General features: G+C 43.5%; 1 pseudogene; it reads left to right on the top strand.

Moving 5' to 3' along the window:
* The first annotated feature begins 48,136 nt into the window (after positions 1 to 48,136).
* LOC144792930 (NF-kappa-B inhibitor-interacting Ras-like protein 1 pseudogene) lies at positions 48,137 to 48,808 on the top strand (annotated as a pseudogene).
* Positions 48,809 to 72,089: the final 23,281 nt, after the last annotated feature.

Raw genomic sequence — 72,089 nt, 5'->3', positions numbered from 1 at the left:
TGGTCAGAAGATGTTAAGTTGAGTCTAATATCACCTCACTTGTGGTCATCTAGGCTTACTTTGATAACAGGCAACGGTGGTCAACAATTTAAATCTGTGCAAATACTTTGTATGTGTGAATTAAACTGCTGCTATTAGTTTTCTGAAAGAAGTCTTACTATGTTTTTGTTTAGTGAATATGTTTTCTTAAAACAGCACCTCAATAAAGTCTCTTCAGTCTTAATTTACAGATTGTGTCATGGACAAAAATACAGGCACAGGCTAGGCTCGATTTTTCACTTAATCTCTGTCTGACCATACAGTTTCAAACTTTACCATATAGTTTGTTACCAATACACATAAGTGAGATACAATACCTCATTGCTTGACCTGACATCTTTGGTGTGGAATTTCCCCCAAACGTTATCCTTCACTCCTCCTGTTTGTTGAATTTGTTTTTGTTGGTTTTACGAGTCTGTGTACTTCACCACTGCTAACCACTGCTAAAGTACATGTGCTCTCACCTTCAAACATGGTAAAAATACGCCTACACCTAACTGGCACATTTAATGTACTGGTAAGTCCCCAGTAAAGTTGTACAATATGTACACATCATCTATAAATTAAATTCTACTAGTGGGCCTGCAGTTCTCATTGTGACACCGACTAAAGCAGCCTTTAAAAAATAAGTCTCAAGCTTGCCATTGCAGCATGTAGTTTGGTTTAAACCTGCCATTTTGATCTGGCAAAATAAAACTTTTACCAGGTCCTTGTAAATCCTTAAATGTCACCAGTAAGGTAGGCATTAAAAGGCTCATTGGGCAGGGTGCAGTTTATTTAAAAGTAAGACATGTGTGTCAAGCTGAACATGTCCTGGCAGTAAAAAAAACTCCTAAACTCTTTTTTCACTACTGTAAGGCCTATCTCTCCCATTGACTAACACTGGCTTACCTTATTTCATCTAATAAGTGCTAACTTTGGATTGGGAGCAGATAGAGATATGGTGTTTACACTCGAATGAATTGTAATTTAAGATCCTCTTTGTTCGTGACGCTGGATTTTAAGTCACAATTCTGAAATCGCTACTTTTAGAAACATCTGTGCCTTCTGCCAGTGTCCTTGGTTACATGACTATGAATGGTTCTGCAGCTGAGGGGTGTGTATTGCTTCTAGACAGTGACACAAAATGGGGTTTTCGTGTGGACAGCATAGGTCATCTTGGCAGGATGACAGAGAGGAGCTGTACCCAGCCCCACTTACACTTTTAATAGGTTTACCTCCTGCTCGCACAAAGACCCTGACACCAGATATGCCCTGTATTATGTCACCCCAAGACAACTTGGAGCATTAACAGGGGAAGGGGTAGAACTATCCAAAGTCAGATGTAAAGGTAGGACAGGGAGTTCCCCAGCAGTAAGGCTGGCCCTAGGTATAAATATTGGACCTACAGTGCCACTCTTCAGAACACTCCTGGACCTGTGGAAGTTACAGACAAAGAATTGCTCTGCAGCTGATGACTGCCCTGCTGCTTAAAGAACTGCCTTGCTGTCTGAGAAGGAAGATTGGACCTGCTTTCCTTCATCCCAGGCTAACCAGAGTGACTCCTAAGGTCAGCTGGCTGACCTCCTGTGTGAGCTACAGGAAAATAACAAGCTTCAGAGGCCTTCCTTCAACTGCACAGCTAATCTGTTGCAACAGGCCCTGCCTGGGCCTGCAACCGAACCTGCCTGAGCCCTGTGGCCTCAGCTTGAGTAATCCCCAAGAGGTGCCTGTCCAGGTCCTGGACCCATGGCTGGGATCAGAGTGTCCTCCTCCTCATGAAAAGGTACAAATCCTGAAGTTTGGAATCCTCATGACCAAGAACAGTCCTGTTTGCGCCAAATCCCTACAGCACACAACAAACTCAAATGCGAAGCTCATATAAGACCGGCTCTTCAACAGCGACAGCATGTGATGACCGCCAACTTGAAGCTACAGGAATATCTGTCCTTGACATTCAATCCCAATGCTTGTTCATGACGCAACACCACTATTAATGCTACAGCGATGACTGTCCATGACACCCGACCTGCTCTTTACCCTACACTCAGCCTCCTCTCAACATCCTCCAATGCTGAGGCTTTGCTTCAGGATCAAGATCAGAAAGAGAAAGAAGTTGCAACCTGGTACAGATATTTGTTGGTAGCAAAGGAAGAGAAAATGAAGTCTCTATCAGAGGTCGGGACAGATACATTGGAAGAGGGGAACGTAAAATCACTGTGGATAGATTACATAAAACTACTCTATGATATCGTAACACCTGCAAATCGTAAATGTCATCACTTTTTTGTAAACCATAGGTTATATTGGACACCACAATGACTATCCAAGTTTGTCCTACAACCAGAGCCAAGATGTAAAAGATGTATTTACCCGAAGGCCAACGATGTTCATATCTTCTTTAAATGGCCAGAGCTAAAAGAATTTTGAAGGTCCATGGAAAACATCATAAGGGATATTTTATGAGAAAACATAACTTTAACAGAAACATTGGTGCTCCTGGGGGTGGATTCTATATCTAAACAGGAATTAAACAACGGGGTCTAGTATTTTACTTGATTCTCCTGGCCAGGAGTGAGAGCTGTCAACTTTGGTTGGACCCCCTACCTCCAAATTCAGTCACCTGGTTAAATATGGTTAAATGGACATGTAGTATAGACACCAAAAGGGACACACGAAGCACTACAGAAGTTAGGAGGTTTTTTTTAAATGGTCAGGCTGATGAGTATGTAGAGGGGCCATGGTTGCAGAAAAAATCTTGTCCATCAAGCCATGGATAGAGGCGGTTTTGGAGGCTCTGAACCCCACCCCCTATTGTCGGTCGTAAGGTACCGTGGAAGGTGCTGGCCGGGTTCTATTTGAACCCTAGACGGACTCGAGGGTGCTTGCAACCAGTTCAAAATGTAGTAACCATGGTGTAATGAGGACAAAAAAACAACAAAAAAAATCCTCCAACGCAAATGGAACTCTTTGCTCCAGAAAGTGAAGGTAACTTTTCAGCAGAACTAACCTGGACTCTATCTGAATATTGCATATGACCTGAACATGTGACATTCCCCCGGTCCAGTGCGACCAGATGAACGCAAGTGCCGATTTGTGATTTTAGGCGCTATATTTGCTAAAAACTTTCAAATTGAATATCTCCTATTCTACTAATTGGATTGATCTGGTATACTTTTATTTACTAAAATGGCTCTATCTTTCTAAATCGGTTTGGGATTATTCTTGTGGTTTCGCTTTATTACTGTTTGTGTGCTGCATAAATACTTTACATGTTGCCTCTAAGTTAATACTGATTGCTTTTTTTGTGACAAGCTACCAGACGGTTAGGCACAGGTTACTTTAGTGACTTCAGTGGTTCACCTTGAAAAGGATTGTGGCTATTGCTTGTGTGCGACTTCAACCCCCCCAACCTATAATACAGTTTCTTACACTCATGACATCAATTCAAACAAAATCACATCATTCTCTCAACCCTAGCTCTGCAGAATCACACTCTGTATCTCTGCTTGTCTCTTTGCTAACTCATGCTGCTCCATAACAGCACTCATATACTATAGCAAACCATCGACCAACACAAGTTGCCACACCTTCCCATGCCATATGACACATTAGCATATGCCTCAAATCACACTCCCATTACAATGCCGCCCGACCATACCACTCCGCGTGTTATCAAACCTTACTTCATCATAGCACTTGGCAGGTGCCTTACACTTCACAACATTATACAGTAACACGCATTCTTCAACACACCTCAGGGCTCAACACTTTAATGTCACCACAAGACACAGTACTGCACAATATCTCATCATAGACTCTATATCAATATTTTACTGCATTTACAACATTGACATTTAGACAAATTTCACTGGTTTCCAATGAATCAAAGGCTCCAGTTTAAAGCACTCACCGTTGCCTTTAGAACATATAATGGCAGATGCATCAAAGTTATGTTTTGTGAGTCCTTAATAGCGAATTTTAAGGAATCGCTATTAAAGACTCGCAAAACGGGATGCATCTAGGAATCGCAATGTTATTAGCGATTCCTACATATTCCTTATTAGCGATTCGGTAATAGCTAATCGCTAATAAGGAATGGCTTTCCCATTCATTCCTATGGGCCTAAGGCCTAAGGCCCATAAGGCCCATAGGAATGAATGGGAAAGCCATTCCTTATTAGCTATTAGCTATTACCGAATCGCTAATGTTCCGCTATTTCAAGGGTGCCAGGGTGTCCAAAGGACACCCTGTCGCACCCCTGAAATGGACCTGTGCACAAATGTTACACACACACATGCCCTAAGGGCATGTGTGTGCGCAACATGTAACTTTGAAAAATGCACAAAAGTGCATTTTTCAAAGTTTTAGCAAATTACCACGAAGTTCAACTTCATGGTAATTTGTTCTCCCTATTAGCGAAATCGCTATTTTTTTGGGGTTTCATGCATTGCATTTAAGGCATCTCATTTTGGGATTCCTTAAATGCAAGAGCAATTTAAGGAATCGCTATTTAGAGATTCCTTAAATTGCGATTTCTGCTTTTGGGATGATGCATCCCAATTGCAAAAATACCGGGAGCAAACGGCCAGATTCTGAGAATCTGCCCGTTTGCTCCCGGTATTTTCTTTGATGCATCTGCCGGATAATCACAAGGGCTCTCTCTTCCTTGGGCGCCATTTCAAGCCTTTTTTTTTCTTCAGTTGTTTTATATAGCACAAACTTAGCACAAACTTTACCCAAAGGTATGAGAGCACTTTACATGAGCATCAGTTGCATTACACAAGGACATGTAGGAACGGGGAGATTAACAGGCAGATGCATCAAAGAAAATACCGGGAGCAAACGGGCAGATTCTCAGAATCTGGCCGTTTGCTCCCGGTATTTTTGCATTTGGGATGCATCATCCCAAATGCAGAAATTGCAATTTAAGGAATCTCTAAATAGCAATTCCTTAAATTGCTCTTGCATTTAAGGAATCCCAAAATGAGATTCCTTAAATGCAATGCATGAAACCCAGAAAAATAGCGAATTCGCTAGTAGGGGGAGCAAATTACCATGAAGTTGAACTTCGTGGTAATTTGCTAAAACTTTGAAAAATTCACTTTTGTGCATTTTTCAGAGTTACATGTTCCGCACACATATGCCCTTAGGGCATGTGTGTGTGTAACATTTGTGCACAGGTCCATTTCAGGGGTGCAACAGGGTGTCCTTTGGACACCCTGGCACCATTGAAATAGCGGAACATTAGCGATTCGGTAATAGCTAATCGCTAATAAGGAATGTCTTTCCCATTCATTCCTATGGGCCTTTAGGCCCATAGGAATGAATGGGAATGCCATTCCTTATTAGCGATTAGCTATTACCGAATCGCAAATAAGGAATCTGTAGGAATCGCTAATAACATTGCGATTCCTACATGCATCCCGTTTTGCGAGTCTTTAATAGCGATTCCTTAAAATTCGCTATTAAGGACTCGCAAAACATAACTTTGATGCATCCGCCAGTATGTGTTTTGCCCAGAATCACAGGATGCTGAGCGTCATTATGGAGACTCGAACCCGGTTCCCCAGATTAGAGATCAACCGCCCTAGCCATTAGGCAACATCCTCTCCCCTTAAATCCAGGTGACATCCGTGAGATCCAATAATCTCAAACGTTTTCCACTCCCCGCATACACGGCCAGAAGAGCCGGTAGATCATTCGTCTTATTGGCAACCAGGTTTTAGAATGTACTTCCTCTTGTCCTCAGAAGCAGCCCATCTGAAACAATTTTCAGAAAAGGTAAAAAAATAACCTGCACTTTGATTCCTATATAAACATCACTTAAAACTATTTTTTTCTTATGGTTCTTGTAGGCGATCATTTCTGCTAGCGGTGGAGACCTCCTTTGAGGTAACTGAGGCCTTTAAAAATGTATTGTATTGTATATTCTACATTTTACGTAAAAGCACACACTGCACCTGCAGTCTTTGGAACTTAAGGGGGGCCACTTAATGTATGGATGTACACATTGGCCAATAGCAGAATGCCATCAATCACAGTCAGGTAAAGCAATGGCGGAAGTGGGCTGACTCTGTGCTCCATGCTGCATGCTGTGGTGGACGGACTCAAAATGTAAGTGACTTTACAGAGAGACAATGGTTAAAGAGAGCAGACTGGAAGCCACTGTAATTATGTATAGTATATATATTGTTATTAAAAACAAAACTTCTATGCAAATACTAGAACCAAAAGTAGAATAGAGTTGATATCTTTATTCTGAAAAATTAAAGTGAACTTAGTTTTCTGTTTACAAAACATAATTCCCTCATTGACATTTCTGATGTCTGTCTAAGATTTAAAAAAAATGTGTATGTGCAGTGCACACAATAACACAAAATGAGCTTAAAAAATTCCCTTGCAAAAGGGCGTATTTTCAGTATTTCTTACTTGCTGTGAAACAGACCAGCAGTAAAATCCTCAAACAAAGCTGAAGAAAAAATCTGCTCAACACACTGAGATCTAATATGAGTTCGGTAGCTCTCAAATCCCCCCTTTAAGAAGACAAACCAATACATAAATAAAGCATATGCATCAATAACAACATTACCGACTATCCTTCCTCGTGACAAGAAATTGCATGCAACTAATTGATAATTGGCGCTGTGTAAATTCAATACAATTGTATCCCTTCATATTTAGCTGTTAATTAGACACCTGTTGGATGATAGAAAGTTATTGTGACATTATGTGAAATAACCATTCTTAACTACGCAATAAAAATGGTACTTGGATCTGACCACAGATATTCATAGCCAAGGACAGCCCCATGTCCTTGACGTGTTTCAACCTTGGCAGATTCCCTGTTTCAGGTTCTGCCAACAATTCTAAAGAGCTCTAATATATAAAATTCAAGATGTTCTGAGGCCCCCATTTCAAAATTGCCTACCACAGTGACATTTATAATAAAATACTCGTGGGCATATTTACAAGAAACTGTTGAAGCGCGGTGACTCCAAAGTTGACAACGCCGTGCTCTGACAGTTTCAAAACGCAAGGATGCACCGTATTCACAAGAATGCGGCGCATCCCTGCGTTACCCCTAGCGTTGGTACTAAAAAGCTACCTAGCTTAAGTGCAGGCACCCTATCGCCATTTTGCTAGGGTGTCTGCCCTGCAGGGGCGATTGTTTATGTGCAGGACGGTACACCTTCCTGCACATAAACAATCTTTACAGGCGATCTGCTCTATCTATGAGTGCTGCAGAATGCAGCACACATGAAAAGGGCAAAATATGAGGAGAAATAAAACCTTTTTCCTCGTATCACCTGCTGAAGACCAGGTATTCCCTGGCAGTAACGAAGGAAGCAATTGATAACTGGATCCGGTAAGTGCTTATTTATTTTAAATATATCAGCTGAACCATCACAGGCAAAGCAGTCACGGCGTCGACAGCCACCAACTGACTCTACCCAATGCTCGGTGCAGAACACTCACACAGTGAGGTTCTGCACCGATGAACATTCCTAATTAAACACAGCAAGAGCCACTAGATGGGTCTGTCCTAAAACTACAAAAAATGAAACAGGAATGGAGCTAGAAAGAAGAGAAAAAGAGAAGAGAAGAAATAAGAATAATAAAACAACTATAAAGGAACAATACCTATGAAAAATACCTATGAAAACAAGAATAGCAAAACACCAGAATGTGCATGAAATACATAATGACAAAATGCAAAATATAACAACAATTCCTGTGAAGAAACAAACACAAAAATGGATCATCAGACTCTACAACGTGCAGGAGCTTTTCTTACCCTTGAACTGCGTTTCAAAACAGTCTGACTGTCATGTGAGGAACCATCCACGCTACTACCATAAGATGGCTCATCAATCACACCAGATTTCACAAAAAACACTTGTTCCACCACTGGCCATTCCCCAGCTTCACAGAATCACCCATGCCTTTTACCACTTCAATAGAAGGGCCAAACTTGGAACCATCCTTCCTCACATGAACAGGCTTCTTCACTCGAACACAATACCCAACAATCAACTCAACCACCTTGAAATTCTTCCTAGACTCATAGTACTTTTTTTTTTCCTGAGTAAGACTTGTTTTAGAAAACTCATACATCAGGCCACTGTCCACCCTTGACCCATTTATTCACCCAACTTGGAGAGAAACAAGTAGTAGCTATACATCCACCCAACAACTCAAAAGGTGACACGCCTGTAGAAGAATGAGGAGTGGTGCGATAGAACCAAAGCATGCTTCTGACTAAATTAGCAACACACTTGTTGGACAAACCCCACTGTATACACTCACCCAACACCATGTTCATGCATTCTACAAGACCATTGGTCTGAGGGTGATAGGGGAAGCTCTGAAAATGTTTAATCTCATTAGAAAGAAAAAAGCCCTCATCTGCACTAGCAACAAATTGAGTCCCATTATCGGTCACAAGAAACTCAGAAAAACCTTCTTTCAAAAAAACATCTTTCAAAAATTCAACAACAACCTTCGATGTCACCTCTTTTACAAATCTGACTTCCAGCCACTTAGAATAATAGCCCATCATGACTAGAGCCAACCTTTAGGAAGTATCAAGTGCATAAAAAGAACCAACAATTTCAAGCCCCAACTTCACCCACGGTGCGGAAGGCAACTGTATTGGAAAGAGAGGAGGAGTAAGCAACTTAGCAGTTTTATCACAACTAGAGCAAACCATGCAAGACTGACCAATTCATCCACCTCCCTGTCCATGGAGGTCACCAAAATTAAAGCCTCACCCTTTTTTGTCATAGTAGCTCCCAGATGACCTTCATGAGCAAGTACGATAAAACCAGATCTCAAACAAACAGGAGGAACCAATTTATCTGTCCTAAGCAACAAACCATCCTCAATAGACAATTTGTCCGCAACTTGCACATACATTTTCAATTAAAAACTCAGGTTCCTCTCCTTGGGCCAACCTGTCTCCACATACTTCATGACAGTCAACAAAGACACATCTTTACTAAGGGCACAACGCCATGCATTCTCTGTGATGGCACACGACTGAGGAATATCAATAGAAGCAACAATAAATTCTTCCTTGTCCTCTTCACCAATAATAAACTCATCTTCCACAGTGTCAGAAGAACGAGAAAGATAGTAGGCACACCCATTCTTATTTCCAGGAATGTACACAGGTGAAAAATCAAACTGGAGCAATTTAGACGACAATCTAGCTATGCGGAGAGTGAAACCTCTGACGTTTTTCCCACTCAAGATAAAAACAAATGGCTTGTGGTCAGTCTGGAGACAAAACCTTCTTCCCCAAATAAAATTACGAAATTTCACCACTGCCCATCAACAAGCCAACAATTCCTTCTCTATGACAGAGTACTTCTTTTCAGCTGGAGAAAGAACTCTGGAAGCAAATCCAATGGTTCTGACCTCATCATCTTTAGTTTGACTCACAATAGCCCCCACACCTACATTACTTGCATCCACAGTCACTGTGCAGGGAAGATCTGGGTCGCAATATTTCAACACTTTAGGTGAGATAAGCTGTTCCTTGACCCACTCAAACACACGCTGACAATCTGCAGTTCACTCAAACGGAAATCCTTTCATAAGCATTTGGGAAAGGGACCTCAATTTGGTTGCAAACTCCTGAATAAAACGGGAATAACATTTACAAAGCCCTAAAAAGGACTTGAGATTAGCCTTATCAGAGGGTACTTTTCATTTGACAATAGAATCCACCAAACAAGATTTGGGCTGAATACCTTGACCCGTGACAAAGTGTCCCAAATAGTCAACTTCTTCTGTGAGAAAAACACACTTGTCCTTGTGTAACACAACCCCCTTAGACTGAAATCTAGACAACACTTGTTGAAGTATAACATCATGGGTAGCCCTATCAGGTGCGAAAACTAAAACATCATCTTGGAAAACAGATATTCCATTGTTAGATTTGGGGGTCTCTAGTTGGCAGAGGTAGGTACCTTTGACAAATAGGGACCCTTGTGTCTAGTCAGGGCAAGGGGGTACACTCCTAAAATAACCCCTACTCAACCCCTTGGTAGCTTGGCATGAGCAGACAGGCTTATCTCAGAAGTAGTTTGTAAAGCATTTGTGAACACATACAGTAACCCAGTGACAACACTACATATCGACACCACACAGGTTGTAGTATAAAAATAAGTATTTTTATATTGACTTAACACATGACCACAAATGACAAAAATCCACAATACTGTACTTAAAAATGGTAGAAATAGCTCAGTTCTCTTAAGATGTAAAATTCGAGACTTGGAATTCAATATACCTTAGGATGCGTAACGCGATACAACGAAAGTGTTGCAGGGAAGGTGATGCGTCAGTTCCTTACACGCAAGAACGGTGATGCGTCGGGCCCCTACTGATGCGTAGGGGATGAATTGGTTCTTCTCTGAGAGGGGAATTGATACGTCGGTTTCTTACCGCGCTTCCTTGGCGATGCGACCAGCAGTGCCGTTATGCATTGAAGATCCGGTGCAAAGAAACCAAGATGGCGTCTTCTTCTTGATGCGACACGATGCATGCACGCTCGATGGCTGTGCAGTGACTCAACGATCCTTCTGAGCCGCGACTGGCCCTGCAACACACTACCCGGTGATGCAGCAGCATCTGGTGCGACGTCGATCCTCTTCTCCGGCGATGATGCGACAGCTGCAGACGGCGATACGCTTCTCCGTTGATGCGGCGGCGTCTGATGCGACGTCGATCCTCTTCTCCGGCGATGCGACGACAGCGGCTGCTGTGGCAACACGCTTCTTCTTCGTGAGTCGTGCTTCCAGCTCCTTGCGACACGCAGTTCCTCAAAAAGCCCAACACAACTGCAGGTACTTCCAAAGAACTCTTGGGGAGCTGGTTGGTGAAGTCTGTTGTCCCTGAGACTTCAGGAGGAGGCAAGCTCTTTCTCAAGCCCTTGGAGATCCTTCACAAGTTGATGAAAGTACACACAAAGTTACTCTCGCCTTTCTTTGGCAGTCAGGCAACTACTGCAGGCCAATCCCCCAAGCAGCACTTTAGCTTAGGGATAGTCACTCCTCAGTCTCTCTGGTTCCTCTCCTCAGCAAAGGTTTCTTCTTGTTTCCCAAAAGTGATCTAAGGTTCTGGGGTCTGGGTCCCCTCTTTTATACACAGTTTCTCTTTGTTCTCTGAAGGCAGAGAGGTCTTTGCCTAGTACAAACCAGTTCTGGTCAGGCCTGGAGCACTCTGTTTACATGACTCCTTCTTTCCTTTTGCAGGGCAGGGACATCAGATGCACTACAGGAGGTGGAGCCCGAATTGTAGAGGGAAGGCACAGTCTTATTCAGGCCCAGCTGCAACTCCTCCCACCCATCTACATGCAGATCTCTCTATTCAGCGCTTTGCTGACTCACCCTGTCTCCTGGAATCCGCCAGCCCCTGTCACTCAAACTCCAGACAAGGAATACACAACCTAGCAGATGCAGGCTCGAATGGTTAGACAAGAAAATACCTACTTTCTAAAAGTGGTATTTTCGAACACAGAATGTTAAAACCAACTTCCCTAAAAGATGTATTTCATCATTCTGAGATTGGGCATACTAAACTAGAATTTCTACCTCGTTCTATGAGTCAGTTAGGATTATAAAATGTAATAATCAAACTGCCCATTCTGGCCTATGGGGAACAGGTAGCCTTGCAATAGTGCAAAACGAAAATGGCTATAATTCACTATTAGGACATGCCACACACATCAGGGCTTGTACTACCCTTTACCTACAATGCACCCTGCCCTTGGGCCTACCACAGGGGTGTCTGATATGACGAAAAGGGAAGATTTAGGGACTGGCAAGTGGGTGCACTTGCCCAGTCAGCATGACAGTACCAGACTGCACACAGGCTCTGCAATGGCAGACCTGGGACACATTTTTACAGGCTGTTTCTGTGGGTGGCACAACCAGTGCTGCAAGCCCACCAGCAGCATTTGGTTTACAAGCCATGAGCACACTCAGTGCACTGCACTAGGGTCTGACAAGTAAACCAAACCAGCCAATCATGAAGTCACTAATCCATACATCAATTTACCATAGGGAGAGCATATGCACTTTAGCACTGATCAGCATTGGTAAAGTGCCCAGAGTCATAAAACCAACAAAAACAGGTCAGACAAAATACAGGAGGAAGGCAAAAAGTTTAGGCAAGTCCAATATCCATCAATTTCCTTAAGCATGTCATACATTGAGCACTGAAAAACAGACGCAGCTGACGCTAGGCCAAAAGCCATGCAGGCATATTGGTAGGTGCCAAATGGTGAATTAAAAGCAGACAGATGTCTGGACTTAGGAGCTAGCTCAACCTGGTGGTAGGAAGATGCTAAATCTAATTTTGAGAAAAAAATTGCATTCTTCAGACCTGCTAGGAGTTTATTAATGTTTGGAAGAGGATGGGAATGCACCCAAGTCTCCTTGTTAAGACAACGGAGATCAACAATCACCCTCAATTCCCCACACTGTTTACGGGCAACAACAAAGGGAGACAACCTCAAAGAAGAGTTAATTGGTTCAATAATCCCCTTTGCACACAAAGTCTTCAGTACATTCTTTAAATCTTGCCTAATACCAAAAGGGACATTCGTAAATTTTTGTTTATTAGGTCTCACGCCATCCTTCACGATGATCTCATGTTGGTAATCACTAATTTTCCCTAATTCATCAGAGAAAACGAGAGGCAATGTGTTAATGATTTCGTCAAGATCCAGTTTGTCCCTTACAACAACAACAACTTGTTCACTGTTCCAAGGTCTAAGTACCATTCCAAAAAGACCCTGGTGAAACCAGCCGAGAATGTTTAATCCCTTGTGTGCGACATATACTTTTCCTGAAATTTTTCTCCCTTTAAACCACATGATATCCCCGATGTAACCGGACAGATTGATTTCCCTTCCTTCATACAAATAGCTTTATGATCAGGAGGCAACAGAGATCTAGTGGGCCAAGTTTTGTCAAAAAGTTCTGAGTAATCATTGAAATGTGGGCACCAGAGTCTACTAAAAGTTTCAAGACTGTTTCTCCAACTTTTATTTCAACATAAGGATCAACACAGAGTTCCGGATTTCCCACCTTGACTAATTTGTCTTGCACAACCGAAATCATGTCTCTAAGATCCTTAGTGACAGATTCTTCACCTTCTCCATACACATTTTCATCCAGGACACATTTTACAGATGAGGTTTCTACTCTTGTAAGTTTGACAAACCTTTACGAAGTGTCCTGGTTTGTTGCAAATCCTGCAAGTGATGAACCTTGCGGTACATTTGTTACCTTTCAGATGAGCCCTGTATCCACATCTAAAACAAATATTTTGTTGGAAAAAGAAAGAAATCTGTTTTTCACCAGAACTGAATCGTGACTTTTCAACTTGTTTAGTATCTTTTGAATCTTTAACCTTGACTGCAGAAACTACTTCACTATTTTTCAGACTGTAGTTCTTTAGCTGATATTTGAGACGTTTCAATGCTTTTCACCGATTCAATAGTCTCTTCCAACGTCGGGTTGCCCATTGAGAGAAGTTTTTGTTTGATCCTTTCGCCCGTGCAGTGACAAATAAATTGATCGCGTACCACCTGGTCCGCAAAATTCTCAAATTTGCACTCAGAAACTAACCTTCTCAAAGCTGTTATGTAAGTGTCAACATTCTCACCATTGTTTTGGACTCTCAAAAAAAACTTGTGTCGCAAAACCACCAAACTAGGCTGGACATCAAACCTAGTTTGTAGTCTTTTAACAGTTTCTTGGTACTCATCGAGATTCTCTTCACCCACTAGAACAGGTAGAGGAAGATGTCAAAATTTCCCTTCCCTCAACCCCTAAGGAATGAAGTAGAAGATATTTCCTTTGCTCAAATCTGAATCTTATGGCACCAACCGCACCAAGATACGTCTCAAACCCATCAAACCACTGTTTCCAATTTGATGGGAGGTTCACCTGGAGTTTCCAAGAATGGTGGAGGTGGAGATACAGCTTGCATGTTGTTAAAAAAATATGCCAAATTCTTTACAATAACGAGAAAGAGTAGTAGAAGTTACGACAAGCTAACATGTAGTTAAATCTCATTTCATTATATATCACAAAAGGTGTTGAAAACTTCTATATTTAAGAACTGCCCTGCAATTGTCAATAAAAGTTCAGTACCTCACAATATATCATAAATAAAGAGTGATGAAGTCGACAAATTACTTAGTCTACCCCGCAAAGCAAAAACACAACTACATTGCTTATGCTGAAGAGAGGAAAAGGAATGCTTAAGCCCCATCCATGCTCATGACGAGCTCAGCTCGTCATGCAGCACAGTGCTCGTGTGCTCATGACGAGCTGAGCTCGTCATGACCACACCCATTTTCATTGCTGTCCAGCACAGCAGGGAGAAGAACTCAAGCAGCCAAGAGGTTAAGTAAAATTCTGTACTGTAGAGGAATAAAAGAAAAAAAACTCTTTGTGAATCACTTCCTTGCTATTTAATTGATCCTCAAGAAGGAGCCTTTGTGACGTGCACCCCAGCCGAACGAAGAAAAACCAGGAGTTAGGCTTTTATTCATCACAATAGAGACTGAATGCATCGCTGGGAGCCTCTGTAACCAAGAAAACTCAAAGTTAGAATAGAGACTGTACACGTCTCTGCGTGCCTTGGCAACAAAGTAATCCACGTCTGCGTTCCAGCAAGGATCCCCTATGCTCACCGTGATTGTGTGATCACACCGACGGCATCCATGCCGCCATCATCCATACATCTTCAACGTTGGTGAAACGCAAATCGTCCTATGCATTTCACTTCTTCTCCACAGATTGAAATTACTGCTTTGCCCCATGCGTCTGTAGTCTGATGTCGGGAACCACACCGCAGACGCCTCTCACCTCTGGCCAGGATACTCCGGTCGTGAATCTTCAAACCGGCATTCAATTATCACTATTTAGCAGGCACGTAGGTCCATGTTGATGGACAGCACTCGTTGCCAACAAAACTGTGTTGAACGGCGGAAGACACTTGAAAACTGGATCCGATAAGTGCTTATTTATTTTAAATATATCAGCTGAACCATCACGGGCAAAGCAGTCGCAGCGTCGACAACCACCAACTGACTCTACCCAATGCTTGGTGCAGAACACTCACGCAGTGAGGTTCTTCACCGATGAACATTCCTAATTAAACACAGCACGAGCCACTACACAATATTTTTGGCGCTGCCCCATACCTTGTAAATATGAAACAGCGTCAAAAAGCAATGCACTGCAACACCCATTGCACACCCTTTTCACTCTATGTGCTGCATGAAGAGGGGCATTATTTACAAGGTGGCATTAAGTCACGTTATGTGGTTTAGAAGAGCTGCCTTGTAAATGAGGCGAAGGAGTTAACGCCACCAGAACGTCGGAAAAAGTGACGTTCTGGTGGAGTTAACACCTTGTAATTATGCCCCTCGTGTGGTCTTGCGTTGGAGGGAGGAGACGAGGGTATAAATGACTCACCTTATCTCTTTCCCTGTCCACAATTTATTTGCTATCATAGGCAGCTCTGATACAGATGGCAATAAGATTGTTCTACTAAAACTACAGGTTGTCCAGAACAGGCCTATCTGCGGTTTCTCCACAAAATTAAATATGGGTCTAAAAAGCAAGATTTGTAGTTCAGTAATCATTATCTTGCTTTTGTTTAGTCACACAAAGTATGTCAAACCAATAGGGGACAATATTTCAAATTATTTGAAGATATGAGGGAGCAAAATTCTCCTTCAGGTTATGCAAACTTAAACGCATACAGATACGTAATTAAAATGTATTGCAACACAAAAGCAATTTCTTTTCTGAACGGAAAGCTATGGTATTGAAGGGGAATGTGTGGCCTTCCCCTTAGCTGAAAACAAGGGAGAACTCACGCCGTGTTGCCTTCAGATGGTATTGGAGACAAAAATTGAGTAGCTGCTTTTTCCATCACAGTTGCTGCTTGAGTAACATCCATTGGAGCAAACAGGTTCTGCACCAGTCAATATTTCACAAACAAGTTTGCCTCTGGGGAAAAAGGAAGAAACAGTAAAACGTTTGCAAACATATATGACACATCTTTTGCTACAAATCTCAAAAGGCCACACCTCTTTAAATATTTTTATTAAAAATGAAAAATATAAATTGATTTTGCACCAATCATGTTACTTTCAAAACGAAAATGCAGCAAATTGATTTTGCCTTAAATTTAATTTCATATCACACACAAAACTAGTCCGGTAAACTTTATATTGTGTATACTGGCTCAAAGCCTCTTGCTAGACAGATTTTTGAGCAATAAACAAAAAGGGTGTATTAGAATATTCAGTCCATTTTTTTCACTAGTTTGAGCTTCATCTATTCTTGGCTTAGATCGCCACAAATCTAGGTCCGCAATCAAATACCTTAAATGGAAAGAAAATATGAGCAAGGATATTTTAAATGAACAAGAAAACCAAAGGACAGATTCACAAACATTTGTGCAAACATAGGCGTTACTTACATGCATAAACAAGCACTAGCAAAGCAACAGGTCTTGCATTGGTTGCAAGCATTTTGTGTGGGGGGGGGGCAAAAATGTTCTCAGACTCCTGTCGAGATTGCCGAATAAAGGCCCTCTAGTTTTGATTCCACCTCATGCCTCGTTCATCCATCATGCTGCACATCCGTCATATTTATCTCACTCTTGCAGGATTTTTTTTTATCCATGCTTTCTCCCTTTGACACTGTTTCCGTTCATTCTCGTTCTCCCTTTTCGCCGTTCTCTCTTGCTCTGGATCAAAGTCTAATGATGAGAAATATATCCTGGTGTCCAAAAAGTGCAGGTGGTCCCACCTGCACTTACTAGCTGAAACTAAGCACTGACTGTGCCTGAAGAAGCGAGTTACTGTTATTTCTTCATCTAAAACGAGGGATCGCAAGAGAAACGTGTAATCTCTTTGTTTAGTAAACACATTATCAATTACAGAAAATTAACTATAATTGAACATATAAATATATTTTGGCTGTCGCAATCGCACAGAGGAGAACTTCCTTAATCCTAAAAAATGTACTCCCAACTTTCAAAATGGAAGGAGCAAATTACACCACATGTCATCTGTACTCCCGCAAATATTTCCGAAAAATAGTGGTGCATGTGATGAATTGCGTTCTTTGCCTTCTTCTGCGTGCTTCTTTTTGACTGGAGGGGGCGCTGTGGCTGCATCTCCAACCCTGAGATTCACTGGAGCTGGGGCATTCTCTGGCAGGTCGTGGGAGAAAACAATGCAGTCTTTGAACTGCATGCATGCCTTTGTTTGTTTTGCATTGCTGTTGCTATGGGTTAATTGCCAGATTTCCATCTTGAGGAAACAGGGTCATCGGATATATGGCTAGAGGGCATGGTTGCAGTGCATGTCAAGCCAGTAATCCATCCTTTCATGGGGGTGTTTTTAAAACGATTGGCTTTTGTACGGGTTGCGCCTGGAAAAGGTGATGGTGGCAGCCGTTGGAGGTAATTTGCACAATAACAGGTATAGTGTAGCCATTCTAGTTATGAGCGCGGTATACTTCTCGGTTGCTACTTTGAGAGATGCTAAGCTATGTTACATTGGCAGGATCTAGGATGGCATTTACAATACTCTTTCCCAAATCAATATGCTTAGGATCACATAGAGAATGGGTGTCCAAAGCAGGCCCAGGAGGGCTGGCTATATTCCAGTTTTACTTTTCATGATAACCACTGGCTATGTTATATAGTATTTGTTTACATTTTGGTTTACTGTATAGAATGTAATTGCATTTCTTGAAGGTCTAACATGGATTCAACCTTCCTGGACCTACATTGTACAACACTGTTGTAAATCAAGGCCCTGATTACGAGTTAGGCCCAGTTAAGTGTGGAGATACTGGTTAGCCAAAAAGAAGTGTTCTGGGCAGATTTTCCTCCCCAGATTACGCCCATGATGCTTTTGACCCAATGGAATAGAAAATGTAAACCAGGTTTTAACAGGTGGAATTAAAATACAGAATTCCAATTCCTGGGGATTGAAACTCATGTTGACCAATTACTCTGAGCAGGAGGTAAATAGGAACGGGGGTGTGAATGCGGGACATGAGGTTGGTAGGGTGGCTCAGGGAAAGGGAGGAAAACTACACGCACCCACCTTTTCTTATTAGGGGGTTGGGCAGGTGCTAAGCACAGGTGACAGGCTGAAATTTCAAAGTAATGTATCTTCAAACACATAAAACGTGATTGGAGGACGTTTGCAAAAACGTCTAACCACTTGCAATCACTTGGGACAGAAACACATCGCTCTTTTGCCCACCCAAACCTCAGATTAGAACCAAGCTAGGTGAAACTGATCTAGGGTTGCTTGTGTTCTAGTTCAGGCAGGAGCTGGTCTAGCAGTTTGGTCTGGACTGTTCCTGTGGAGCAAGGTCAAGACTGATTTTCATTTGGCTGGGTCCAAACTGAGGTGGCATGGTGGACAAAAGAATTATGGGTTGGATGCTGCCTTCAGCGATCGCCAGTGGTTAGTCAAATTGCAAGCATCCCTACCATCACTACTTGTGTGTTTGACATACCGCTCTATATTGCATGGGTATGCTCAGATGTGGTTCTCGTGCTTACTGTGCCACTGGAACCAATCTAAACATGACTGACAAGCCCCAATCAGGGAGAAACCAGTCTAGGATTGCTGGTGTTCTGGTTCAGGGTGGACATGGTCAGTCAGTTAGGGCTGAACTATTTCTATTTGGATAGGGTCCAGACTAATTTGCATACAACTGGGCCCAAACTGAGGTGGCGTGGCGGCAAAAGATGATTGGTTTGAATGCTAAATTGAGCGATTGCTAGTGATTAGACACATTTCAAGCCTCCCTTCCATCACTTTTTGTGTGTTCAAAGTAATTCCACTGACTGGATTTTCTGGACAGTACTAATGGTTCAAGTGTTCCCACACATTGAAAATCCATGTGCAAGAACCCTGGGCACTGGGCAAATTGTACATTCGCAGTGGGTCACCAAATGACCTTCCTGATGATTATTAATCAGGCAGGTTGCAGTTTGAGACTCCCTGTAACATGGTCAGCGACTAGCTGCCGCCTCCCCCCCAAACCGGCACCCAACACCCAGAAACGTGGACACGAGACTTCTTTACTTTTTGGAAGGCGGGCGCTAGTCGCCCGGCCGTATTTATTAAGATATGAAATTAAAAAAGGTTTTAATTGCATGATCAACAATTTATACAAAAATCAGCAGGACATTAGATACAAATTTTTGTCAACAAGTTTGAGAGCCTGACCTTAACAAAAACTCTAATACATGTTGTTTCCTAACCGAGTCTAACATCCTCATCTTGATTTTTGTACATTTCTGGCCATATGGCAAGGTCACTACCGGTGTCAGGTCCTACAAGCTGCGCCTCCCCTAGAGACGTGCGCATGCGCAGTGTTACCCCGGGAATTGCCCGGTCTACGCCCTGAACTCCATTTACCCACTAAAGGAGGGCCCTTACTCTGCGCCATCCGGTGACGTCATGAGTCCACGCGCGCGGGGTGGCTACCAGCCTAAGGAAAGCGTGAACTACTCCTACCCGCGCTCCTTTGCAGCATCAATTACCTTGCCCCTGGAGTTCTAGGAGTGGCCCGCAGGCCCCTCCCCCTGGGCGGGAACCTCCATAGGATGATGCCCGCCCCCTCAGACCTCAAATATGTGCTCACCGATAATGACCTTACCGCATGCCCCATACCTAATAAATACGACGACCTATGGGAAAAAATTCTAAAGGACAGCTACACTGGCTAATAAATAACAGCATCACCGTACAGCTACAAAGGGAAAAAAGGCCTAAAGACACTTGGCATCAAAGAAAAAGTACTTCACACACAGTTTGCTAAAAAGGGAAAAAATTCCTAAAGAAAAAGCATCATCAAAATATACCGACAGATCCATTTCTACTACCATGTAAGACATGTGGACAGTACCTTCGCAAACTTACCATTAAACCAGACATAATGAATGCCACAAGACTTTTGTTCCAAGGGATGGTGGGTGGGAAAACAAAGAAGCCCCGAGCGCGGGGCACACCGTGCTGTGAGGGAGCGTCCAGGGACAAGGGGGTCTCCTGGGCGCTCCCCACCTCTTTATTCTCCAGGGGCCAGGCGGGGGGGGCACGCCCCCCCGGCACACGCCTCCTGTAGCCCGCCCCCCCTGACCCGGACCTTCTACCTGGTATCCGGGTCAGGGAGGCCCCCGGCCAATCGGTGGTGGGTCGCGCCCCCCAGGGCCCGCCCCCACCACCGAGAGACACCAAAGGGGAAAGGGGGGGAGACGGTCGCCGCGCCGCCATGCGTGCGGGGGGCCGAGGGCCCCCCCTTTTCACATGGTCAGCGACTAGCTGCCGCCTCCCCCCCAAACCGGCACCCAACACCCAGAAACGTGGACACGAGACTTCTTTACTTTTTGGAAGGCGGGCGCTAGTCGCCCGGCCGTATTTATTAAGATATGAAATTAAAAAAGGTTTTAATTGCATGATCAACAATTTATACAAAAATCAGCAGGACATTAGATACAAATTTTTGTCAACAAGTTTGAGAGCCTGACCTTAACAAAAACTCTAATACATGTTGTTTCCTAACCGAGTCTAACATCCTCATCTTGATTTTTGTACATTTCTGGCCATATGGCAAGGTCACTACCGGTGTCAGGTCCTACAAGCTGCGCCTCCCCTAGAGACGTGCGCATGCGCAGTGTTACCCCGGGAATTGCCCGGTCTACGCCCTGAACTCCATTTACCCACTAAAGGAGGGCCCAGACCCCCAAACCAAATCTTCCCTGTCCCGCATCCAGCCCGTTGCTTGTGCTGGGACGTTGTAGCTCCTCCACTTCTAGTGATGAGTTCCTCCCCTGCGTCACAGGTTTGAGAAACTCCAAGAACCAGGAAAAGACCAAGAAAACCTGGGTGACAATCCCACTTCCACCTTAGGGAATGGGTAGCACTTACACCTGCCAGCACTACTAGGGCCCTTGGGTGTCCTCTTTCTCGACGTATGCTTCCCTTTTGACGTCCACCCGCTGCTGATGTTGCGGTGTGGAGCACCCCTCAGATATCCGCCATGGACCCAGCCGTGACTGACGTAAGCATCCCGTGGGCTGCCCACCTGTTGCAGCTGTTGTGATGTGGAGCACTCCAGGTATCCACCATGGACCCGGTCATACATAAATGGAAAAGATAAACACAAAGCATTAGTGTTTCTGGCGATAACTGCTGTACACGTGCCAGTCTTACATTACCATCACTTGCTAAGTTTTAGATAACATTAGCGCCAGATGACTACTCATTCGTGTGCAGTACAGCGACAGCTTGTGCAACTTGCGGACATTCACGTTAGGGCTACCTAAGGGTGCCTGGTAGTAAGCCCTTCATGAAAGCTTAGACCTGTGGTCCATAGTGAATGCAATAGCCCATCCATTGTTACTCCAGGACCATACCGTGTGAAATGCCGTGGAATCGTACTGTATATTTAGGTAATGTTCCTGACTTCTTACCCCAAGTCGATCCACAGATGCCTGCATTCCACGTACTCAGATGCTAGGCTTTATGCCACTTGCTGACATTTACATTAGGGCTACCTAAGGGTGCCTGGTAGTATGACCTTCATGAAAGCTTAGACCTGTAGTCCACCCTGAATGCAATAGCCCCTCCATTGTTACTTCAGAACAATACACATTGTGAAATGCCGTGCAATAATATTGTATATTCAGGTAATGTTTCTGGCTTCTTAACGAAAGCTGCCCCACCCGTCTGCATTCAATGCCCTCCGATGCTAGGCTTTAGCTGAGATGAACACCGGGTGCACTCCCCACCTTACTCGCCGTTGCGAGTGGTCAGCAGCATCAGCTTGTGACACCCGTAGCGCATTTAACTCCATGCTACCGTGTGGTGCCTATTAGTATAACCCTGGCTAAGAATAAGCCTGTAGGCTCCAGTAAATTCCATAGCTACCCCCCCCCCATGGGTACCTACTGTCAATACCAAACACACTACCAGCACAGTGAGGGAACTAATCCTATCATTGCTAAAAACAAAAAAGAAAACACTCAGGGCCCCTACGAAGTTACCTACCGTCCAAACTTCACCTGACGTTATTCAAACCACCCCTGGCCTGTGTTCCCTGCCATTACAAACCTCGGTGAGGTACAGCTCTGTCCTAGCCCCAGGGAGCATCCCTCCCCTTGCTTAAACACTTGTTCCAGTTCCTTATTAGGCAGAGGGTCAGGTTCCAGGGTCTGTGCATTGCGCATAGAGCCTAATTTGGAATGGCACTCGAAGTCCTATGTGCCTAGACGGCACCCCCAATCTGCCCGTGTTTCAATAGAATCACCATGGGAGGACGGTCTCTCTCAGTCGTGGTCCCCCAACCCCAAACTTACCACCATCCTGTTATGGGGACACAGGCAGGCATGCAATGGAGGAATGGACATGCCTAAAGCTCGCCAGATGAGGCTACGGACGGCCCAGTGCCATGCTCATGTGAATTTAAATTAATTGAGGCCGTGGCTGTTTGTCTGACCCGCTTGCAAAGGTGAGTCTATATTGCTCATCATTGTCAGTTCATGCATTTGTTTCAGGCATTGACAATGCTGTGGCTAGCCAAGTTTAACACTACTGCCTATTGCAGAAATGAGACACTATCATGTAAAATTTCAATTATCTTCACCTAAACGAACATACAGCACTGAGGCCCACTCATCTCTAGGATGTTAGGGTTAATATCACAAACCCATGCTAGCGACTAACCATAACACCCCTAATAAAAGATGTGCTTCCCCAAATTGCTATCCGGGAAGCCGAGCACCAAATGAGCAACGGACAGGAGAGGCCTATCAGCGTGGTGATACCATATTCTTAACTGCCTTGAAGCCCCTATTTAGATGTGACCTTCCCTAACAAACAACCCATGGACCACAGTGCCATGATGACACACCTTGCACGTGGTATTACCACCCGTGGTATCGCATCATAGTACCATCCTCGCTCCCATGGACTGGGCTTTAGGTGGGATGCCATGGTCACTCCCTTGGAGTCAGAACTTTGGCTTTGCCAAAGCTTGTACCTCTCGCATTCTGATTGCCTTTGATACGTGCCCAAATGCCACCATTGCCTACGTAAGATTTTTCTTGTGCCATGGGCAATTCTCACGGTCTGCACTACAGTACTGTGCGCTAGAATGGGCATAAAGGACAGAAATCCGACAGTATAAGGCCCCCAGTAGACCAGTGTGTGTTTATTCAACACTCTGTAGTGGGATCAATGACTTGTGCCGTCTTATATTACTTGTTTACCTGACTGTACATTGATACGTTTTATGTATGTTATTATTATCCTTTCATGTTAGTGACTACTACATTGCTCCCATTACCTCTGTTCTTTCCTACTGCCCCTTCCCTGTCATTGTGAAGCGCTCTGATATCTGTAAGGATCTTGTTTGCGCTATATAAAACTTTGAATAAATAAATAAATAACACTTTTGCATTAATTGGCCTCTATTTATTTGGGTAGTAATGGTGCGTGAAACTGAAGTATTGCTAGCTGAAACCGTATTGCCTGAAGGGACATGTGCCTATTTGGGGAAACACGCGACAGACTACCACCCTACGGGGGTTGAAATGCAACCCTCCTAGCAACCAAAGATCTAGCTTTAACACGCAATTGCGTGCAATCGTCTCCTGGCATGTGTGCTTCTGCTAGGGTCACTGCTGTAAAGGCAGAACTGTTGGCTTTGCCAAGGCTTGTACCTCTCACACTATTGTCGGCTTTGATACCTGCATAAGTGCCACCATTGCCTACGTGGCTTTTGTTCCTGCGTCTGTGTGTCAAGCCTATATTGCAGTATTATACCTCTAATTGTCCCGTGTTCTCTCTTGTAACTTGTAAACCTGTCACTGTTTACCCCTGCGCCCTTTATGCTACCTGACGAGTTTGGATTGGAAATTAGAACAGACACACGCACTTCCAGATCGATACCTTAAGAGCGGCAGCAAAGCACGAAGCAAGATGAAATTGAAGACCCCAGGCCACAAACGCAGTTTTGTCGCTTTTTGATTCACAAATGAAAGGGCGCACAGAGGCGTTTCTAATCACAGTCAGCGCTACGTGTTAGTATTATTTACTACTTGTTTTTCTGTGCCGTTTATGCTGTACGTCCTCGCCTGGCGCTAGCTACTGAATGTGCGGTATGTGCAATATATGTATACAGATACTGGTGACCGTTCCCCTAGCGCCTAGACGCGATTCACACCCGTGTCATATGAAGAACGCGCTCTGTTTCATGTTGTATTAGCTCCCTTCCGAGCTGTAGAGAGTGATGTTGACTCCTATGGTGCATCCGTGTTAGCGCCTAGAAATGACTCTCTGGATGTAGTGCTGTGATTTATTTAAGAGTGCTCCATCATGAGATAGGAAAATAAACAAATAGCCCTCGCATGGAATTTGCAGCATGCAAGCACTAGACAACTTAATTCGTGGCACTGTGACATACAAATGTGTTCATTAATCCGCACATTACGTCGGAAAAGCCTGCCTCCACCCCCGAGCTAACACGGCATGATCCCGTGACACCCAAGTGTCCTGAAATACAATGTAGCGCCCAGAGAGGCCTCGCACGCGGCGCTTATGTGCTAGTCGAGCCTCTTCATTTAGTAGTTCACTTGTCCACCATGTGATTCTGTCCACATGCCAATGGGCAATATTCTGACCAATCGCAACTCTACAGTGGCCATGCTGGCCGTCTAGCTCCTGGAGGCCGTTCAGTATCGCGCTGTACCGATGTCCACATCCAATCATTCATTCTATGCGTCCTTCTCTCATCCCGTCAAAAAAGGGGGGGGGGGGACCTATTGTACTCGGTCCTTGCGCTTGTCCCACCGTGTAATGTAGCGCCCAAAAACAGTGGATCTTCCGCTGCGCCGCCAAAATCTAAAATTCAATCCCAGCACAATTAAGGAGAATTGACAACCACCTCCAATTCCTAAAGGTACTAAACGCATGGCTCATCTTCTCACTGTAAACAAAGGGTGCTGGCGGTGATGAGTATAGTGGGTAAATAGGTCAGCACCTCCCACAATGTACGAATAAAATATTCCAACGAACAATGGAAATAAGAGCGCCTTGAGGCCTCGTAAGGACAAGCAACATACAACCTCACCAATACAACCCTTTGGGAAGCAAAATACACCTGCCTGTGGGCATTTCAATATTCGCTATAGAGCGATCGCATCACCCCAGCACCAGCCACTCCCTCATGCAGGATTTTCCCCGGAAAGTTTACCTTTAGCTGCGCGCTTTTAGTACACAGTGACAGAGCAATGTATATCTCTCTAGTTCATCTTATGGAGAACCATTTTGTGACCCTTCAAACGGAAATGTGCAAAATAAAGTGCAGCAACATCAGTTTTGTCGCCTTTTAATTCACAAATGAAAGGGCGCACAGAGGTGTTTCTAATCACAGTCAGCGCTACGTGTTAGTAGTATATCTGAAGCACCGTGCTGTGAGGGAGCGTCCAGGGACAAGGGGGTCTCCTGGGCGCTCCCCACCTCTTTATTCTCCAGGGGCCAGGCGGGGGGGGCACGCCCCCCCCCGGCCCGCCCCTCCTGTAGCCCGCCCCCCCTGACCCGGACCTTCTACCTGGTATCCGGGTCAGGGAGGCCGCCGGCCAATCGGTGGTGGGTCGCGCCCCCCAGGGCCCGCCCCCACCACCGAGAGACACCAAAGGGGAAAGGGGGGGAGACGGTCGCCGCGCCGCCATGCGTGCGGGGGGCCGAGGGCCCCCCTTTTCATTGGCAGCAAATGTAGTGATGGCGGCTTTCAAGGGACAGTAGAATTATATTCCAATATTTGCATTCCTAAATTGGAAACATTTGGTTTATTAAAGCATCTCCGCTGAATAATAAGACGAGTGCTGCTTTTAAAACAAAAAAAGGCTCCCATTTAGGAAGACGTTGGGCAGAGCATGCAGCGGTCCTCTGGACTGCCTGCCCCCTGGAGCCGTCCTCGTGATTAACAAAGGAATGGTGGCTTATGGGAAGGTTTCCCTTTTGGGAGTCAGATGTTACCTACTTTGTGGTGTCAGTATCTGATCAATGGTTTGTGAATGCAGTTTTGGTCACAATCCATTAATACATTTCTTTCTGAATTGCAAATTGGAGAGGAATGCCACTTTCACACTCTTGCCCATTTTTGATTCAGACAGTGTTACAAATGCCCATGCACAAGCCAGAATTTTCTTCTAAAAGGATTTTTGTAAACAATTAAAAGGTACTTTTTGGCAAATCACAGGCTCTGCAACCACAAAATACCTTCGCACATCAGGTTTGCTGTCATTGTGGATAGTGTAGTGTAAGTCAACTATTCTAGCCAAAATTACAACAGACTCTAGTCAGAGGTAAAAAGTACATTATAAATACAATTGCAGAACAAAGCCCTATGACTTTTTTTTTACAAGAGCTCCAACCGAATTGTCTGAGATTGAATGAGGGGTTTATTGGTTCTACAAGCATTGGATACAGATCTGTCACCCTGAAAGTGACGAGTGGAAAGCGCACATAATCCTTCACTTGTAACAAGTCTCCGCTCATGCAAAGAGACTTCTCAAGTTAACCAGGTCTATGCATGAGTAGCTCGAGCAGTCCATGGTTTTGGACTTATAGGGACTTTAGTACAAGTCCTGGAAAAGAAAGAGAAAACCTAAACAGGAGAACCTCTGAAAAGTGGATGTGTGAATCTCGAGAACTTAGTGTAACTGACTTGCAGTAGGTGCCATGGGTCCCTGTGTCATGTATGATGCCTGCAGCACTTTGCATGCTGGGTCTTGCAAACTCAAATCTACTTCTGAAATCCGCAGAGAAAATGGATGTTCTATTGGGCAAAGGTTGACTTAAAGTGCCACTGAGTTTACTTGACAGCTAGCTCTTTCTTAGTTGTTCCTGAACAAGAATCCTGTGCTAAAGGCCCACTGTTGACTGTGACATTACACGTGTTGCACTTGTTGCATCCTGTCGTTCAGTCGGAGATGTAATTTGCACGTCATGAGGTGCGTGAGAGGAAGACTAATAAATGGCAAGCAAGCAGAGAAAAGTCGCACAGAGCTGCCAGGTGCAAGTCATTTGATCCACAGACCATCAGCCTCTCGGGAGACCCAAATGGCCGACAGTGGGCTTAGGGGGGCAGGGCGGCCAGACGGTAAGGACAATGGCACTCGGTGTTAACCTGTGGGAGGGGAGGTAGCTAGAATTTGGTCAGTGTGGCTGTTTTCTGTCACTGTTGACCATCCCCTGTCTGCTGCTGGGTGCACTTTACCATTACATCTAGTTTGACTCCTGCCAGTCTGTCGCCCTGCCCCCACTCCTGTGCTACCCCCCTGCCCTGCTACATAACTGAACTGCAGCTTATGCAGGGGAATCCTGAGGCCTATGTTGCCTATGCTGCTCGTGGTGTCCCACACTGTCATCACCACTGCCTCCACTACCATGGCGCTCTTAAGGGCCCTCACAGAGATGGTTGTACCACCTGCAGTATTTACAGTGAGACAGTTACCCACAAGCAGATCTTCTAGCATGCTAGTGACCCTTCCCAGTGGTATATTTGTTCCACACACTGCAATTGAAGGGAAGGTGAGGCGGCGCCCACACCTAGTCTTTGTCATCTTGGGTGCAACTTCATGAAACTTCTGACCCACCCCCCACTCCACCCCGGTGCATGCTCAGGAAAGTGGGTGAACCACAGGGCAAAAGCCTTGAGGCCACTGCTATAGATTGGGCCGTCCACCCACTTTGGGCCCAAAGTAACACCTAAATAGCTGTTACGCAGAGGATACAATTCACACCAAGAATTCAGAAGGATCAAAGCTGGACAAGATGCACATTTTCAGTAAATTAGAAGCAGTCTCACAAAGTATTTATAATGAGGTATTAAAATGCAAGGGCTGCTGAAAACTCCAAGTACACAAACACTAATTCTATATCACTTTCCAGTTTAAATGCATGGTCTACGCACGCATCGATTCTTAGCCTGAGTGACCCGTGGGGAATGACATATAAGGGCATTAGAAATCACAGATGTCCACCCCGTCTATCAAACACTATTTCTTAAAACCCAATTGTTGGAACTGGCATTTTCTGGTTGGCTGAGGCAATGCCCTAGTCGGGCATACCCTACAACTCCCGACGGGGCGGGTGATTACACACACTGTATAACCTGCGCTCATCCTTGGGTACCTTTGCACTGAGCAGTCAGATTTATCACAGAGGCAACGTGCAACAGATACCAGGCAGGTCCTTACAGATTGTGTTTGCACACATACGCACTCAGCACCATAATTTGGTGCAACAAAGCCCTTCAATAAATATAATAAACCACAAACTTTGTGTATATAAATTCTTCTTTGCTTTTATTATGAAATATGTTCTCTGGGTTTTATGAAGAATCCACAATACATTAAATAAAAGGTCAAAAACGAACATATGTGACTATTTTGGTACACCTTAAATGAATGTCCTTAGTATAAGACCACCACCACATATGATATATGAATATCAAATTACAATCTATATTCAAAAGAACAATTAAAAATACATTTTACACAAGGTTTTGGTTTATGATATTTATTGAAGGACTCTGTAATACAATTATTGTTTGTATAACACGTGTAGGATCATGTCCATTTGAGTTTTTTAAATGATTTCCCCAAAAAATGTAATTCTTAATTTTTGAGTGCCTATACTATATCTGAAGTACATTTACACTTAAAATAAGGAGGAAAAGGGGACTCATATATTGTTTTTGTTCTGCACTACCCTGTTCCTTTTTTTTCCTGTTTTGGGGTAGTGATTTAGAAAGGCCAGCCAGAGTAGAAGTGCAGTTGTGCACACACAGACCTGCAATAGCAGGCTGGATATATGTTTAGAAACACCATAGATGCAAGTGGGCAAACTGGGCTGCTCTGCCAGGCTGAACACATGTTCAAGCACAGAATCAGTGCAAGTGCGCATACCTGCCTGCCATGGCAGGCTGGACACATGTTTAAGCACATCATTGGTGCCAGACCACACCGGTCCGCAATGGCAGGCTGGTGACCCGTTTAACAAACATCAGGTAAGCACCACTTCCTAATATGGGTTGGGAGGGTGCGCACACCTTCACACTGCATTTACAGAAGGTAGGTGCCCCAGACCCTAAGGCCACAACAAAATAATCAGCAAAACCTGGGAGATGTCCCATGGGGAGAGCTGACCCCTTAGGTAGAGAAAATCCACTTGGGGGTTCCTCCCTACCTGGGCAACAAACAAGCAGGTGTGCCTCCCACTCACTTACTCCAAACTTTACCCCTCAGGACTTACCATAGGGACGCACTGGTGGTAGTGAAAGACCATCTCAGGGTTGGCTAATGAGTGAGAAAGGCCAAACTGAGCGTGATACATGTTTGACAGGGCTATTTTGGTGAATGGCACAATCAGTGATGCCTCCCACAACCAGCCATTGCAGTAGCCACCCTGAATATGTGGTGTACCTTTTTACAAGGCCCTCACAGGTACAACACCTAAACCAATCAAGTAAGCACCCTTTCCTAACATGTGTAGGAAGGGCGCATGCACTTTCTCACTGCAGTGCAGGGATTAGGGACCTAGAGTCCTAAGGTCATGACAAGAGAGTACGCAAAAACCAGGGAGAGAAAAAGCTAAATGTTTTAGGGAAATCCCCCAAAGAAGAGGCAGTCTAACACCAAGAAACTAAAAAAATGGACCCAAGCAATTCTCCTCTTAAAACACAAGGTGACAAACCTCAAGTGATACTTGGCACAAATGGAGCTACCAACCTTTCTAATATGGAGGATCTTTCAATCACACCCATCATCAAGTGGGAAATAATAATGCAATTATTGAGTTTTTCTCAACCTTGGATCCAGTGGATGTAGTGACGGGCCCAGTGTCAACAACGGTCCTGGCAAATTCCATAATTAACAACTCAATCTCACCGCCTTTTTACTCTCAAACTATTGAGACAGTGGTGCAGATTCACTATACCAAGAAGAGGTATGCAATGAAGGACCTAGCCGACAAATCCATGGCAATATGTAGGTCTCTGCCTACCATGTTGAGTTCCTCACCAAGTATTGACAAACCAAACCAGCACACAAACTCAAACCGTTTCCTACTAAATGATTTGTATGCAAAATTACTAGAGGACATGAAGCAAATACAGCAAAGTGCGCCAAACTTGACAACCAGCCATACTGCTATCAGGAACTCAACAGGAACAGTATCTATGTAGATTAACTCAACTTTGTTAGCAGCCACCTACACGGTAGCATGGCAGTCTGATACATTTTAACTTCAGATTAACCTCATGCAATCACTAGCAAACTCCCTAACCAACACACAAAGATTGACAGACTGGAGTCAAAATTGTCTTATTACGATCAATCTAAGGAGACAAACAGTTGGGCATGCACACCCATCATAGATAAACTCTGCACCCTCCCAGAACTCCTGTCCCACTTAGTGGTCAACCTGTAGAAAATGAACCCGTCAGCTAAAAAGTAGTGTGCCAAGGAGTAACTCAACGAGGAAGACAAACAAATCAACCAGGTGTTTTGCGGCCTTATTCAACTTGGTGACGACCCTTTACTTGGCAAAGATGCTACTATCAATTCAGAGAGAAAATACCATGTAGACATTATACATCCACCATAGGGCCAAAACAAATGCCAGCTAGAAACTCCACCAGGCAAATCAGGGTGCGAAGAAGACAAGCTGAACCTTCCAGCCACATCTGTGAAAAGAAAAAAAACGATTAAAGAAGAAAAAGAAAAATCCAACCAGATTGATGAGCTGGCTGACAGCCCCAAATCAAACATAAGGGACACTATTATCAGAACTGAACAACACAAACTCTTCCCAATATTCTGCTAGAAACAGCCGGCTAAAACATGGAATGATACAATTACATGGAACAACGCAGGAACAGATACTGTAAGTCAGCCAATCTTCAATTATACAATGAAATTAACATTCCTTACAGGATCGAAGGAGCAAACAAACATGCTATGAAATTAGATCGCATAGACACAGTACAGCGCTATCAATGAAACCGAAGGCCGTGCGGCCCCCATTGGGAATAGCATTTCCTCATTCTCAGCAGCCCGTTTTGAGTGAGAATCCCAGTTAACCCAAAATAGATCTCCTTATTAAAGGCCTTCCAATGAAGGAACCAGAAAGTCAGGAAAATACACCCCATAAGATCATAAGAATACAAAAAGGAACCTAGTGCAGACAATTCACCCCTCTTCATTTATCCACAGCTAAGCAAAACTCTCATAATGTTCAGATCACGAGAGGTCCACAAGAATCATCCATCATAGCGGCCCGATCCTTCAGCAGACTCCACCCCTGTCCCCCAACTAGGGCCCTCAATCAGCAATAATCCAACTCTCAGACCAGAAACGACATGTACAGAGCCATCCCAGTTTCCCCTATCAGATACAAGGGTGACCTGTCATATGGAAGTAGACAGCACAAGCATGGATACTCAAAATACTTCACTTAAAGCTATATTATCTCCTCAGTATAAATAAAGTGGTAACAATGACATATTGTACAGGGCCAACATCCCTTGCCTAATGTACATAACATCTGAGCACATCACCGGGATACAATTTGAAACATTGTCTCACCTTTCCAACCTAGAGTCAACCATAGTAACCTGGGGTTCAGAGAGGCTCGCAGCAAGTGTCCTAAGTGAAAAGTCAGTATTTTGCGCAGTGAAGCATTGATCTAAGGAAACAGCACCTGAGAAATACCCATACATATTGCTCTCCAGAAGAGCCCCTCCTGTTAGAAACTCACCAGTGCAGCTTCTAGAATCCTGAACGGAGTGTTTAATACATCCAATCTGACAGTTCAAAGGCATCTCAGATTTCCATTAAGCTTGATAGGAGCCAAAAAATCAAGCACATAGTTTCACTGCAACAGTACTCAAATTATGACGACTAGGTCTGGATTGCTTTTACACAGGTGGGCAAAAACCACAAGCTACTCCTACTCTGCCCCACAATGCCAAATGTGGATCATGGCACCATAAGAGTGAGCTTACTATTTCATCCTGGAATGCTGTAGGTAGGTTTAAAGCACAATTTCAATCAACAAGAACCTCTCAAATTTCTAAAACCTGGAAAAGTGTTGTGCTTACAGGAAACATACGTTTTAGCGCTGATTCAATTAGTTAGTTACTACCAGCCTCCAAAGAGAAACCCTTCGGTAGCCCTTCAGGAAACCTGTCTATTTATATCTTGACAGAACTAAAGGTCTCAACAACAGTATTCAGCCCAGTGTGCCTAATATTTCAAACAGTCACAATTGGTGGATGTCGTTCACATGGTTTCTTGAGTCCACTTCTGCTAATTAATGTCTATCAAAATTTGCATAGGTCTGTCAAGACATTTATAGCTCTAGAATTCAGCAAAGCTCTTGAAGACCTCTTATGTAAATTTCAAACCTATGAAGAAATATTAACAAGGGACTTCAACATACCCAGCTTAGATAAACACTTAACAGACAATGAATTCAAGCTGAAGTGCCCCTATACCACAACACTGATAGACTGTGTAAAATCATATCATTTTACACCCTTACAGCCCGTGGGTCCTCCTCCTAACCTGGCATATACATTTAAGGATACTGAGAACATAGATTACGCATTTGTGAGCAAGCCCTTACTTGAGTCTCTGAAAGCCTTCTCAATAATAGCTCGATTAGAAATCGACCATCTTCCGCTGAGAATTCTACTAAAACTTGATCATTTTAGAAGCACCCTGTTCAAGATATTGGAGCTTCCAACAGGAGTAAAAAACAATAGAGTAATAAGGAGACTTAGGTGGAGCAAGATTCCCCTAGCTTGGTTCAGTAAATGGACACAATCCTTTGATTCTCAACTTTCTCACTCCGACCCTCCAATATGCTTCTAGCTGCACTTAAATTGGGACAGCTCAACTGATACTCTTTCCTGCAACATAAGCGGAAAAGGAGTCCCCTTCGAAAGGCAGCAAAATGGCAGAGAAACATCAAACACTAGTACTTTTCAGTGAAGCACACCTTCTGTTTTGACCTTTAAACCTTTTTAAATCTATTTTTCTCCTTTTTCTAGCGTGCAACAGTGGGATACGTGCTGTCTATGCACGTCTAACTCAAACACTCTATTTCAAGTTTTAGTAAACTTGACCATTGTGCACAGTTGCTTAAGCTTTTGCAATCACATTTCTCTTTTAGAACAACAATGAACTTTTTCGCAAACGATATTTACATTGCATTAAACTAATTTATTAATACAAAAATACTCCATGAGCAAACATATATTAATCAGATAACTTAATTTCCAATTTCAAATTCAATTTCAAATCCAATCTTCTTCCATATTGAATTATTCTAAATGTATTTTTTGCATGCCCAATGCATTTTCGGCTATGAGCTCTTCATCGGGGGCTTTGATTTCTCAAATACTGCATGATAGTGAAAATGCTTAAAACGATATTCCTTTTACTGATATCCAACTTCACAAAAGTTGTCTCCAACTGGCTCTTCTAAATATATCTCTGCACGAACAGACCCCTTATTACACTATGTATTCCATCTGTATCGTCACGCTCTCGTTTCCGTATTTCTCAACAGAAGCTTAAAGATCTCTATTATCCGTTAGACCTGTGATATTATCAAACTGCATTTTTGGGTGCTTAACACTGGATAAACACTTAAACTGAATGAACACTAGTACTTTTCAGTGAAGCACACCTTCTGTTTTGACCTTTAAACCTTTTTAAATCTATTTTTCTCCTTTTTCTATGGCCAGTTACTAAAACTTGAAATAGAGTGTTTGAGTTACACGTGCATAGACAGCACGTATCCCACTGTTGCACGCTAGAAAAAGGAGAAAAATAGATTTAAAAAGGTTTAAAGGTGGAGGGCGCGCGACGCGGCGATCAAGATGGCCGCTCCCCCCTGAGCTCCGCGATTTCGGCGGCGCTTCTGCTGTGAAGGCTCCGTTTTTAGAAGGCGTTTCTCGGCGGAAACTGCCGTTTCCAGCGTCGGAACTGCCCCCCAACACCTGGGTATGTTTTTGTGCGCTTCCTGACTGTTTTTGGCATTTTTTTTGGCGAAAATGCAATTACCTCGGAAACGGCCGCCATTTTCTTTTTTCTTTTTTCTCGTTTTTTAATATTTTTGCTTCTTAACCACCCAGAATGTTCCCACTTCAGGATTATCGCCCAATGGCCTTTTTTTTACTATTCCAATGGTTTTTTAAGGGCATTTGAACTCTTTTGTGGCATTTGGTGACTTTTCTTGGCTTTCCCTTTGTCGTCGGACCTTGGACTCTACTCTTTACCTCAACATTTGCCTTGTCATTGTTCTGTTGCGGTTTTGCCTCTCCTGGGCCCATTTTAACTTTCTTTTTGTGCTCTACAGACTCCAGTTGGTTCATTCTTTCAGCATTTCGTTGCTCCTTTTGGTATTCTGCAGCCCTCATCCCACGGTACGCTGCTCATACTTTACCTTACGCCTTTAATCTTTCTCTTTTTATTTTTTTTTGGCTTTGCCAATATGGAGCACAGACATACTACAAAAGCTTCCAATGCTGCTTCCACCTCACGTAAGGACCCTACACCTGTGGGCAAACGCTTCAAAAAGGACCCACCATCTCCTTCCAAGTCTCCGCCTCCTGTCACTCTTGAGGACCTTATGGAAGAACTTCGCTTAATTCGCCCTTTTATTGCAGACACCACTGCTACTCTGCAAAGGCTGGATGACAAGTGGTCTAATCTTGACAAAAGGGTTACTGATGTTGAGCAAAACATCAGTGACGCTCAAGATATTGCCGCCAAACTGGTCACTCTCACTAAGGAGGTTCAGGTCCTCAAGAAAACGTCTGAAGATTTGGAAAATCGAAATAGACGCAACAACCTACGTATTTATGGTGTTCCGGAGAATTCTGAAGGGTCTGACATCATCCTTTTTTTGAAGACTCAAGTCTTACCAATTGTTGGTATGCCTAAACATGTGGATGTCAATATTCAACGAGCACACCGTCTGGGTCCTAAAAACGCCTTCTCCTCTTCAAAACCTAGAGGCATTATTGCTTATTTTCTTCTCTATTCTGACCTCATGACTATTCTCCACTCAGCCAAACAACACAAGCAACTGTTATGGTCAGGCCACAAACTATTTTTTTCTCAGGATGTCTCCAAACCGACTGCAACGCGTCGAAAAGAATTCCTGGACCTGCGGCCTGTGCTTCGTTCCATGAACGCTAGATATGGTCTAATTCATCCTTGCTTCTTCAAGGTTACATACAAGGAACGGTTTTACAGCTTCGAGGATCCGGCTGATCTCCGCAGGTTCATCCATTCCCACAGAGACGACTCCATGGAGCAAAGCGGCTCTTAGCCTACACTGTCTCTGCCTCTGTGTTTATTTTATTGTCTACCATGTGTTGACTTGTTGTCTCCTTTCGTATTACCTCACTCTTTGGTTTTTATCGTTCCCTAGGTCCGTTTCCTGTTGTTCCGTTTGCCATCCTCTCCGTTGTATTGTGTCATCGTTCGTTTCCGTCATCCCAGTACGCTGATTCCCTGCATACTTGTTCGGTAAGTCTCCTTAATTTGTTCTTATGTCGTGCTCGGTCCTTGGTTCTCTTTGTATTTCTTTTCTTTTCCTAGTCTTCTCTTCTTCTGGTTCCTCGGACTGTGTTCTCGACCTTTCTGTTTTCCTTCTTGTGCGGTCGTCTTTTCTCGCTGCTCCCGCTCTCACTTCATTGTCCTTTTTGTTACTTGTTCTGTATGGCTGGAGCCTTTTTGGTTCTCCTCGCCATCTGTCTTCTTGCTGTCTTCTCTAGGGTCGCTTTTGGCTCCCTTCTTCCTTCTTACTTACTTCCCTTTCCTTTCCTTTCTTCTCCTTTTTGGTTTCTCTCAACATTTTTTACTTCACTCGCCCTTTCTCTATTACTCTTCTTTCCTCTTCTCCGTTGCATTGGTACTAGTCCCTCTAACCCCTTTTTCTCATTTTCTCTCATTCCCCCTCTGTACCTCCTTCTGCTGGTATTGTATAGTCTCTCTTTGATATCTTTCTCCTTTTCAGTTTGGAGTCTATTCTGCTCTTTTTTCTATTTGATTTGATTGATTTGATTTGATTTGATTTTAGGTTTTCTAGAGCGCGCAGCTACCCTAGGGCATCCCGGCGCTAAAAGAGAGACCACAGTACTGAGGGAAGGAAGGGTCAGGGAGACGAGCTCAGGGGAAAAGTAGGGTTTTTAGGCGTTTCCTAAACCTGAGGTGGTTATGTTCTTGCCTCAGGGAGAGAGGAAGGGCGTTCCAAAGTTTAGGAGCATTATAGGAGAACAGGCGACCGCCTGTTCTGGCCTTCCTAATTCTAGGGACATTGGCGAGGGAAAGAGAGTTGGATCTTAATTGTCGAGTTGACTGTTGTTGAGTCACAAGTGTCCTAAGAATGGGAGGGCCTTCATTGTGCAGAATTCTATGAGTAATGCACAGGGTCTTGAAATTGACCCTCTCCTTTACTGGCAACCAGTGCAGGCTTCTGAGAGCTGGTTTGGCCGAATTCCTCGCTGAGGTTCCTGTGAGGATTCTAGCCGCTGCATTCTGTGCGCATTGAAGTCTATGGACAACCGAGGCTGGGGCCCCCAGATACAGGACATTTCCATAGTCCAATCTGGAGTTCACGAGCCCCTGCAGCAGGAGTTTCCTGGACTGGAGCGGGAGTAGATGTAGAATCTTTCGAGCCATCTTTATCAGGCCGAAGCAGGTTCCCGCCGTTTTTCTCGCCTGAGTTTTGAAACTTAGATCCTGGTCAAGCCATATCCCTAAGCTCTTGACTTCGGATTTGGGAATAGGTGGTGTTCCCATGCATGGTGGCCAAGGAAGGGATGTGGGGATTTTGTTGGAGGTTCCTAAGAGGAGTATTTCAGATTTCTCCCCATTTAGTTTTAACCTTGATTCGCACATCCATTGATGCACCTTCTCCAGACAGCTGTTCAGATTGGACAAGGCGTTGTCTGATTGGTTAAGGGAGACGACAAGCTGGGTGTCATCAGCATACATTATTGATTTAATGACAAATGGCTTGACAACATCCTCAAGGGGAGCCATGTAAACATTAAAAAGTGTGGGGCTCAGGGAAGAACCCTGAGGCACACCACACCTAAGAGACTGAGCATTGGAGATGGAATACCCGTCAGCAACTTGAAAGGACCGGTCTTTGAGAAAGGATGAGATCCAGGCCAAGGCGGAATCCGCCACTCCTATCAGACCAAGGCGCTGGACAAGGGTTGCATGGTCCACCGTGTCGAAGGCGGCACTCAGGTCGAGGAGGATCACTGCCACTGATCCTCCTACGTCCAATATGCCCCTAGCTTCTTCGACCACGGCTAACAATGTGGTGTCAGTCCCTTGTCCTGGTCTAAAGCCTGTCTGGGACATGCGGAGAAGATGGTTGGTCTCTAAAAATTCCGAAAGTTGATGATTTGCTACTCGTTCGGCTATTTTACTCATAGCTGGTAGCAATGAAATTGGTCTAAAATTGGAAGGATCTGTGGGATCTAAGTGCGTTTTTTTTATGAGAGCCTTGACTGTGGCTTTTTTCCAGTTTGCCGGGACTATACCGTTTTCAAAGGAGGCGTTGATCAACTTAGTAAAAAGGGGAGCAATAGTGGGAGCAACTAGCTTCAATTTACTAATGGGGGCTGGGTCTGATGGGGAACCACTTTTAACTTTCTGTAAAACGTTGAGAAACGTTTCAGTTGAGATTTGGGAGAAAAAGGTTAATCTCGGGGTGTCTTGGAGGGGGGAGGAACCAAGGAATGCTTGAGCGGTAGATGGAGCTGGAAGGGAAGACAGGATTTTAGCGATTTTTGCCGAAAAGAAATCTGCCATTTGGTTACATTTTGCGCCATCCACGTCTGGGGATGATGGAGGGTCTTGTATTTTGGTGAGGAGTTTCACTATTCGATAGGTCTCTTTCGCGGAATTAGCGGCTGAGGCTATTTGCTCCTCAAAGTAGGAGGCCTGCGCAGTTTTTAATGTGTTTTTATAAAGCCTAATATGGGTTCTATAGTCGCTTTTGTCATCTGACATATTTCATCATGTTAGTTGTGTGTTACTCTTTTTCTCCTTCCTTTTGGCACTGCGTGATTAATCACTTCTTCTTTTTCTCCTCCGTTTCTACCTCTTCACTTCGTCTCATTGCACCTTCTCATGTTGGCATTGCTCCTTTTTTTCTTCCGCTCTCTCTACTTGGGTTTCTTTTCTATTTCCATCGTTCCTCTCTTTATTATATTTGGCTTGTCTTCATCTCTTCTTGCCAACCTCTCTATATATTCCCTCTTCTTACCTGTATTACTCTCTCTTTTTCCTTTTCCCTTAATCTCCTCCTATGAAAGGTTTTCGACTAATTTCCTGGAATGTTAAGGGTCTTCGCAACCCTATCAAGAAACAACGTGTTTTATCTCATCTTGCTCGTTTAAAATGTCAAATTGCCTTTTTACAAGAAACACATCTTTCTACACAGGAGTTATCGTTGTTACGTAAACAATGGGTTGGGGATGTTTTCTGCTCTCCTGCTACTAATCACAAGAATGGTGTGGTTATTTTATTTCATAAAGCACTGTCTGTTCAAATTCTAAATGAAACTGTTGATACTAATGGTAGATGGTTGCTCCTTGATTGTAAAGTTAATAATGTTCATCTCTCCCTTTGTAATGTCTATGGTCCGAATGGCATTGATTCCTCCTTTTGGAATGATTTCTCCTCCCTTCTCTCTTCTAATGCTGATGAAGATTTGATTGTTGGGGGGATTGTAATCAATTGATGGACCCCTTTTTGGACCGCAAATCACAAGCTCGTTACATTCCCAATAAAATGCAAAAGTCTTTCCATAGATCCATCTCCTCCAGAGGCCTTATAGATTCATGGCGGTTGTCCCACCCTGACTCTCTGGAATTTTCCTTTTTTTCTCCAGTGCATAATTCCCTCTCCCGTATCGATTATATTTTTCTCTCCCACCATGCCTTCCAATTTATGACCAACTCAGAAATAGGCTCTATCCTCATCTCAGATCATGCCCGGTTATTTTAGATATGGATTACCCCTCTCCCTTGCCTCAGGCCCGCAGATGGCGCTTTAATAACTCCCTTTTACTTGATCCCACGTTCATTGAACATTTCACTCACTTCATGACTTTTTCACTACTAACTCTCCCTCTTCCTCTGACTTTCATTTTCTCTGGGATGCTTTTAAGGCCACTGCTCGGGGTTCTATTATTGATTTTGTATCACGTAAAAAAAAGAAAGCGCTTTCCCAGGCTTCTTCCTATCTAAAACGCATCAAAGAACTTGAGCATCTTTATTACACTTCTAATTCTCCGGATTCTTTATCCTCTCTCATTACTGCTAAAATGCAATTTAATAAACATTCTTGGGAATCGGCCTCCAATCAGCTTCTTCAATTTAATGCAAAGATGTATGGTGGTCGTAATAAAGCGGGCAGGGCTCTGGCAAATTACCTTAAAATTAAAAAACAGAAATCTAAAATTGTCTCGATTACTGATTCACAAGGCTCGCCCCAAACTTCTGATGCCAAAATTCTGGATTGCTTTGTTCAATTTTATTCTTCTCTTTATACCCCTGAGTCTTCCCCTTCAGTAGAGCAATTAGATTCTTTCTTTAATTCTGTCCCCAAACCTCCTACTCCTTTGGTGGATTTCTCTTCTCTTGATGCCCCGATTTCAGAAAAAGAAATTCTTGCTGCCCTCTCTCTTCTCCCCAAAGATAAGACACCTGGCCCTGACGGCTTTACTGTGCGTTTCTTTCTACAATTTAAATCTGTCCTGGTTCCTCACTTGCTCCAGCTAATTAATCACTTTCTCTCCTCTGGTGAATCCAAAGGTTCTTTCACGCAAGCTATGCTTGTTCTTCTCCCCAAAAAAGATAAGGATCCTTCCCTGTGTAAGAACTATCGACCCATCTCTCTCATTAATACTGATTGTAAATTATATGCGAAACTTCTGGCTCTACGGATTAATTCCATCATCCCCAATTTGGTTAACATTCATCAATCCGGATTTGTTAAGGGTAGATCCATTACAGACAATTCTAGGACCTTTCTTAATATCATTCATCTCTCTGCTAAAATGGATGGTCCTTTGGCGGCCATTACTCTAGATGCCGAGAAGGCATTTGACCGTGTCCATTGGGATTTTATGTTTGGTGCCCTGCGCTGGCACGGTTTCAGTCCCACTTTTCTTAAATTAGTTCATTTGCTTTATTCTGCTCCTTCTACTTCTATATGGATTAATGGTATGCAATCTGATTATTTTCCCCTTCATAGAGGTACCAGACAAGGCTGTCCACTCTCCCCCCTCCTCTTCATTTTGGCTCTCGAACCTTTCCTTGAAAAAATTCGTCAATCCCCTTCCTATTCTGGCTTTCTTTATAAAGATGTGGAGATTAAGTTTACTGCTTACGCCGACGATATTCTGTTTTATATTTCTAACCCTGCTACTGCTCTCCCTGCTTTCTTTTCTTTACTACATGATTACTCCTCAGTTTCTGGTTATAAATTAAACATCGATAAAACAGAAGTCCTTCCCCTCAATAAATTTTGTCTTCCTCACATGTTTCAGGGCTCCGGTTTCCAATGGAATTCTGGCTTTATTAAATGCCTTGGTGTCTTATATGCTAACACCATTAGAGAAACTATCAGACTTAATCATTCCGATATACTTACAAAGCTCTCTTCTCTTATAGAGCGTTGGTCCCCTCTTTTTCTTTCCTGGTGGGGTCGTCTTTCTACTATTAAAATGATGCTCCTACCTATCGTGAACTTCTGTCTTTCCATGCTTTCTATCTCTCTCCCCCATTTCTTTTTTAAATCTATCAATAGTCTTTTTTCCAAATTCCTGTGGAATAAGCGTAAGGCCAGAGTCTCTCTTCTCCGTCTTCAACAACCTAAACATCTTGGTGGTGTTAACTTCCCCAACATCTCACGCTTTCACTCTGCTTTTTCTCTCAAGCAAATTTGGCCTTTCCTTCTCGACACCTCATCTCCTCCTACTACGGCTTGGAGCTCTCTGGAATTGGCTCAACTTCACCCCTTCTCATTTCTTCTTGCCTCCAATCTCACTCAACCACCTCCTAAGCTGCTTTCACCTATTTTTAAACACTCCAAAGCTTTAACACTTGCCCTTTTCCGCTCCTTCTCTGTCCCATCTACTCTTCATTTGAATACCCCACTCTGGTATAATAAATCTCTTAAACTACGTAATCGGGCGCTCTTTTGGAAGGAATGGATCGATAAAGTAATTCTCACTTATCGCCACCTTATTTCTAACAATTCCTTATTATCCTTTTCAGCACTTCGTGACTCCTTTGGTATCTCCAACAAATACTGTGCACACTTTCACGAACTTCTACCTAAACTATCCACTATTATCTTGCAACACATCCCTTCTCCCTCTTCACCTCCCTTTCTTGCTTCTCCACCCAACTTTCAAGCTCCCCTTAAGGCCTCTGCTATTTATCAATTACTTTCCCCCCCACTTCCTGATCGGCCTAAAACTAACCTCGAACTTCTCTGGGAATCGGACCTTAATCAAACTTTTCCCTCACCTACATGGGACTCTATTTGGTCCAAACTTCATTCCACCTCCCGGTCCGCTAGCACCACACAAACCCTTTACTTTTTTTATAATAGATTATTTTATACTCCCTGTGACTTATTCAAATTTAAATTGTTAGATGCTAAGAAGTGCTGGTCTTGTTCATGCACTTCTGGAGATTTGGTTCACATGTTCTTTCTTTGCCCTAAGGTCCACCTTATGTGGTCCCACATTTTGTGTACACTTAACAAGATTTTGTCCACTAATGTTCCTTTTCTTCTTTCTTCTGTATTTCTGGGTGGTTTGGCCCCTGTTTGGGATGTCCCGCTTCATATTCGTAAATTTATTGATCTCTGTATTGCTGTTGCTTTTCAAATCATAACAACTAACTGGAAAGATACCAAAAATGTGGTTTATAATGCTTGGTGGAATTTACTCTACCATCATCACAGATTAGATCGTGCATGTGCTTCTTCTCTTCCGATGTTGATTAAACGTGATTTACTTTGGTCCCCTTTAACAGACTATTTATCTAAATATGCCTCATGATCACTTGTTATTGTTATTATTAGTATTACTGTTATTACAATTTTTATATACTTTTATTCTTTTGTACATCTTTACTCTGTTTCTCATTTATTTTTCACTGCTGTTCCCTTTCCCTTCCCCCCTTTTTTCCTTCTTCTTTCCTTCTCTTTCTCTCTCTTCTCCCCGCAAAATGAAAAGTTATAAAAGCATTCTTTCATATGTATAGTGTTGTCCCCTTGGGGCGTTTCTTGTTCTGATGGCACAGTATTAAAAAAGGTTTAAAGGTCAAAACAGAAGGTGTGCTTCACTGAAAAGTACTAGTGTTCATTCAGTTTAAGTGTCTATCCAGTGTTAAGCACCCAAAAATACAGTTTGATAATATCACAGGTATAACGGATAATAGTGACCTTTAAGCTTCTGTTGAGAAATACGGAAACAGGAGCGTGACGATACAGATGGAATACATAGTGTAATAAGGTGTCTGTTCGTGCAGAGGAATATTTAGAAGAGCCAGTTGGAGACAACTTTTGTGAAATTGGATATCAGTAAAAGGAATATCGTTTTAAGCATTTTCACTATCATGCAGTATTTGAGAAATCAAAGCCCCCGATGAAGGGCTCATCGCCCGAAATGCATTGGGAATGCAAGAAATACATGTAGAATAATTCAATATGGAAGAAGATTGGATTTGAAATTGAAATTGAAATTGGAAATTAAGTTATCTGATTAATATATGTTTGCTCATGGAGTATTTTTGTATGAATAAATTAGTTTAATGCAATGTAAATATTGTTTGCGAAAAAGTTCATCCATACTAATATTATAAAGAGAGAGTCCAAACCTTTGAGGCGGGTAATCTCAGTAACCACAGCACCAATCACAACACCCAATACAGCGTTGGAAAGGGCAGTTGCAGCAGAAGGACATAGGGTATGCAGACGGCCACCATATACATTTAAAAGGTAAAAGAACCGTGCCGGCAAAGTAGTCCCTTCTGGGCGTGTCTGCGTTCTGCTGTGGGCGTGTGCTGGGGCGTGACAAACGCTGGGGGTGTGTGGTATGTTCCCCCCTTCATGCCATGTGAGTCGTAATTGCGCCGCATCAAGGGGCACGTTGGGGGCGTGAAACGCTGGGGCTGTGACAAACGCTGTGGGCGTGTGTCCGCGCTGTGGGTGTGTGTCCGCCCTTCATGCCATGTGAAGCGCCAATTATGCAATTGCGCCGCATCAAGGGGCAAGCTGGGGGCGTGACAAATGCTGGGGCGTGTGCTACCTTCCGCACTTCATGCCATCTGGGTCGGTCATTAATCAGATCGTCTGCTGTGGCCGTGTGCTGGGGGCATCACAAAGGCGTTCAACTCGAAGCGTGGTAAGTAACCATTCGCAAGACTCCATTGGGGGACTGCCCGTTGTCTCACACATACTGGGGGTGCCGAATGCAGTGTGTGCCTTGGCCTGGGTGCGTCTGAAAGGGCTGAACGCAGGGTGTGGCTTGGCCTGGGTGCGCCTAAAAAGCACTCAGGCCGAAGAGCGTCGGGGTGGATCATAAAAAAATAAGAACAGCAGGAAACAATCATTTAAGACTCACACAATTCTAATTGTTAGATGGTCGCCGCTGGCCCTCAAGCGGGGCACACGCAACTGAGCGTGTCTGCGGGGACAATTACTGCAGCCTCTCATGCGCGCTGTTACTGAACTATCACATTAAACCAAATTACACGCACCTGCTAACATCAGCCAGGGCTGTAGCCGGGCTCAGGCGACGGATTACTACACTAATTACATGCGCCTGCTAACATGAACCAGGGCTGCAGCTGGGCCTCAAGCGGGAGGACACGCGCCTGCTAACATCAACCAGGGCTGCAGCTGGGCCTCAAGCGGGGGAACACGCTAATGACCGTATCGGAAAACACACATTACACACATTCTATTTTATACCCGGACAACGTCGAAACGGGCTGCTAGTTGTTGTTATAAAAGAGAAATATGATTGCAAAAGCTTAAGCAACTGTGCACAATGGTCAAGTTTACTCAAACTTGAAATAGAGAGAAACATCAAAACCATTCACTGCAGAAGTAAGAAAAGTAAGTCCGTTCTGAGAGTAGCCGCCAAAAAGTCTAAAAACGATAGATCTAATACAGTCGCTGCACAGTTTTAGTGCAATGCAAAAAAGCCAACCAATTGTTATTGTTGTGCACTGAGCAAGGAAATTTTGCATCCGAATGGATACATATCCACTTTTTAGTTGGTTGCAACAGCCAGGCCAAATTCTGGCATTATATTAACAGCCTTAAGCAATGCACCCAACATAGAGGGAAAAGTGTTCACCTTACAAGAAGATCAACTACATACACAGGCTCTATTCAGATACAGTCACACTCAACACTGCATGCAGGATCCAACATGATGAGCCCAAGGACAGTACACGACGGATCACCAAAGAGGACATCTGAGGGGTCATCAAGACATTCAGAGAAAAGAGGGTGCCCAGGACCAATGGCCTTCCAGACGCTCTGTTAAAAGCTGATTTTGAATTTTGGGCAGCTTTTCTTACACCCCTATATACGAAAAGCTTTGCAAACATGAAGGTCCCTCAGTCGTTTAGAGGATAAATTCTATAGCCCATTTACAAAAAGGGCAACAAAGGTGATCCCTGAACTATCGCTTAATTGCTCTATTTGGGATCAAGGCAAAATAATACATGGAAATTCTACTGCACAAACTGGAGGAGTGGATACTTAGAGAGAAATTGATCCCATTCTTTCAAACTGACTTCCGGCAAAATCCATGAATCACTGATAACATAGTTTCACTGGCTTACCTCGCTCACTGCTCGCTCCAACACTCCAGACCTCCACTGTTTGCATGATCTGTCGACTAGTCCGCCGCTTTCAACAGAGAGGACCGGAACAGGCTCTGGGCCAAATTTACAAACTGGGGCGTACCAAACACTTTACTTAATAGTATTATTTCTCTTTACTCAGATACTTTGGTTCGCAATAAGTTAGCATCTGAAAACACAGCCAAGTGCCAAATACCAACAAGCCAGGGCCTCAAACAAGGCTGCATATTGGTCCCAATATTATTTAATCTGTATTCTGCTGATTTGGGCAGCACACTTATAAAGGCAACACACAATTTCCTCAAGGATGAGATCCTATAGATTGCCTTTCACCCAGTACGTAGATGAGCTTGTCATCCTGGACCACACCAAAAATGGCAAGCTCAACGTGCTGAATGAACTAAACAAATATAAGATGGACAATAAATTTGAGGTAAATGTCGCACAGACAAAGGTGATGTTCAGGAAATACAAGCATAAATCAACACACAGCTGGAGGCTCTGCAACCTTCAAATTGCATCAACCTCAAATTATAATTACTTCTGGTTTTCAGAGAAAGGCAAACCACATTTACATTTGAAGCATTGCACAGGAAAAGCCTTGGCATTAACATTTGTGTTATGCAAGCTACACAATCTTCTACATAGTACATCTGCAGAAGCCATAACAAGAACTATCAAAGCAAAACTATTACTGACAATTTCATATGGGCACCTTGAAACTTTCGCCAGCTTTGGATAATCTTCAGTGTAAGGAGTATTAGAAGAATTTTGAATCTTCTTGCGTGCACTAGAAGATCCCTCCTGTGACTTGAGTTTGGTCTAACAGCACAGGACCTTGAATGCAAGACATATTTTCGTAAAGATTTTTATTCTTTTCATCAAGCTGAATTTGGAGCCCTGAAAATTCCTTTGAGAGAGATTTTTTTTAAAAAAAAGACAATCCGTGGCGCTTATATTTACACGCTGCTGCAAAGGATTTGAATGTGAATCTGAAAGGGATGCTGACAACCCAAGTTTCACAAGCAGGACTAAAGGCCACTTTAAAAAAAACAGTTTAAAGTGCTATCCGAAAGGCGGATTTAGATAAAATAAAATCAGCCGTCTATGCTTCTGTGATCGCTACGATCGCTACATCGCACGAGCCGACATGATTGCAACCATACCTGAAAGTGGCCCTAAGCGGGTGGTGCAGATCACGTATCCGGTGCGCTCGACTAATGGTTCTTTCAATAAATGAGCTGAGAGCTAATTGGAAATTGGCACCTGTTATAACCAAATGCAGATTCTGCGATAACAAGAAAGAATCGATGCTGCACTTACTCTGCTACTATCCAGAATTTATGTCAGCACGCCACACTTTACTGAAACCAATGGTTTTAAAGTATAGGGGCCTCATTTATGAGGCCGTACGTCACTTTTACGCCACCGGTGCGTCACTTTTTGTGACGCACCAGCAGCGTAAAAAATGTGCCTTGTTGCACCATATTTACAAAGTGACGCATCTAGGTAGATGCGTCACTTTGTAAACCCCTGCGTTACATTATACCTACGCCAGGTATAATGTATGCAGGGGGGGCGTTCTGACGCAAGACAGGGTCATAGAAGTGACGCAGTGAAATCTATAAGATTTCACTGCGCCACTTCTAGGTCACAAATGCGTCAATTTCTTACGCCTGCCTCACAGCAGGCGTAAGACTGACGCAGGCCCTTTCACATGGGGCTTGCCCCATGTGAAAGGACACATTGCTGGAGTTGCGTCACTTTTGTGACACACTCCAACAATGCGTCACTTTGCGCCTACAGATACGTCAGAAATACTGACGTATCTGTAACTCCTTGCGACATGATGCGTGATACTGTAAATATGACGCATCATTGGTCTCGCAAGGAGGGCGCAGTGAAAAGTGACACATCGCTGTTTTCACGCAGCGATGCGTCACTTTTCATAAATGAGGTCCTAGGATTTTAACGTACACAGTCAGACCCCTGTTTGAGGATTATCATCCCCACGGATTTAGCGTGGTTTGACAAGATTATAAATAAAATATCAACCGCCATCAAGTTAAGGGGGAACTTGCGGCACGCAGTAAATATAGGAATTAAGCATCAAAACTGAATCTCATTTGAACTGCGTGTAGGCTGCCCCAGCCTTTTATTTTATTTTGATTTCCTGAATTTTATTTGTTTTTTCTGTGTCTATTGTATCAATTTTTAGTAATTGAATCAATAAATTATTCAAAAATTCATTCATCGTGTGCTAAATTCTCGTCAGTAGAATTCTATTTGCACTTCGCTATACTGTTTTTTTCCGAGATGCCTCAGCTACAGGTGCAAAATACTGTTTTTTCTGTAGTTTTAATTCACTTTTCAGACTTTTTATGTTTCTGCATGTTTCTAAGAGGAGACTGGTGGGACTACCACAAAGGGCAATTGTGGAAGTGTGCGTGTGCATGTGTGCACAGGTATTTTTATAAATATACATGAAGATATATAAATGTAAATATTACTAGCTTAAAATGTTTAATTGTGACTTTGCATATATGTGGTGTGTGTGTGTGTGTGTGTGTGTGTGTAGCTATGAAGTTATAATGCACACAGATTTGTAGGCTTATGTAGTACTCCATGTTGCGTCACAAATAATTGCTGATTGGCAGCGAAATGTAGCGGAACATACTAATGTGTGTTTCAAGTTGTGGTGTTTGTTTTTCTCCCAGTGTCACTTTTGGCAGGAGCAGCAATCATCAGCTGTGGAGGTGACTCACAAAGGGGGGCGGGACAAATGGAGTTAGAGTATGGGCCCCATCAAGAGACACAAACAATATCCTCCCATGTTATATTTGGCCGCCTATGTTCTTCTCTGATAATTACCTTTCAATCAGACTTCCTTCAAGCTTTCACTTTTTCTTTTGGTTGTAATACATTATTCGATATAGTCATATCAGAGCTGGGTACGCCATAGGTTGGGTTCAGCGCAACGTGTCCGGTGCTGCTGGTTGGTTGGCACAGACACTGTGCAGGAGGTAGTCTTCGCTGTTGCTGCTGCCCTGAGTGACGATGGGGAAGGGGTACAAGGTGGTAATTTGTGGATTGTCTAATATCGGAAAAACAGCCATCCTGGAGCAGCTTCTTTACGGAAACCACACTGTCGGTTTGGAGGCCAATGAAACTCAAGAAGACGTGTACATCGCCTCCGTGGAAACAGACCGTTCCGTTAGAAAACAATTGCGCCTGTATGATACGCTGGGGCTACAGGAAGGCGTAGACTTGCCCAAGCATTACTTCTCCTTTGCGGATGGCTTTGTACTTGTCTACAGCATTGATAGCCTGGAGTCCTTCAGAAGAGTGGAGATGCTGAAAAAAGAAATTGACAGATTTAGAGACAAGAAAGAGGTGAGCATGGTTATATTGGGGAACAAACTGGACCTCGCCGAACAACGACAAGTAGACCCTGAAATGGCGCAGCAGTGGGCGAGGTTCGAGAAAGTGAGGCTGTGGGAAGTTACGGTGACCGAGCAGAAGACGCTTATCGAGCCTTTCACGTTCCTGACCAACCGGCTGGCCCAGTCTCAGAGCAAATCTTCCTTCCCGCTGCCAGGGAGGAAGAGCAGGACCAACACCACATCCGAAAATTGATAATAAGTCTACATAGGAAACACGTAGGCAACCAAGACCAGGATAGTCTGTTCTTACACCCGCAGCCAGTGCGCCGAACAGTCATACACTAAAGAGGTTAAAACATTTCCCTATCTAGGGGTACTTTTTGATGGGGCTTTACAATTTAAATCACTAGTTGAGGAGCGCTGTAGCAAAATGATCGCCACCAATGGGGCAATAGCAAGCTATGGTAGGAGGGTAGGCAGATGGAGCCCTGAACAGGTGATGAACCTGTATAGCTCCATATGCTGCTCCAAAGTGATCTATGGGGCAGAGGTATGGGGCTATGTTAATACTGTAAAAATTCAGCGGGAGGAAAATAAATACTTAAAAAACATCCTGAGGGTACCACCAAGCACTGCGAGCTTCATAGCACACAGGGAACTAGGGAGACCTTACCTAGAAGATCTGGTAAAACTTAGGCCAATAGTGGCCTGGTTAAAAATTTGGGTCAACCCTGACGCGTCTCTAAGCAGAGAAATTTTAAATGATTGCTTAGAAAGGGATAACTGTATGAGAATACCTTGGCTCAATTATGTAAAGAGTAACTTAGATGCCCTTGGCCTTAGGAACCTCTTCACCAACCCTGCAGCAATTATAGCCCAGCATAAGATGTTAGTTAAAAAAGCTTTTCTGGAGCAAAAAGCAATACAGAGAGCCGAGGCTGAAGGGTTTAAAACAACAGTGAGGGCTCACAATTTGGTCAAGAGCGTCGAGGGCATGGAGCCATATCTGTTCCTCATGCACAACGCTCAGGATAGATTTTTGATGTGCCGCCTTAGATTAAACTTACTGCCTTATATACTGGCATCACCAGCAGGGTTCTCAACAACAATTGAGCAGAAGGGATCCTGCGGCTGCGACAACAGGTCTCCGCAGGATTCCCTTCACTTTGTTCTTCTCTGCCCTTTTTTTACCATGCCTAGGTGCAGATTTCTAGTGAAAATTTTAAAACAAGCCAATCTGGAACATGCTAATGAGGCCCTAATATACTTACAGAAAGCATCTGACCCCTTAACCTTGTGCAGTATAATGAATTTTATCAAAGTGGCGGTTCGCTTAAGGGCAACCAGAGGTGAAGAATGACGTTCAAATGTTGTTTTTAACTGTTTTAAAGTGTCACAACCCTTTTTTTCTCTTTTTTAATATGTAAATAATAATCATTGTAATTGGGATCTTGAAAATGATTTAATGATTTTTTTACTTATGTATAATGTATGTGCTTTTATGGTGATTTTTAATCGTCGAATAAAGATTCCTTGAATTGAATTGAATTGTCATATCATAAAAGTACACACATTCATTCAAGTTAGTAAAAAAAATGACATATATGATAAAAGTATCCAATTTCATAGAATAAAACACAGTTAAAATACTATTTACATTTAAAAAACGATTCTGATGGCGATACTAAAGTGCGACAACAGTAATATACATATGGGCTTTCTGTACAGGCAAGATCTATACTTTAGTGATAATTAGCAATCTGGTGCGAGTAAGCCAGGCACTTGATAGATACTTTGCAATTCCGCATACGACAGTCAAGGATGTTGTATCGGTTGAAAGAATGCGGAGGGCAACCCTGAAATCTCCAACCCCCAACTCCCTGTATACTGGTTTCAGCCATCTCGATCTCGCCCTCTTGTATGCTTTATAACCAAAGAGGAAATGTGGTAGGGATTCGATCTCACATGGACAGCTTGGGCAGCTCCCATTTGAGACCCGCATTCCTTTCCATCCCTTGATACATTTATTGAGGGGTAGAATCCCATACCTCATTTTAAAAAAAATGGATCTATCTTTTGGTATTTGGATAAAATCTAATAAAGGTTCAAACCTCCTAGTGGGCTTATGCTCCAAAAATTGTAAGGTTAGGGCTCCCCATTTTGCGCTCTTCTGTTCCTCGGTGTGAACCCACTCCCAATAAATTTTCTTAACAACTTGCTTAGGGGGAGGGGATTGTGAGGTCCAGGATTCGGCCAGTCCCAGTTTCATAACCATTTGTCTCAATTTATTTAGCCACTATATCTTGTTCGCACTATTCAGGGCTATCAATTCGTCCATCACCAAGGCGTAATTTGCTAGTTCTGGGGTCCTTCTCAGGCGCACCCAGAACAGCACAGGGCAAAGGCGAACTATGTCTAAAATCGAGCGTTTGCCCATATCGTGAAAAAGGGGCTTCAATGGGGTTGAGATAGGGAGGGATACTATCAGCCTGATTCATGTAGGTAAATTGCACTCGCAAAGGGCCAGATTCTGAGAATCTGGCCCTTTGCGAGTGCGATTTTTGCATTTGGTATTCATGATACCAAATGCAAAAATCGCTAATTAAGAAGTCGCAAATATGCGAGGAATAGCATTTAAGGAATCTCTATTAGAGATTCCTCAAATGCTATTCATGACACAAAACAAAATAGCGATTTTGGACTTTTGGGGCCGCTATTTACCGAGAGGTCAAACCTGTCGGTAAATAGCAAAAACTCAGAAAAATGCTTTTAAAAGCATTTTTCTAAGTTGCATGTTGCACACACACATGTCCTTTGGACATGTGTGCGCGCAACACCTGTTCAAATGTGCTTTTTAGGGGTGCTACAGGGCGTCCTTTGGACACCCCTGGCACCCTTAAAATCGCTATCTCATTTGCGAGTAGCAAATTGCTACTCGCAAATGAGGGATACTCCCCATTCATTCCTATGGGCCTCTTGGCCCATAGGAATGAATGGGGAGTATTTGCGAGTAGCAAATTGCTACTCGCAAATAAAGAACATGTAGGAATCGCTATTTAAGTAGCAATTCCTACATGAATGCCGTTTTGCGTGTCCTCAATAGCGAATCGCTATGATTCGCTATTAGGGACACGCAAAACGGCATGTACATGAATCAGGCTGTAAGTCCCTAATAAACTTATTCTCGGCTCTTGACCAGATCAGTTACATTTTCGCAGCCCCACAGTTCCGACCCATAGACTGCGGAGGACAGCGCCTTCCCTTCATATACAGCCAGTGCCGGGGCTATAGGCCTGCTGACTGACATACGCTGACTTCTCAAAATGGCTCCCAAGACCCTCTTGAGATTTAAGAGCATCTTGGCAACATGGGAGTCCCATTTCATTCTATTCTTAATTCTGATTCCCAGGTAGTCAAAATTCTCCACCACCTCAAGAGGCGACCAGTTAAGGAAAATATTGATTTTCTTTGAGGGGGCAACACCATCAACTTTGTTTTGGATGTGTTAATGGTCAGCCCATGTTTGTCACAAAACAGACTAAATCTGTCTAATAGCTTCTGTAGCCCCGAGGGGGTTTTGGACAGCAGGAGGGTGTCATCTGCGAAGAGGAGGGTAGGTGTTATCTTGCAACTTTGCTTGTGTACCCTCATCCAGATTTACTGTGGCTTAGTGTGAGTGTTGCCTGCCAATAGGTGGAGCTTAATGATGCAATGCTGTGTAGAGATCACCACCTATGAGATTTATGCTCAAAGGCTATTTTGCACCAAAAGTTCAAACAAGCGCAATGCTAAATATGATTATTGTCGCTTTGCACCAACCAACTGATAAGTCATGCAAGCGGGAAGCAATAGGGTGGGAAAAGTGCACATGCAGGATTCAACGCAAACCCAGAATCACCAAAGATGACTGACTTGAATTTGTCGGCAAGCTGGAAATCGCATGATATTTCACTAGCAACATGCAATTTCTGCAAAATTACACATTTTATCCAGCTTACTCTTGTTGGGTGTGGTGTCCACAGAGTACATATTTCTCATAAGAAACCTCTCACCGGCTAATGCATTGGCTCCACTTTAGGCATAGAGATTCCCGCCAGGTAGGTGGATCTCTAAAGAGGATTGGTATTCCTTCTCTAGGGTAGTGTAAGATATTCCTGACATGGAAGAATGAAGGATAACCATTCGCGGACTAAACAAAGTCTATACAATACCAGATGGATATTTCCCCCTAGATGCAGTGTGATTTTCTATACCTTTGGACTCTCGTGTACTTTTCAAACAGATTGCACCACTGGTCACATAGACCTGTGGGTATTGACTGAAAGTGTATTGTGGGAGCTTACATCAGTACAGCTGGTCACATTACAGTGAAAGCCATTTAGCCCCACAAGAACAACAAAGAGGATGGTTTCCAAATCATGAAGGTTTATTAGAAAAGTGTTCAAAATTACAAGCTTTATCATCCAATCAATCAATTTTAAATGTAAGCATATAATTCAATATAGATAATCATTCCACAAAGAATAATATCAAGTACATTGAAAATAAAATTATTTAGGTGAGAGGCAAGATGGCTTCTGTGTGAGTGGTCGCAGCGGCAGCTCCTCCCCTACTCAGAGCTTCATGTCGGAAAGTCTGCCCAGTTTACTCTTACTCGGCGGATGGAGGGCAGGTGATGTTTGAGCACCAAAGAGAGACTCACTGGAGATCTTGGCTGAGGATGGCAGCTTGGCTTCATTTCAGAGAACAGGCGGTGTTGTCACAGCAGCTGCATGGACATTCACCTGCTTTGAGCATACGTTCCGGAGGACCGTTTCCCTGCTGCACAGACACGCAGTGAGACCAGGGTGGCTCACTGCTCTGAGTTCCAACAAAATCAGGATTCCACCAAAAGTGGTGCAGGCGATGGAAGATCTGGTTGCAGAGACAACACCTGCAACCTTGATTTCTACTTGCCCCCCATGCACAAAGCCGGGGAAACAAGGTGCATACATTGTCAGCGGAAAAAAACTGCCTTATAAAAGAGAAAGGGCTCAGATGGCGCCAACGATGGATACAAGAAGCAGAGCCCGAGGGGAGCCGGCACAGAAAGTAGATTTGCAAGATCAACAGCAGCAGGCAATTACCGATTTTTTTCTGGCTATGCCGACATCAGCTTGAAATCTCCAACCGGAAATTTTGGAGGAGCCTATTCGAAAGTCTCTGGGCATGGTGGGTGGTAATCCACAGACTAATACACAGGTCAGTGAACCTGTGAGTGGGAGTCAGAGAGAGGAAGGGCTCTCAAGTAAGATTGTCTTCTCAGAAGATGGTGACAGGGAACCCATAAGACTGATGGATAACACGTTTGGGGAAAAGGTACACAGGGCGGACGGAAGGTGTAACAGTAGGTTCCGCTTCTTATGGTTACCCACACTTTTTGGTGCGTTTCACTGGTTTTTGACTTTAGTATGGCTGAGGCCCAGCTAATCAGGCCCACAGCCTGGCTGTTCTCTCACTAAATTGATACCATGTACTTTAGGTACATGCCAGATTGGTTGCTGGGTCACCCTTGTGAGACCCTGTCTATGGTACCTTAGATACCCAGGGCATGGGTGCACCCTAGGCCTACCAGGGGCTGCAGCATGTATTGTGCCACCCCTGGTTAGCCTTCCAAACTGACACCACAGGTTGGCAATTGCAGCCTGGGTATGGTGGTGTAATCACCCCTTACTTAGATATAGTATACCTATATCTATATATATATATATATACATATATATATATATATATATATAGACACATATTAACCTATAAGCCACTCCTATGGCAGGCCTCGACAATCCTGGAGGCAGAGTGCTTGGTTTTGTATGAGAGGGTGCCCTAGCATGAGCTGAGCCCCTCTGCAGCTTTCGGAACCCTCTCCTTATAGCTGTTCTATGATATAGCCATATCATATACTCTTAAGAGAATTATAATCCTTGCGGTTAATGCTAACTTTGGTTTGGCTTTATCAAAAAATGTCGTGTAAGGTGTCAACCACTTTGGAATACTACCATTCTACCCTTCTAGAGGGAGAAGACATGTAGTTACTGGTAAACCCAGTAAAAGTTAAACTGAGCCCCAGCATCACAAAATGGATGCTGCTGCCACAGACGAGTCTGCCCTCCTGCTGCTGGACAAAACTCCGGCAGGGAAGGCCTGGACAAAAGAAACCTATTGTCCATGAAGGTGCCAGCACCTCCCCAGACAGGCTTTAGTGTATTGGGGGCAGGGTGGGTTGCATTCAGTGAATGCTTTTCCGACACTGCCTGGGGCACACAAGGTGCTCCATGCATTTCCCAGTTCAAACCGTTTGCTGGGGCACTGAGCCCCAGCTCTAGCACGAAACTGGACAAAGGGGAAGCTCCTGCCCCAAGCACCTTTTGCACTGAAGCTCAGAGGCCTACACTCCTCGAGTGTCCCGTGGGCCTGCTTTGTGCATTTCCACTCAAGGCTCCTTTGCAGTTCCTAGTCTGTTGGCTAGCGAGCCCCCACGAAGGGCCATCTTTGATTTCTTGAGCTTTCCTGGTTGCTCCAGATGTGCTCTCACTCCTCTCCAAAGAAGGAGTCCCTCAGACCTTGCTGGTCTGCACCGCAGCCAATCTCAACATCTTGTGTGGGTTGCCCTTGCCAAGGCTTGTTGGGTCTAATCCAAATTCCGACACCACAGTATACTAGAACCTTTGTGGGACAGCTGGAATTCAGCTCCTGGCTGTCGTCGACGCCTCCTGGTCCCTGTGGCTGAAGAGACAAGCTTCACCTCTTTCACCCAACAGCACCCGACATCGGCTGGCATCTTCTCTTCGCCTTCCTGGTCACTGGCTAGTGACCCAGACTCTGTCCCTTCTGCTTTCTGGTTCTTCACATCTCCGATCCACCCAGACACTTTTCCTCTGGTCGCCTGCAGCACTTCTTCGCAGCTCTCCATTGGAATCAACAACAAAACCCGACACCAAAAGACACCTATGCACCCGGCTTCCCTGGGTGAGGTAACACGAGTACTCCGGTGCTTCCGTGAGTCTTGACTCTCAAAGTGTCCTAGTCTAAAAGGGTTCCATCGTAGTTCACCTAGAAGTGCCCTTAATCTTTAAAATTGTAACTTGTTCGTTTTCCATAGAAAGTCAATGGTGATCCGCGGCTGTGTTTAGACACTGCACGCGTCTCCCGTGGGCCTCCTGCATTCTAACCTTTAGTGATTCTAGGTAGCCCCAGCGGTTCTACAGGCCCTAGGCCTGCTTTATAACTCTCACGTGGTTCTTATACCACTATTTTAGTATATGGTTTGTGAGGCCCCTAGGGCATAACGTATACTGTGCAACTTATCGTGTGCTTATTAAGTTCCTTGTATTGTACTTTTACCTCTGACCTCTTAAACAGTCCAGAGGGGTTGTGTTTAGAATACATACATATATATTTGTTATATACCTTGTGTGGTTTGCTTTCATTTGATCATTCAAGAGATTATAATTGGTAAAACAACTTGTTTAACTCGCCTCTAAGTGTTAGCCTGAAGGCTACTCTCCACAGCTACCACTAGCATAGCTTTCTATAAGGATGACTTTACAACCTACCATCAATAAGGGTCATTTGTACTGGTGCAAGGTGCCCACTAGAATAGTGGACATCATATACCTGGCCAACTTCTCACATTGGTGTGCAGCATGTGGGATACCAGCTTGCATTGTTTTACCAAATAATCTTGAGAATATTATTTTAAAAATCACATTAAGGTACCAGTAGGTACATATAAATCAAGCTTATAATACATAAGTTCTACTGAACTTAGAAGTTGTAGGTGGTAAGGGATTAGCACACCCTGACTACAACTCCTAGAGAGGTTCTATAGGAAACCAAGTAGTGTAGGTAGGTGCACACACTACACCTCACTAGTCATGGCCATAAGGGCAGGAACAAGTTTCTCTCTGCCAGATGTCAGCCACGTGCAGACATCTAAATAATCTAAATATGACACTCTCTCTTTCCAAGAGTTAAGAGGTTTGTGTGCCATAAGGAAATTAAGGCAAGGACAAAGTCCCACCACCCAACACCTCATAGATATCTTAGTTGCAGATGACTTAGAAACGCGTCAGACTCAATAGACTAGGTAATGGGAGGGGGGACAACCATCAACAGAAGAGGTTCCTAGTGGGGTTCCCCACCAGGACTCTGAAGATGATGAGGATGCTGACCAGGATGTGGCCACTGGGCCCACCCTGGTAGACACAGGGCTACCTGGAGAGGAAGTGTGCCAAAATGGGCCTCCCTCCATCCCCCCACGTAGATCTGCTGGTGTACCTAGAAGGCAAAGATCACGTTCAGTGGAATCTGAGCATTCTGATACATCAATAGGGTCCTCTGCCTCTGCTCATAGGAGAAGAACTTCTCCTGAGAAGAGGGAACATGATGCCAGAATGAGAGAAGTCAGGCTTAGGATAAGAAGGCAAGAAATTGCCTTAGAAAAAGAGACCCTAGCTCTTGAGAGAGAGAGGAAAGATGGGGTTAGAAACCCCTGGTGGCAGCAATATCCCTAGTGGTAGGGATAGGTCTTATGACCATAGAAACCTAAACAAGATTGACCCTCCCTATCAGACTGGGGATGACTTCCACAAATGGATCACTGCACTTGAAAGGGCATGCAAAGTACAGAAGGTACCCCAGGAGCAGTGGGCAGCAATCTTGTGGCTCTCCTTTGCAGACAAAGGTAGAGATAAGCTCCTCACTGTTAGAGAAGAGGATGCTGATGATTACAATGTCCTGAAGAGTGCTCTGATAGATGGGGTTGGCCTAACCACTGAACAGTATAGGTTACAGTTCAGAGATACCCAGAAGGCACAAACTCAGGACAGGACTGACTTTGTAGATTGTGATACTAAGGCTCTGGAGGGCTGGTTACTGGGCAGTAAGGTGTGTGACTATACAGAATTGTATAATCTAATCATGAGAGAACAGATTCTTAATAATTGCCAGAACCAGTTGTTGCATCAGCACTTGGTTGACTCTGATCTGACCTCTCCCCAAGAATTGGGTAAGAAGGCAGACAAATGGGTCAGAACCAGGGTGAAGCAGAAGGTACAGAACCAAGGTGGTGACCAGAAGAAGCAAGACCAAAAGGGTGGGGGGAAAGCTAAAGACCAGAAGTCTTCACAAGGTCCCCAAAAAGCTTCTAATGGTGGGGGTCCCCAATCCAAAAAGAAAGAAGGTCCAAAGAAACCATGGTGCAAAGTTTGTAAGAATAATCCTCACTGGACCAGTGAGTGCACCAAAAAGGAGACAGCTCCTGCCACCATTGCCCCTAAGGCAACCGTTCCCCCTAGTTCAGCTCCAAGTGGTGGTTCTCAACAGAAGGGTGTAGTAGGGTTAACCCTAGGAAGTGAGATGGACTCTGGCCTAGTCAGAGTACCACCTCAAGCTGTTTCGATCTGTGATGGAGGCATGGATATGTCCTCCTCTGTGAGTCCCAGTAACCTGGGCAAGTACAGACAAACTCCTTTATTCAATGAATAAAAGGCTCAGGCCTACAGGGACACAGGTGCAAGTGTCACAATGGTGATAACTGACTTTGTGGACCCTGGACAGATCATACTAGGTGATACTTACCTAGTGACCAATGCTAGCAATGTCACTACCACACACAGTATGGCAGTTGTTAATTTCTCCTGGGGAGGGGAAACTGGCCTTAAGAAGGTTGTTCTTAGTTCAGACCTCCCGGCAGAATGTTTGCTTGGGAATGACCTAGAGACTTCAGCCTGGTCTGAAGTGGAGTTTAGGACTCATGCAGAAATGTTAGGAATCTCAGCATATGTCCTTGCAGTGACTAGGTCACAGGTCAAAAAGTCTAACGCTGAAAGGCACTGGATTCTGAAATAATGGACCAGTTGCCTACCAGAAAAAGGAGCAGTAGGATTAAGGCAGTGCCTTCCCCCCTGCCTCAGAGTGAGGATCAGCCTTCTGAGGAAGCTAATTGTGAGCCTGAAGAAGGGACTGTCCTAGAAGAACTTGAACCTGATCAGGTTGAGTTTCCTGGGACCGGGGGCCCTTCCAGGACAGATCTGAGGCAGGCTGAGTTTAAAATGTTCTCAAGACAAACATGATATATTTTTGTCCTGATGATAATGCCTGCATTTGAGTAGTGGCATCGAAACGTCGTCGACCAAAGAGCACCATATGTACTTAATAATAACACATAACGTTACTTACAATGGTGTGTCAAAATGAAACCAAGTCTGTAAAACTGAATACTAGTACAGACCGCCTTGTGAGCCCTTACATAATCTTTTTCCTCTTGTTTTGTCTTGTCTTCTGTGGGTCACGGGTTGTGCCCACTTGTGTATAAATGTTGATTATATGAACTAGTGCAAAACACTGAAACTAAGAAAATCCTGTCCGGCTGGACAAATGACATATGTACTATTTAGTGTATGCCTATAATTTACATGATCCTGATAAACTAGGGTCCACTGTTTTTCGAAATAAACTACCGCCCAAGGACCCTAGTGCAATTCCTTTTGGGTTTCCCTTGTTTTTTATAACAGAACAAAACTTGGGACAGGCTTGTCCCTCACGTTCACTGGCCCCTCATGTCAGAAGACACAAAGGAGTTTTGTCGCTCCTGTGTAACCTGCCAAGCCAGTGACAACGCAGGTGGCACTACAAAGGCCCCCCTTATACCACTACCTGTGGTGGGGGTTGCATTTGAAAGAGTGGGGATTGATATTGTTGGACCAATGGATCCTCAGACAGCCTCTGGGCACAGGTTTATCCTGGTGGTAGTGGATCATGCCACCAGGTACCCGGAAGCTATACTCCGTAGGACCACTACAGCACCTGTTGTGGCAAGAACCCTCTTGGGAGTTTTCTCAAGGGTGGGTTTCCCTAAGGGGGTTGTATCAGACAGAGGTGCAAACTTTATGTCTAGTTACTTCACTGCAATGTGGAAGGTGTGTGGAGTGAACTACAAGTTCACCACACCCTATCATCCACATTTCAATGGTCAAGTTGAAAGATTTAACAAGACCTTAAAGGGTATGGTTAAGGGTCTCCCAAAAAAGCTCAGGCGGTGATGGGATATCCTACTAACCTGCCTTTTGTTTGCATACAGGGAGGTTCCTCAGAAGGGGGTTGGCTACAGCCCATTTGAACTTCTGTTTGGGCACCATGTCAGAGGGCCACTGTGTCTAGTGAAGGAGGGTTGGGAGTTACTTCTCAAACCCCCTAAACATGACATTGTGGACTATGCACTTGGTCTCCGCTCCCGGATGGCTGAGTACATGAAAAAGGCAATCAAAAACCAGGAGGTCAGTCAGGAATTACAGAAAGCCTGGCATGACCAAAAGGCTGTGCTGACTGTTTACCAGCCAGGAAAGAAAGTGTGGGTGTTGGAGCCTGTGGTCCCCGCAGCTCTCCGAGACAAGTGGAGTGGACCCTACACTATTGTTGAACAGAAGGGAGAGGTTACCTATTTGGTGGATCTTGGAACTCCCATGAGCCCCCATAGGGTGCTTCATGTCAACAGACTGAAACCATATGTTGACAGAGCAGACATGGGCTTGCTCATGGCTACTGATGAAGGACAGGAGGAAGAGAGTGACCCTCACCCAGACCTGCTCTCTCAGAACCCTGATGATGGGTCAGTTGATGGTGTAGCCTTGGCAGGCAGCCTCACTGACCAGCAGCAAAGTGTCTGCAGACAAATTCTGCAACAATACAGACATATATTTTCACTGACTCCAAGTCAGACTACCTGGTGAACTCATGAAGTGGACACTGGGGACAGTCTGCCCGTTAAAATAAGATTTACAGGCAACCTGATCATGTCAGGGACTGTATCAGGACTGAAGTCCAGAAAATGTTGGAATTGTGAGTAATTGAATCTCCGGATAGCGCTTGGGCTAGTCCAGTAGTCCTAGTGCCAAAACCTCACACCCAGGGTGGTAAGAGAGAGATGAGGTTTTGTGTAGACTACAGAGGTCTCAATGCTGTCACTTAGACAGATGTCCATCCAATACCCAGAGCAGATGAGTTAATAGATAAGTTGGCCTCTGCAGAATTTCTGAGCACATTTGATCTAACAGCTGGCTACTGGCAGATCAGACTAGCTGATGATGCAAAGCCAAAGACAGCATTTTCAACCCCTAGTGGGCATTATCAGTTTGTGGTGATGCCCTTGGGTCTGAAAAATGCACCTGCCACTTTTCAAAGGTGAGTGAATAAAGTCCTCACAGGCCTGGTTGACTACTGTGCAGCTTATCTTGATGATATTGCTGTCTTTAGCTCCACCTGGGAAGATCACCTGATCCTCCTGAAAAATGTTTTGGAGGCCCTGCAGAGAGCAGGCCTAACTATCAAGACTACTAAGTGCCAGATAGGGCAGAATCAGGTTGTGTACCTGGGCCACCTTGTAGGTGGAGGCCAGGTTCAACCATTGCAGAGCAAAATCCAGACCATCGTGGACTGGGTTGCTCCAACCACCCAGAATCAGGTCAGAGCTTTCTTGGGCCTGACTAGGTACTATAGGAGATTTGTCAAGGGGCATGGTTCCATTGTGACACCCCTGAATGACTTAACTTCTAAAAGAATGCCTAAGAAAGTTCAGTGGACAGTTAGTTGTCAAAAGGCATTTGATGACCTGAAGCAGGCCATGTGCACTGCACCAATTCTGAAAAGTCCTAACTACTCCAAATAATTCATTGTTCAAACAGATGCTTCTGAGTTGGGGGTAGGGGCTGTGCTATCACAATTGCATGAAGAGGGTCAGGACCAGCGAGTAGCTTTTATTAGCAGAAGGCTGACCCCTAGAGAGAAACGTTGGTCAGCTATTGAGAGGGAGACCTTTGCTGTGGTTTGGGCCCTGAAGAAGCTGAGGCCATACTTGTTTGGTACTCACTTCACAGTTCAGACAGACCATAAGCCCCTCTTGTGGCTAAAACAGATGAAGGGTGAAAATCCCAAACTGCTCAGGTGGTCCATTTTCCTACAGGGGATGGACTATAAAGTGGAACAGAGACCTGGGACTAACCATGCAAATGCAGATGGACTCTTCAGATATTTCCACTTAGAACATGAAGACTCAACTGGTCAAGGTTAGGTTAATGTCCCTGCGGTTGGGGGGGGGGGGGGGATTGTGTAGGAGAGTAGGGTCTGCTTCCTATGGTTACCCCCACTATTTGCTGTTTCACTGGTTTTTCACCTTTAGTATGGCTGTGGCCCTGTTAATCAGGCCCACAGCCCGGCTGTTCTCACTCTAAATTGATACCATGTACTTTAGGTACATGCCAGATTGGTTGCCGGGTCACCCTTGTGAGCCCTGGTATATGGAACAGTAGGTACCCAGGGCATAGGTGCACCCTAGGCCTACCAGGGCTACAGCATGTATTGTGCCACCCCTGGTTAGCCTTCCAAACTGACACCACAGGTTGGCAATTGCAGCCTGGGTAAGGTGGTGTAATCACCCCTTACTTAGATATAGTATACCTATATCTATCTATATATGTATATTTAGACACATATTAACCTAGAAGCCACTCCTATGGCAGGCCTCGACAATCCTGGAGGCAAAGTGCTTGGTTTTGTGTGAGAGGGTGCCCTAGCATGAGCTGAGCCCCTCTGCAGCTTTCGGAACCATCTCCTTATAGCTGTGGGCCTCCTGCATCCTAACCTTTAGTGATTCTAGGTAGCCCCAGCGGTTCTACAGGCCCTAGGCCTGCTTTCTAACTCTCACGTGGTTCTTATACCGCTATTTTAGTATATGGTTTGTGAGGCCCCTAGGGCATAACGTATACTGTGCAACTTATCGTATGCTAATTAAGTTCCTTGTATTGTACTTTTACCTCTGACCTCATAAACAGGTTGCAGAGTGTGTTTATGTTAGACACATGCTATTGGTGCCTCAGCCTTTGGAATGGAGGAGCCCCAAAACACCTGGATTGGTAGAAGGGGCAATGAGTCATAGGGGTTTGGAATACTTCCAAGATTTAGGGGATACATTTTTTCCCCTAACTGATGGTTAAAATGTTAGTTCAGTAGGATCAGACGGTGGGAGCAGGAACCATAATCAGAAGGAAGAAGCACTCCAGACGAAGTAAATAAGGTACATAACAAGGTCGTTCAGTGGATGGTCCAAAAAAACAGGGATCAAGTTCTACCCTAAGATGGGATTATTCTGCTACACAGAAGACACAGAACCGCTAAGACAGGGGCACTTTAATATTTAAGTGAAGGAGACGAAAATGGGAAAGGGAGTGGAGGGACCACCTTTAAAACTAATTTATAAATCTATTTAACAACACCAAGCATAGACACAGGCGGATGGTAAAAAAACTAGGTTAGCCACCACAAAACTGAAAGGGGCAATCAGGAAAATGGCTAAAGCATGCACTGAAATGTGTGAAAGATTAACGTACGGCCTCTTTGGAAACTGACATGGACAGGGTTCAGACTCAGACAGAGGCACAAGGCTCACAAATTATTGATTTACAATGAAAGTTAGAAGACTATGAAAACAAACAGCGACGTAATAATTTGTGAATTCTTGGTATTGAAGAAGGGGTTGAAGAGAACTTTATTCTGGCCTATATGCTAAATCTGAAGAAAGGGGGCTTTCTCGAACTGCAACAATGGAATTGGGAAATGCAAATTCAAAGAGTACATCATTATCCATTCACCCTGAAAAAGCAGGACGTTCTAAGGCAGGAATATTCAAGAAACTAAGAGCCATAACTGTCTGTTTTGGGAGTTATTTGCTACGAGAAGCAGTGTTCGTGAAAGCCTGCCTGGACCCTAAATATGCACATCAAGGCCTGACTACTGTCATCTAACAGTCGAAAGACATGGGAGGCTTAGGTAGCTGATTTAACCATGTCAGGCACTTGGTGCTGAAGCCTATCTAATAAACCCAGCTCGCCTAATAATAATATTCAATAATAAAACAAGAGTCTTTACCACAGAGATAAGGGCCAAGAGACATTGAGTTGCTCAATAGGCCCCTAATTTCCATATTAGTGCCACTGGGCTGTTGTTTTTCCTTAGGTAAGTAGGTGAAGATACACTTTTTTTGTGAGCTGAGTTAAAGCCGGGTGCTTTGAGAGTGAGTTACTTTGATGAATGAGAAATAAGATTTTTTATTTAGGGTGTGCATTTACTCACGGCTGTCATGGAGGTTTCGGGCTCTGAGTAGGGGAGGAGGTGGGAACACAGATTCCATAATTCAGACCATCCCTGGTCTGTTTGTTTCAAGGTTTTGGTTAGAGGGAGGGAGGGAGGAAGAGGGGTGGTAGGCTTTGTGGGGGTTGGAGGATGCTGGGGGATGAGGGCGGGGAGGAGAAAGTGGAAGGTCAGATCCTGGGGGACAGGGCACGAAGGGTGGTTGAAAATGGGGAAAAAATATTGTGCATGAGGAGATTGAAGAGATTCTATTAAAAGAAAGAGGTTATGATTTCAGCACTTGAACTTATATATTTAAGTTGGGTGACACTGGCATATTGGATATAACAAGATGGTTAACATGACAAAACTGTAAGTTGCAACAGTGAATATATGCAACCTTAATGATGATGTTAAAAGGCGCAAGGTAGCAGAAGATTTAAAAGTCCAGCATGCCAATATTCTTTGCCTGCAGGAAACCCATGTGGAAGATGCTAGGAAGAAACTACTAGAGCATTTAGGATATACCCTGATAGCCTATACTATGCAAGGAACTAGAACAAGAGGGGTGGCTATCTTCGCCAGGAATAAAGAATTTGGCTTTAAAAGACATTCAGCAGATAAATATGGGTGGTGAGCTATAATGGAATGTCTTAACGCTAAGAGTGTTTTTACTTTGTTCAGTATATGGGTCTACAGGGTATGACCCAGAGATATTTGAGTTCCTAAATATAGAGCTGGCTGTATGGCCTACCCTGATTATGCTGTGCAGTAATCTGAATATTAATGGGATTGGTGGGCTTTAGAATGGTAGCACAAAAAAATATGCAGGTCGCAAACCTAAAGTTTTTAAAGCTCTGGCATATTTAATAAGAGATAAATGGCTTATAGATGTATGGCAGCATCTTAAGGCTCCGTATCCAGGGAGTATGTTTTTTTTGGCTCCTCATAAATCAGTTGCTCGGCTGGATTATTTTTGGTCTCATATAATTTAATATCTGAATGTAAACTTGAAAAACGATTCAAGTGACAACCACAATCCATTGGTTTTTAGAAACTACTCTTTAAGGGGGTGAAAAAAAGTGTGCCAAGCTGGCCATTTGACAGGGGACTGCTGACAGACCAGGATTATATCACTCATATCAAAAAATGGATTGCAGACTTTATGGAGTGCAATATAGATAGTACCAGGATTAGTGTGGTGTGGGATGTCTTTAAGGCGGGTGTGTGGGGGGAAACGTTCAGTTTTTTCTGAATCAACAAAAAAAGCAGCAACAACAATTGAGGAACTATAAAGAACTAGGGGAAATTGAGGAGGAGATGGTAGGTGCCATTGAGGCAGGGTCATGGACTGAAAATATACTATATAAACTGGCATTGGCTAAAGAGGATATAAGTGACGTTACAATGGTAAGAGCAGCTGAGAAGTTCATTGCATGGTGACAGGAATGGCATGAGTATATTGAGAGAGTGGGTCATCTACTGGTGGTATGCACAAGACAGAAAACAGTCAGTTCGGAGATTGTCGAGATTGAAAATTGTAAGGGAGACTTGGGGGGTGATTATGATTCCATCCGCCATCATCCCAGGAATTAGGACCACCCGCTTATATATCAGCGGTCCCGCACATGAAATTACAATGCGACCGCCACTGTGGTGGTTGCATTGTGCATGTTCCACAATGTCAAAAATGCATGTTGTGCATTTCCTTGCACTATGTGGCAGGCACCATGTGGTGCCTGCCACCTGGTGCAGGGAACAGTAGGAGGGCACCAAGTGCAAAATGAATATGCCCCTGCACAAGGGGTGCCCGCAATGGGCCCCCGAAGTACATCCCCGCCAAACTTATAATGGTGGTTGAACCGCCATAGACAGGCTGGCGGGGCTACATCATCTAAATCTGGTGGCCAGTGCCTGCTAGGCACTGCCACAATTTTGTTGGATGCAGGGTGGGTCCGACAGGCAATAGTAATGATTGCCTATGTCAGACCCGTGGCAGATGGGCTTTCCACCCGCCAGGCATAACGCCCGCCGTCCTGATCAGGTGGGTGGTAATTGGGCACCCGATGGCGGTGAACCCGCCACCAGCAGGCTGCAGGTGGCGGGTTCGCTGCCATCATAATCACCCCCTTAGTTACTTACTCAGCTGAATTTCTGGAAGAATTTAAGACATTTTATGAGATATTATATAGTGAGTAAGGGGTCTTTGAGGAAGAAAATATAAGGGGTTATCTAGAATGTATCCAATTTGAAACATTCTCCTGAGAAGATATGGAAGTCTTTTGATGCTCCATTTTTGGAGAAAGAAAGTTTATAGGGCACTTAGGGATCTCCTCTTCATAAAAGCTATGGCAACTGATCAGATCCAATTAGCATTGTATGACATCTTTATTACAACTCTAGGATCCAAGCTTGTTAGTACAAAATGTCAGGTTCAAAAGTGGGAACCTGCCCCTAAGTAATGGGCTGGGTCAACATTATTGTCCTTTCAAAAAAGGGGAAACTGTCAACTGACCCCGGGTCTTATTGGCCTATAACATTTATGAATAGTGATGCTAAAATATTCTCGAAGGTATTAGCTAATCGCCTGCGCCCTATTATAGGGAAGGTGATCTCCCCTAGGCAGCACAGCTTTATCCCAGGAAGAGGAACCACTGACGATATTAGGAGAGTCATTACATTATTCGATGCTGCCTCAATCGTAGGAGACACAATGGCATTAATTTTGTTGGACACCAAAAAAGCGTTTGTAAGGGTCTCCTGGGATTCTTTGTAGGCTGTGCTGGAGCGGCTCGTGGTGGGAAGGGGCATTATAGATGCTATACGGGTAATGTATAATGCCCCTACAGCCCTGCTGCAATTTATGGGGGGAAAACGGACCAGCTTTGGATCAATATGGAGACAAGACAGGGTTGTCCCTGCTCTCCGTTGTTATTTGCATGTTATATTGATCCCTTGATTTGGAAAATTGAGGCTAACCGGACAATTAAATCTATGCGTTTTCAAGGGAGGTACACTAAAATATTGGGCTACACTGACGATTTAGCTGTAGTAACTCCTGATCCTAATGTTGCATGGATGGAAATGGAAAAAGAAGCTTTGGTGTTTGGGAAAATATCTGGGTATACGCTAAATCAGCAAAAGACACAAATAGTTATAGATAGGCTGGTTAAACTAGATGATTCATTGGTGTTCCATTCAGCAATCTATTTTTGGGTAAATATAACAGCTGAGTTGGATCAAACTGTCGAGATGAACCTTGCTCCAGTTATCCAGCAGGGTTAGGCAGGATTTTGGTAGGATGGATAATCTACATCTGTCAATTATAAATCAGTGTAACATAGTCAAAATGATTTTCCTACCCAAAGTCCTCAACTTTTTCAGAGCAATACCATTGGAGATGGAGAAGCATTGGTTTAAAGTAATGCAGGACATGATCAACAGAATTATCTGGGCATATGGGAAGACAAGGAGGGTGCTGAAATTTATGACACTGCCCAGGGAGAGAGGAGATGGGCTGTTCCAGACCTGAAGATGTATTATTGGGCAGCAGTGCTTCAATATTTGTGCTTTTTAGTGGGGGAAAGCTCCACGGATCAATGCCGTAGTAACAGGTCACAGGAAAAATACAAATTATTACAAGGTACAGAGGCCAAAATTTGCTTTTTGAGTTATATCAAACTAAGCTACTACAAGAAAATATTGACTTTACATATGGAGGTCCTGATTCTCAAACTGCACTTTGTAGTTCATTTTGTAGTACTACACAACATTTTACAAAATGTAAAGGGCAGATTTACTATTAAAGGGGATAGGTTTTGGTGGGAGAAGAAGAGGTTTAGAGAGGGTAAAGGAGAGGTTTAGGGAGGGACGTCATCCACCAATTCAAGAGCAAACCAACTGCATTACTCTGGAGGCGGAGACATGTAACTTACACTTTTTACACTCAGAGTTTAAGAACACTAAAGGTAGTAAACTTACTGTAACATTTAAACATACTCAAAAGTGTAACTTACCTTTATGAACAAGGGCTTTTGTAGGTAAACTACCACAATATTGAGTTAAGAATATTGTTGCACACAATACTGATAAAATTTGTAAAAAAGGTATCTATATTGAATTATTCATATATATATCATTACATGTCATTTATTCAAAAAATTAAAGTACAAAATAATAATATAAATAAAAATGTTTTACTTTAGCTAGTAACAAATTAAATATATAAATAATATATATAGGAAATATAAGGGGACCATCATAGATGTTCTAATAATTTCAGAGGATGTTGTATCCCTGGTTTCAGATCATACAATCAGCCAAACTGCCTTAGTGACCATAACTCTGTTTGTATTTCCCTTTACTTAAATACCAAGAAAAACTCTGTAGATACAGAATGCAAACAGATGTTTAATAAGAATAAAGGAATAAGGGTAAGTTGGAAACAAATTGACTCTGTGAGCTTCACACAAGAAATAGTGCAGGAGAATATAGAACCTATATTGGCATCCTTGGCAGAAAAAACCCTCCCATTAAACTGTATTAAGAGAATTTAGCCGTTTATGGGGGGCAATGAGAGAGGGTCTGATGGTCTCTAGACAAACACAGGATGTGCCGGTACATCAATGGTTTAATGCTGCATGTATGCCTGCCAATAAATGTCTAAAATCTGCAATAATAACAATACTCTGTTGCCCAATGGCTGTATGTAATTTCAGACGATAATATAAAGACATGTGGAGGCAAGGAAAAAGGAAATAAGGACAAAGGCATGGGAAGATATGTCAGTTGCTTCCTCCTCAGGAAAAAGCACAACGTTTTGGGAGGTAATTAGTCATCTTTTTTTTCACGGATTTTGATACTCCCAAGGTAGAGGTCCTGATCCCCAAACTCGAGTGGGTAGCCCACTTGGGGGGTCTTCCAACCCAGTGTGGCAGGGTGGCCTGATATTGAGGACTGCATGGGGACTGTCTTAATGAATGAAATTCCAGCACTGTGACCATGTCTATTGAATTAGAGGAGGTAGTCACAGCAATAAATTGTTCAGAATCTGGGAAAGCTCCCAGCCCAGATGGGGTGCTAGTTGTTCAGTTCAAATCAAATATACGTTTTCAGGGCCCAACTTGAAATGTTCTAAGGATTGCAGTGGAGGGTTATATTCCCAAGTTTTGGATATCAGCCCTTTTCGTCCCGATTTTCAAAAAGGGAGCCAAAGCAGCACCATCCTGCTACAGACCAATCTCCTTGATTGATACCACTGCTAACATTTTGATGCAGGTATTTCTAACCCTCCTAGAAACCTGGGCAAAGGAGAACAAGGGTTTAACGACTATCCAGTTTGGGTTCAGACCAGGCATTGGCACTACTGAGAAGTCACTAAATTTGCACCTCATTATTAGCAAATATGTGAAGGCAAAAGTGTGGCCAATTCACATGGTGTTCATTGATCAATCAAGTGCCTGTGATCTAGTCAATAGGGACAAACTAACTGAAATAATGCAGAATATGGGTGTTGAACTAGTACTCCTCATACTGGTAAAACGTTTACAATGTGATCTGATGGACTGCTGGAGGAGTTAACATCACAAATCAAGTTTCTTAGAGGTGTTAGACAGAGTTGCATCTTAGTCCCGTTTCTGTTCTTGGTTTACGTTACTTGGTATAACTGAACATTTGTTAGGGTAGGGGCGGATGTGCAGAAGCTGGGTGAGCGGTCCCTCCCTATACTTTTATATGCATATGATGTGGTGATTGCAAACAAGCCAAATGGCCTCCAGATTTTGTTGGACCACTTTATGGAGTTCATGGAGGGCTTGAAATTTAAAGTTAATCAGTCAAAATCTTACACTATGACATGTGGGCCAATATACTCAAAAACGAAGCACTTTCGAACGGGGGAGGGCTTCACTTGAAATGATACATACTTTTAGATATTTAGGTATAATGTTTAGCTCCATCTTTAAAACAGAAGGCACATTTTTTAATGAAATTACAACAAATGGGAAGAAACACGGAGGTTATCTTCCACTTTTCAAGGATTTTAAACTATAAACGGTTGTTAGAGGTGATTATCTTGTTATAAACAAAATGTATTGCAGCTGTAGTGTACGGGGCTGGGGTTTGGGGGTACAAAAATGTGGATGCACTTAATCGTATTAAAAATGGTTTCCCATGCAGGTTGCTGTCAGCCCCCCAAAACAGTGCACATTGTAAATGCCATGAGGAGTTGGCATTACCCTATATTGAGGACCAGGTCAAAATTGCCCCTTTACTGTTACGGATCAAATGTTGCCAGAACTACGGGGTAGCACTGGTGAGAGAATGTATTTTAGATTGTCTATCCACAAAAAATGGCCACAGAATACAATGGTTGGCGTATGTAAAAGCATGTTTTTCAAATTTGGCCTTAAATGTTTACACACCCCTTACTTGTTAAGGCTGGTGTAAAGTCCATTGTAAAATCCCACCAGGCCAAGCTCTGTATGGACTAAAGAGTATGGTGCACGTTGAAAATGAAAACTATTGAGTTGTACATCAATTTATCCATGGGTTCAAATGCAGAACAATATTTGGCTTGGATTGAGAACCCATTTTATCGTTCATATTTCAAATTTTTCAGATTACATTTTATCATTTTAAAGTTGCTTTCCCAATACCATGTACAAGGAAACATGAATTACCAACATGTCATTGTGACCAAGTCATAAAGGAAAGCACATATCACTTTACTTTTCTTTGCCCTCTATGTTCAAGCTCTAGAGCTGCCTTTTTAGTACCAATATTGCGATAGTCAGGGATCACTCAATATTTGTGCATTATGGAATTTTGCAAAGATTACCCTCAATAGATATATGTCATACAGTTTTCAATTTTATGATGTGTTCGCTGCAGATTAGAAAGTGATATGAGCAGGTATCCTTTTAATTGGCTGCAAATTGTGTTTGTTTGCTAGAACCTGTCATAATTACATTTTAGAATCATTTTTAATATTCAATCATGCATATGTTTTTATGAGATACACCTCAAAGCATCTTTTTCACTTGTTTATGTATTTTGACGTGACCTGTGTGACACCAAATTCCATCATATTCAAGATGCTTTCCACACAGCATTGCAATTGTAACAACTACATTTTGCTCACCTTCACACTAATCTATCACAAGTCAACCATATTATTGACTGTAATCAATCTAAATACTTTGATCCAATCTCTGAGAACAATAATTTTCCAGAGGTTACTTTTACTTCACTTTATTTACATTTAAGGGGAGAGGTGTGGCGCCGGGGCTAGGGCGACTGACGCTGGAATCTGGGGATCACGGTTCGATCCCCGGTGGCAGATTAGCCCAGCACCATGTGACTCTGGGCAATAGCTTGCTTAATCTTCCCGACGGCCCCCAGCGCCTAGTGACCCTTACAGGTCAGTGTTCACGATTTACAAATGTGGATTATTATTATTTACTCAAAATGAATCAGAAAATCCATTAATGGACTTTGCCATTTACGAAATGGATATTCTTTAGGTTCAAGAAACAATTTCTGAAATCCCTATTTAGATTTGTATTTTTTGCTGAAGAACACATTATAAGAAGCAAGTATAAATGATTGATCTCCTTAAATAACCCAAAAATGAAGATAAATTGACATGGAGAAATCTAACTCTGTTCTATTTGTGGACAAAAGATATCATGTCTCCATATACAGTGTAATCTGAAATTACTGCCTTGAGAAACTAGACCATAACCTCATGCCTTCATGTGAATTCATCACAATTTGAAAATGTTTGCAATTCTGTCAGAACTACAGCAACTGAGTTCATATGAAAACATTTTAATTCAAATGCTCCATCTTTTTCAAACCATTCTTAGAATAAACCTAAACATGGAAAATTTCAGTCACATGAAAGTACGCGCACTAAAAGGAAACATAGCTTTATTTCAATTAAATCGAAGAAAACATAAACACTCTTGGAACTGAACACAAAATAGAGGAACCTTTACTGTTTTTTTCAATGGAGCACCTACACAATATGAAAATGTTTGCAAAGAATTTATTAGCATACAAAAAGTTCAGAAAGCACACATTAACTTCAAGAAAAAAAATATCCTATACAAATGTTGACATTGCTATCTTCAATTGAGCTACATAATCATCATTTGGAAAAAGAAAAACAAAGCTGACAATTTGAACAAGCTGAACAAATATATGATCATTGAAGTATACACCCACTATACTCCAGATAAATGATGGGTGATGCCTTAGAACATAACAGATCAAGGAAGCTAAAAGAGAACATTTTAGAGTCTGGGGAAAAAACACTTGTACAAAGTTGTTATTCACCATTTTTTCCCACTGGAAAAGGTGGACGATATGCTTGTCCAGTCCAAATTTCAAAGATGAGTAGTGAGCTACAAGATTATATTCAGAGGATCTACACTTTCTACAA

The sequence above is a fragment of the Lissotriton helveticus genome, chromosome 11, assembly GCF_964261635.1.
Source record: "Lissotriton helveticus chromosome 11, aLisHel1.1, whole genome shotgun sequence".
In the NCBI taxonomy this organism is placed as follows: Eukaryota; Metazoa; Chordata; class Amphibia; order Caudata; family Salamandridae; genus Lissotriton; species Lissotriton helveticus.
Note: the sequence above shows the minus strand (reverse complement) of the source record. Positions and strands in the feature narration are given on the sequence as shown.